This window comes from Helianthus annuus, chromosome 10, assembly GCF_002127325.2.
Source record: "Helianthus annuus cultivar XRQ/B chromosome 10, HanXRQr2.0-SUNRISE, whole genome shotgun sequence".
NCBI classification, from domain to species: domain Eukaryota; kingdom Viridiplantae; phylum Streptophyta; class Magnoliopsida; order Asterales; family Asteraceae; genus Helianthus; species Helianthus annuus.
The window spans coordinates 108,966,624-109,038,712 of record NC_035442.2 but is presented as its reverse complement, the minus strand read 5'-3'; the positions used below and the strand labels follow the sequence as shown (position 1 = coordinate 109,038,712).

At 39.3% G+C, this 72,089-nt stretch overlaps 1 protein-coding gene across 1 annotated transcript; it reads left to right on the top strand.

Annotated features, from left to right (window-relative positions):
* Nucleotides 1-36,537: 36,537 nt before the first annotated feature.
* On the top strand, nucleotides 36,538-58,463 carry LOC110882606 (protein FAR1-RELATED SEQUENCE 5-like). The gene is made up of 7 exons (XM_035978266.1): nucleotides 36,538-37,076; nucleotides 37,229-37,487; nucleotides 37,634-38,183; nucleotides 38,281-38,332; nucleotides 38,443-38,570; nucleotides 38,626-38,774; nucleotides 58,254-58,463. Exons 1-7 carry the CDS (start codon nucleotides 36,538-36,540, stop codon nucleotides 58,461-58,463), a joined length of 1,887 nt encoding a protein of 628 aa, XP_035834159.1.
* The last annotated feature ends 13,626 nt before the right edge of the window (nucleotides 58,464-72,089 follow it).

Sequence of the window (72,089 nt, the reverse complement as noted above, 5' to 3'; positions counted from 1 at the left end):
ACAACCGATGTCAGAATGCTGAGTTTCAAAATCTGAGTTCGCTGATCGTGTTTCTGAAAATAAAACAAGTTCATTAATTTGAAACTTGAAGTTTAAAATCAAAAGTCAAAAAGAGTTTGTGATATCTCCAAGGTCATTAATTTGGACTTGGATGATTAACCGTGAAGGATTTGGATGCTCATATTGTTAAAATCAGTTGAATAGAGCCAGTTTTCGATTTTGTTCGCTGAAACTGCCAAATCTATGAAGCTTTTCGATAGGGGGAGAGAGTCAAGATAATCCTAGATTTATTCATATTATTATATCTTAATCCCAGGATCTTGATTTAGAAAAGTTTAAAAGAGCCAGAATATGATTTCTGGACAATTTCAAAACATTGTCACTTATAAACGTATGAGTGTTGCAGATGTTATTCCAGACTACGATCCCGACAGCCAAGTCTGAGGGGGAGTCTGAAGATGAGCTCAACGCTAACGGAAGTGTGTAAGGAGCCAGGAATCGTTTCTGGAAGAGCTTGTAACCGGAAAGCCAGGTGTCGATCCCAAAGCACGGAAGGTTGACGAAAGGGGGAGCCTGAAGAGTTTACCGAAAGGGGGAGCTGAACCTGAAGACAGATCCACCAGGATTCTGTTTAAGCAAGAGGGAGTCTATGTTGCTGAATACGTGTTAAAGCTTCAAGAAGACTCAAGAGAGAGAGAGAAAGAAAAGTCGCTACGAGCTTTTACGGATTGATTGCGGCAATATCCAAGGGGGAGTCTGTTAGTGCAGTAATGTCTATCGCCTCCGTCATTTCCGTTCGTAGCAGAAACAGAAGAATTATAGACTTTATATTGTAAAATATAGAGAAAAGGCAAGGTGGCATTTCTGTAATTAATGAGTTTCCTCATTAAGCCCCTTGGCCTATAAATAGAACCATTAGGGTTCTCATTTAGAACTTTTGCCATTTTGGAGCTTTGAAGATTAGAGGTTAGAGAGAGAAGCTAGAGAGAGAAAGTAGAGAGAGAAAGGCAAAAGGTGATTCGTGTTGCTTGTACGTTTTCATACGTTTCTATAGAATCACAGATTGAGTACGTCTCGTGTGTTTCGGTCATTCACGTTCACGGATTCCGCACGTCGAACGTGTCATACGCAATCGTTTTGGAGTCAAACCGGTCCTAACAAAAATACAATTCAATGCAAAAGCAAAGGCGAGTATACAAGTTTAAGAATAAGTATAAGTTTAAAAGTTTAAAACGAATCCACATGGCAACTTAGTTTATGCAAGAGCATCATACAAGGCATGCAATATTTCTAGTCAACCCTCTGTTTACGCAAAATGATACAATTCAACATGACCTATCGTTCACGGTTGGTGCGTTACTCCTATAGTGCTATACATGTCAAGTGGAGGCTAGTAATAAGCTAATGACTATTGTATCACATAAGAATCACCCAAGTATAACAAACATAACCTTCATGTATTTGGATTGTTTTCGTGCAAGTAAAGATTAAAGTTTAAGTGTAATTTAATAATGTAACATGTTACACCCCAAAAGTGGTAAACATAAAAATAGGGTTACGAGTATACTCACGGTTTTACAAGTCTTCAAATTGTGAATCCGCAAGTGAGTTGTTGTTGGAGGTAGGAACACCAAGTCCTTCTACGCGAAGAAACAAAGTGTATGAGTATCGGAGAGTAACAGTAGATTAAAATTTGAAGATTAAAACATAAGAACATAAGCATATGAAAGTAATCATCTTTTTAACACATAATACTTGTTTGACACTATGAAACCCCAAGGGTTATAATGTTTTCATGAGTAGGACACTCATTAGAATCATAACAAGTTTTAGGTCTTAGATGATGTTAATCTAGTACTTTGACGAATGAACACAAATTCACCATCAAAGATTCGAATGTTGGATAGTGTATATAAGTATTATATAGGTTATGTATTATACATTAATAAGCCAAATAGTTCAAGCATGAGGTAGGAGGATGAATCCTTCATTTAGGAACCTCTTTAAGTGTCATAGAAATCATGTAGGAGGTAGGAAGAAAAGTCTTCCATTTAGGCACCTCTAAGTGTTCACCACTACACTTGATATTATGAACATACAAGGAGGGTCATGAACTTACAAGTAATACAAGAACATGAACAACTAATCTATGAGAAATCATCAAGTAATGTGTGGATTTTTAAGTAGGATAACCCAAGTTAATCCTAAATCACACAAACATCAAGTCTTGAACTTGAACATCACTTGTGGGTTAAACCCTTGAACAAAACAGAAAGTTTGTGAGGTTTATACCTCTGATTTTGAATGTCTCAACCTTGTTTTTAAGCCTAACTAACCATAGAAGTGGTTATAAGCATAAGGACATAGGTTTGAGATGAGTTAGACTCAAGTTTAAACAAGTTTAGTAAAGACTTAATCAAAACAGAAACAAACAGTGAACTTTGGAGCCCTTTTGGCGACGTTCTAGGGACTGGTTTTTTTGTGAAAAACCCATGGAATCGAAACTAAGGTTAATCCAAGCACATAGGAAAAAGAATGAGGTAAATCGGACAAGAATTGAGTGAGTTATGCTCACTTTAGTGCAGCTTGAAGAATCTGCTCAAACTTGTGTTTGCAGCAACTTTGTGACTGATTTGAGAGAGCTGTTGTCACACCCCAAAATCCACACGCGGAGTACCACCGCTTGGAGGCGTGACATGACCAGGATCAAGCCATCAATCATATCGAACATAGCGCATAATAGTTAAAGTAATTCATAAAACCCAATTCAATACGATTGACGTTCAATTCAAACTTTGTTTAAGTAGCGGAAGCATGTAAGTAAAACCCAACATAAATAATAATGTACGAAATGTCATAAGTGTTTAGTAAGCATTCACGATCCATTTCCCACAACGACCTGCTCCTCCTTGTGCAAGCTCCATATGTACCTAAGGTCCTGCAAGGCATGCAGCAGAGAGTCAACAACTTGTTGAGCGAGTTCATAGTAAACAGTTCAGTAATAGTAATAGTAAAGTAAGCCTTGTGTTCGTTCGTTAAGTCATGTATCGTATTAGTTCGTATCGCGGCCCTCTAGGCATGTATGCGAAGATTTGGGAAAGTTCCCAAGTATTCTAGACTAGGTATATTTGTATCGCGGCCACCCGGCATGTGTGCGAAGTTTAGTGTATAGTTCGCGGCCTTCCTAGGCATGTGTGCGAAGATTAGTCATATTATCGCGGCCAACCCTAGCGTGTATGCGAAGATCAGTTCTATATGTATCACTAGTCTAGTAGTATCTTATCAATAACCTTCCTCACCAGAGGATCATATCACTAATTTCCATTATCTAGGTAAGTACAAGTAAATAATCAAATCCCATTCCCACCCTGGGAACCCCATGCCTTGGCTGTGTGAACTTACCTTGATGTGCTCGGCAGAATGTTTCACTTGTTTTAGTTATTAAACTGGTCACACCCTATTATTATTCCATTTAATCGTTAATCTCATATTCAAGTATGGTCACATTCACCAACGTATAACACATAGCACCTAGGAATCGCATGTTAACTATATCTTACTTATATATTGCTTATCCAACACGTGCACCAACATACATACATAATACACCACATTCCACAAGTAGTACTGAAAATAATAATACCATTCAAGTTATCGGATTATGCGACTTTACCAAAGTATAACAGACACTATTCTAGCCCCAAAGCCCTAACCCGAGTGTACAGTAGCGCCCCGAATATATATTTAGTGTTTACCATGTGGCCCAACCCAATAAACATGAGTTTAATTATTAACTTATACAACATCCCCATCTAACATATATCATCGGCCCAATCCAAATAATTGTAACAATCCATGAATCAGTGATGACCCAACTAACATGTATATAACTCTCGACCCAAAATTAAGTGTGAAGCCCCAAACAATATTTATGTTACAGCCCCAATATCCATTAAGTCAGTCCCACAAGTCTTAACAATTCTTTTAACAACCTACGGCTGAGCAAACATGTTCACAATCTATTAAAGTATTCGGCTCCACTACATCATATGGATTTATTAGTTTGTTTATAACAGCCCATTTAGTTATGCATACATATATAATATCGGCCCAAATTTAATTTACTAACATACTCCACATAATACTAGTTAACATCAGGTTAACATCAGGTAATTCATCATCACAATATATCTTCATGAACACTAACAACAAATAATAAGGAAAATCATCATCAACTTCTCTCTTAACGATTTACAGATTTAAACATTAGCACATGAACATCAACTGTCGACACAGAGCAACCATCACATGCATATTCCTAGGGTTATCATCATGCATACGGTTTCCAATAAACCATTTACCATTTTTCTTATATGTAGCTCAAGAATGAGTTCATGCTTATTACCATCATCTTCTTAAATATTCAACAGGAACTACCATCTTCATTCTTATAGCAAGTTCATATTCTATTTCATTGAAACTTAAACATTTATAAAATCATGAGTCACAACAAACACAGACATTTAAGGGTAATACTCTACTAACCAAAGATGAGTAGAATCAAAACAGTGTGCGGGTTGTCGCTGTTCTGGTCCGACACGGCCCTCGACACCGGTTTCTGTACCGTCGCTGCCTTGTTGGCATCCGCATCCCCCATCGTTCTCCCCTCTGATGCAGCTGCCGCTACTGTTTCCGTTTACTCGTCGCCGTGTTACCATCGCTAGTCGCCACCGAAACCATCTGAAAACCATCTTCAACATCATCCGTTATACGACGCGTCTGCTGCCGCTGTGTTGCACATTGCCGCCACCGAGTGGTGGTTGACTGTTTGCTCATAGAGAGTGTAGAGTGAGCGTAGGGAGAGATGGTGAATCGGTTTCTTTCTAGGGTGTTGGTTCGCCGACTGGGGTAGCGAGGGAGGAGAGGTGGTGTGCGACGATGGAGGGGGCCGCTGCCGCCATACGGTTAAGGGGGAGGTGGAGTCGTGGGGTTATAGTGTTGCGATAAGGATTTGATACTTGATATCATGCATAAAATACGTACCCTAGAAACAGAATGATGGATGGCGGTGTGTATATGGGCTGATCAAGGGATGGAAGGTGGGCTAGGGTGTTGGGCCGAGAGAGTGAGAGAGGAGAGGAGAAAGGTGGTTGGTTCGGTTTGTTTGGGTTTGCACTATATTAAAAAAAACGCAATTAGAAATGGTGCCAACAATTTCTTTAGTTTAGATTGTATACTAACAAGTTATTATTATTAACTTAAAAGAACTAATATACGTGATTAATATATTAGCAATGTAAACATATATTATACATGCTATGTTGGACCTCATAGGTTTCAGGTTTTGCGAGTGGGTTGGGTCGACTAGCGAGATATGGGCTACGGTTCGAATCAGTTTCAAAAGGATAAGGATTTAGTTTCTAGTTAACCGCATGAATAGTATGAACCTAAAATATAATTTAGTTAAATATAATTAACTCGTCAAATTGAATAAGTAAAAGGTTCGATCTATAAATATGAAAATGAACAGTTCTAACCTCGAAACTACGAGTTGTCACATCATCCCCAAGTTGAAAGAAATTTCGTCCCGAAATTTAGCACGTAGTTACTGATGAAGCTAGTTAGGTTGTGTGGTTTCCTGGTTTTCCTGGGGTGTCACATCATCCCCCCGTTGGTTTGGAATTTCGTCCCGAAATTCCGTAGTAGCTTCAGCCTCAGTAGTGGTTGCACTCTTCTTGAACAATTGGGGATACTTGTGTTTCATTCGGTCTTCTCGTTCCCAGGTAAACTCTGGGCCACGACGGGAGTTCTAACGAACTCAAACAAGAGGTATTCTTGTGTGCTTAAGAACCTTAACGTCTCGGTCTGTAACCTCTACGGGTGCTTCGACGAATCTCAGCTGATCGTCGATGGTGAGTTCCTTGAGGGGAACTATGAGGGTCTCATCCTTGAGAATGGTAAGCTGTAGCGCATGTACAAGCTTAGGCTTGGTTTCCTCACGACAGAGGGCATCAGTCACAACATTGGCTTTGCGTGGATGGTACTTGATGGCACATTCGTAGTCGTTAAGGAGTTTGACCCATCGTCGCTGTCGCATGCCCCACTCCTTCTGGTCGAAGATATGCTGGAGACTCTTGTGATCAGTGGAAATCGGGGTATGGTTGTTAGCGTTTCGTTATATCGGTTTCCGGTCGAAGAAATAGGAGATTGGTGAGGTTCATACGGAGAATTGAGTGGAAACAAAAGTCCAACAACAACCGAAGAATTCCATCAACTAATCTGTTCCCTAGAGGGAAATCTAGTAGTGGCGTATGGCAGCACGGTACAAAAGGGAAGTTTGTTGCATCACGGTCGCGTAAGTATATCACTTGTCCAAAACCGAGTTTGGTTGGTAGGGTTTCGAGTTGCAAAACGATAAACGCGGGTAACTGTGACTGCTCCGTTTCTGGTGACGAGTGATAGGTGGAGATGATAAGGTTCGTCAACATGGATGCATGGGTATATTGTTCTCCTAAATCCGAGTTCGTTTTGGGCCGGTTCTGGTCCACGTGAATGTTGTGGTGCAAACCGAATGTACAGAGGGTCAGATCTGAATTCTAGCTGTAATGGCGACGTCATGTCGAGACAATCGTATGAATAGACAGAATACGTAAAGTAGTTGTCGTAGTAGGGTGAGGAGAAAACAGGAAAGGAATTTGATCACCACGCGTCAAATTTCAAGTAAATAGTTGGGTGTCATAAAGAGCACATTCGAGCTAATAGATAACATGCTACTACTCCAACTGGGCATACCATATGCAACACATAATGTAAATGTAAACTAGCAAGTAGGCAATACAAACATAAATCATACCACCTAGTGTGTTGAGTCTTGCACGTGGAGCGAAGCGTCGTTGTGGATCGTTGAGCACTGTATAGGTTATAGTCTGGTTTTAACAAAAACTTTTTCCCCTTATTAAAACCAAGTTCACTATAACCAATGGCTCTGATACCAATCTGTCACACCCCAAAATCCACACACGGAGTACCACTGCTTGGAGGCGTGACATGACCAGGATCAAGCCATCAATCATATCGAACATAGCGCATAATAGTAAAAGTAATTCATAAAACCCAATTCAATACGATTGACGTTCAATTCAAACTTTGTTTAAGTAGCGGAAGCATGTAAGTAAAACCCAACATAAATAATAATGTACGAAATGTCATAAGTGTTTAGTAAGCATTCACGATCCATTTCCCACAACGACCTGCTCCTCCTTGTGCAAGCTCCATATGTACCTAAGGTCCTGCAAGGCATGCAGCAGAGAGTCAACAACTTGTTGAGCGAGTTCACAGTAAACAGTTCAGTAATAGTAATAGTAAAGTAAGCCTTGTGTTCGTTCGTTAAGTCATGTATCGTATTAGTTCGTATCGCGGCCCTCTAGGCATGTATGCGAAGATTTAGGAAAGTTCCCAAGTATTCTAGACTAGGTATATTTGTATCGTGGCCACCCGGCATGTGTGCGAAGTTTAGTGTATAGTTCGCGGCCTTCCTAGGCATGTGTGCGAAGATTAGTCATATTATCGCGGCCAACCCTGGCGTGTATGCGAAGATCAGTTCTATATGTATCACTAGTCTAGTAGTATCTTATCAATAACCTTCCTCACCCGAGGATCATATCACTAATTTCCATTATCTAGGTAAGTATAAGTAAATAATCAAATCCCATTCCCACCCTGGGAACCCCATGCCTTGGCTGTGTGAACTCACCTTGATGTGCTCGGCAGAATGTTTCACTTGTCTTAGTTATTAAACTGGTCACACCCTATTATTATTCCATTTAATCGTTAGGCTCATATTCAAGTATGGTCACATTCACCAATGTATAACACATAGCACCTAGGAATCGCATGTTAACTATATCATACTTATATATTGCTTATCCAACACGTGCACCAACATACATACATAATACACCACATTCCACAAGTAGCACCGAAAATAATAATACCATTCAAGTTATCGGATTATGCGACTTTACCAAAGTATAACAGACACTATTCTAGCCCCAAAGCCCTAACCCGAGTGTACAGTAGCGCCCCGAATATATATTTAGTGTTTACCATGTGGCCCAACCCAATAAACATGAGTTTAATTATTAACTTATACAACATCCCCATCTAACATATATCATCGGCCCAATCCAAATAATTGTAACAATCCATGAATCAGTGATGACCCAACTAACATGTATATAACTCTCGGCCCAAAATTAAGTGTGAAGCCCCAAACAATATTTATGTTACAGCCCCAATATCCATTAAGTCAGTCCCACATGTCTTAACAATTCTTTTAACAACCTACGGCTGAGCAAACATGTTCACAATCTATTAAAGTATTCGGCTCCACTACATCATATGGATTTATTAGTTTGTTTATAACAGCCCATTTAGTTATGCATACATATATAATATCGGCCCAAATTTAATTTACTAACATACTCCACATAATACTAGTTAACATCAGGTTAACATCAGGTAATTCATCATCACAATTTATCTTCATGACCACTAACAACAAATAATAAGGAAAATCATCATCAACTTCTCTCTTAACGATTTACAGATTTAAACATTAGCACATGAACATCAACTGTCGACACAGAGCAACCATCACATGCATATTCCTAGGGTTATCATCATGCATGCGGTTTCCAATAAACCATTTACCATTTTTCTTATATGTAGCTCAAGAATGAGTTCATGCTTATTACCATCATCTTCTTAAATATTCAACATGAACTACCATCTTCATTCTTATAGCAAGTTCATATTCTATTTCATTGAAACTTAAACATTTATAAAATCATGAGTCACAACAAACACAGACATTTAAGGGTAATACTCTACTAACCAAAGATGAGTAGAATCAAAACAGTGTGCGGGTTGTCGCTGTTCTGGTCCGACACGGCCCTCGACACCGGTTTCTGTACCGTCGCTGCCTTGTTGGCATCCGCATCCCCCATCGTTCTCCCCTCTGATGCAGCTGCCGCTACTGTTTCCGTTTACTCGCCGCCGTGTTACCATCGCTAGTCGCCACCGAAACCATCTGAAAACCATCTTCAACATCATCCGTCATACGACGCGTCTGCTGCCGCTGTGTTGCACATTGCCGCCACCGAGTGGTGGTTGATTGTTTGCTCATAGAGAGTGTAGAGTGAGCGTAGGGAGAGATGGTGAATCGGTTTCTTTCTAGGGTGTTGGTTCGCCGACTGGGGTAGCGAGGGAGGAGAGGTGGTGTGCGACGATGGAGGGGGCCGCTGCCGCCATACGGTTAAGGGGGAGGTGGAGTCGTGGGGTTATAGTGTTGCGATAAGGATTTGATACTTGATATCATGCATAAAATACGTACCCTAGAAACAGAATGATGGATGGCGGTGTGTATATGGGCTGATCAAGGGATGGAAGGTGGGCTAGGGTGTTGGGCCGAGAGAGTGAGAGAGGAGAGGCGAAAGGTGGTTGGTTCGGTTTGTTTGGGTTTGCACTATATTAAAAAAAACGCAATTAGAAATGGTGCCAACAATTTCTTTAGTTTAGATTGTATACTAACAAGTTATTATTATTAACTTAAAAGAACTAATATACGTGATTAATATATTAGCAATGTAAACATATATTATACATGCTATGTTGGACCTCATAGGTTTCAGGTTTTGCGAGTGGGTTGGGTCGACTAGCGAGACATGGGCTACGATTCGAATCGGTTTCAAAAGGATAAGGATTTAGTTTCTAGTTAACCGCATGAATAGTATGAACCTAAAATATAATTTAGTTAAATATAATTAACTCGTCAAATTGAATAAGTAAAAGGTTCGATCTATAAATATGAAAATGAACAGTTCTAACCTCGAAACTACGAGTTGTCACAGCTGTAAGGGTGTTTGTAAAGTGAAAATGGCTTGGAGGCACTTGGGTTTATATAGGGAAGGGTTTAGGGTTGTGTTAGTTGAGTAATTAATGTCCAAAACTCGTTCAAACTCAAGTTAAACCCGAAATTCCCCTCAAATTCGCGAGCTGAATTGGGATTCTGATCTGGGAAGTGGCTCGCTGGGAGCAAAGACCACCATTAACTTCTTCGCGGCCTGTGAGAAGCGGGGGCTGGGCAATTCCAAGTTTCACTTATTGACACTTTTGCCCCTAGAGTTTATTGTTTAGGGTTTTTAGGTTATTTAGGGGTTATTTTTGACATTTAAGCAAACTATAAGGGTAAATTAAGTATGGAGAACATAAACCAAGTATAATTAAGTGTATAAGTGTCATGTTTAAGTATCGTATACGATCAAAAGACGTTTTACGCATAAATTTCACGTATTTGCAAGTTTAACACATAGTTTCCAAGAATTACGAATAAGCATCAATTGTTTCACGAAATTAAATGTATGAGCATGTATAAAGTATATTTAACATGAAATTAAAGAAATACGAGTTTTATTTATGATCCATGTCTCGGATTTTACAACGGTTACAAAGAAAGAACGATTACAAGAACACAAGGCTTCCAAAAATAGAAATACACACAAGACTTTCTAATTGTGGAAAGTACGAAAAAAACAGGGCGTTACAGTCTCCCCTCCATTAGGTAATTTCATCCCGAAATTTAGGAAGACGTAGCGAAAAGATGTGGATACTTCGTCTTCATGTCACTTTTGAGTTCCCAAGTAAATTCAGCACCACGTTTTCCTTCCCATCGGACCTTGACGATAGGAATTTTACTGCACCTCAATACCTTGACTCCTTGATCCATGATTTCGATGGGTTTTTCCACAAAGTGCAATGTTTCGTTAACTTGAAGATCTTCGAGTGGGACTTGAAGTCCTTCGTCAACTAGACACTTCTTTAGATTGGATACATGAAAGACAGGATGTTCATTGTTGAGTTCTTCAGGCAGGTCCAATCTATACGCAACCTTGCCAATCCTTTCAAGGATCTTGAAAGGACCAACGTAGCGAGGTGCGAGTTTCCCTTTCTTGCCAAATCGAACCACGCCCTTCCAAGGGGATACCTTGAGAAGTACGAAGTCACCTATCTCGAATTCCAAGGATTTGCGACGCTTGTCGGCGTAACTCTTTTGTCGGCTTCTGGCTTAAAACAGTACCCACAGCACATTGAAAGTTTGGATAGTACCCACCAAAATCGATTACGCGTGAACGAAGCATATCCTCTAAAGTTTGGATAGTATGCTTGGTTTGATCGTCTGACTGAGGATGGAAAGTGGTGCTAAGGTTTAAAACAGTACCCACAGTACATTGAAAGGTTTGCCAAAGACGAGACGTAAAGCGACCTTCACAATCAAAGATAATGTCAATGGGGATACCATGACGACAGATGATTTCATCAGTGTAGATTCTAGGCAATTTCTCGACCTTGAAATCTTCACGAATGGGGAGAAAATGAGATGATTTAGTCAGTCGATCGACGATCACCCAAATACTGTCATGACCAGAAGAAGTACGAGGAAGATTGGTGATAAAATCCATGGCAATGCTTTCCCATTTCCAGACAGAAATCTCTGGTTGTTCGAGTAAGCCAAAGGGACGTTGATGTTCAGCTTTTACCTTCGAACAAGTGGGACATTTTGCAATGTAAGAGGCGATATCCCTCTTCGTCCCAGGCCACCAGTATGACATACGCATATCCTGGTACATCTTGTCAGCGCCAGCATGAACGGAATACTTCGATTTGGGTGCCTCCTTCATCAGAAAGTCTCGAAGGTTTTCGTGATTAGGAATCCAGATACGATTTCGATAGTATAGAATACCATCAGGTTTGGACACAAGATCTTTTTCAACACCGCGTCATATCTCAATGGAAAGACTGCCTTCGTTAATAGAGGCATATTGAGCTTCACGAATACGGTTCTAAAGATCGTTAACAAGTTGGAAACAATGAATACTCTTTACATGAGTTTTACGACTAAGTGTGTCGGCTACTACATTCGCTTTACCTGGATGGTAGCGAATTTTGCAGTCATAGTCATTTAACAATTCCACCAAACGACGTTGACGCATGTTTAGTTCTTTTTGGTTGAAGATATGTTGAAGGCTCTTATGGTCGGTAAAGACCACACATTTGGTACCATAAAGGTAGTATCGCCAAATCTTCAACGCAAAAACAACTGCGCCAAGTTCAAGGTAGTGAGTAGTGTATTTTTTCTCATGTATCTTGAGTTGCCTTGACGCGTAAGCAATAACTTTGTCTCGTAGCATCAGGACACAACCAAGACCAAGGTTTGAGGCATCGCAATACACGACGAAGTCGTCGTTACCATCGGGAAGCGCGAGGATAGGAGCATTGCATGTCATGTCCTTGAGCGTTTGAAAAGACTCCTCTTGTTCGGGACCCCAAACAAAAGGTTTCTCTTTTTGAGTCAAAGGGGTTAAAGGAACGGCGATCTTAGAGAAGTTGGAAATAAAACGACGATAGTAACCAGCAAGACCAAGAAACGACGGATTTCAGACGGAGACTTAGGTACAATCTAATTCTTCACAACTTCGATTTTAGCGGGATGAACGTGAATACCAAGTTCGATGACCGTATGACCAAGGAATTGAACCTCTTTTAACCAAAATTCGCACTTGGAGAATTTGGCGTATAGACGTTCAGTACGAAGAAGTTGAAGGATAAGACGCAAGTGTCGCTCATGCTCTCCTTGTGTCTTGGAATAATGAGGATATCGTCAATGAAGACAAAAAGGTCCAAATACGCTTTGCACACGCGGTTCATCAAATCCATGAAGACAGCAGGTGTGTTGGTCAACCCAAAGGGCATAACCACGAACTCGTAGTGACCATATCGTGTACGAAAAGTGGTCTTAGGTATATCTTCTTCAAGGACTTGAAGTTGATGATACCCAGAACGAAGATCAATATTTGAAAAGCAGGTCGCGCCTTGAAATTGATCGAAGAGGTCATCGATGCGAGGAAGAGGGTATCGGTTCTTGACAGTAAGCTTGTTGAGCTCACGATAGTCAATACAAAATCGGAATGACCCATTTTTCTTTTTGACGAACAAAAAAAGAGCGCCCCAAGGAGAAGTACTAGGGCGTATTAAGCCTTTATCAAGAAGCTCTTGAAGTTGACTCGAGAGCTCTTGCATCTTAGAGGGTGCTAAATGGTAGGGAGACTTAGCGACAGGCGTAGCACCAGGCACTAAATCGATGCGAAAATCAACAGAACGAGCAGGAGGTGGACCAGGAAGATCGTCAGGAAACACATCAGGAAAATCACGTACGACGGGAACGTCACTTATGCTTGGGCCTTTGTCCTTCTTTTTCCACAATATGGGCGAGAAAGGAGAAGGTACCCTTGCGTAAGCATTTGTTCGCTTGGATACACGACATAAGCTTGAGACCTTGAGAAGGTTTCTCGCCATACACGTGTAGAGAATCACCATTTGGAAGAGGAAGGCGGATAAACTTTTCAGAAAAAACGACTTCAGCACGAACTTGCCTAAGCCAGTCGATGCCTACTATGATGTCAAAGCTACCAATTTGCATTGGTATAAGATTGATTGAGAATGTATGATCATTGAGAATCAAGGAACACTAGGAAAGAACAGAATTGACAGTGACGGTTTTACCATCAGCGACTTTGACAGTGAAAGATCTTGGCAACTTAGAGCGTTTACACTTAAGCAAAGGTTCGAATTCTAACGACACAAAACTTTTATCCACGCCAGTATCAAACAGACAAGAAGCAAAAAAACGGTTCACAAGAAATGTACCAGTAATGACGTCATTCGCATTTTGAGCTTGAGCAGTAGTGAGGAGGAACGCTCGGCCTCTAGCGGGTTGTTGAGCTTGTTGCTGTTGTTGTTGCTACTGCTATTAGGGCTGGTTGCTTTGAGGGCAGACATTGGCGAGATGATTGAGATCACCACATTTGAAGCATGCTTGCACAGGAGCAGCTTGAGGTTGAACCTGATTAGGAGTGGGGTTAGCAACAATGGCTTGATGGTTGTTTTGGGGTTGAGGGATGTTGCGGCATCGGTCGGCAAAATGCCCCAACCTATGACAGTGGGCGCATTTGCGGCACAATGTGTTGGTAGGATGATGGTACAAACAGGTAGTACACTAAGGATGAGATCCAGTGTAGGCTCGTTTTGGTAGTTCGGTGTTTGCGGGGGTAACGGCGGCTACTGTTTGTAAAGGTTGAGAATTTGGCGGAGTGACGACCACACAATTTTGGCTTGAAGCCTTTCGCTTTTTGCCTCGGTTTTTCTTGGATGGTTGAGAAGGTGAGGGTTCAACAACGGTAGCATCGGTTGTGGCTTGGTGAGCACTCTTCGTTGAAACCTTGTCATAGGTTCCATGAAGAACACAATTGTTGTTAAGTTTGGTGGCTAAGCTAAAGGCATCCTCTATGGTTTTGGGGCAAGCAGATGCAACATGGTTTACCAAGGAAGGTGCAAGACAATGGATAAACTTAGCTATGGACTTGGGAACGGTGTCGACTTGTCCTGGACAGAGGACACTTAGTTGCTTAAAACGGGTAATCAGACCATCAACGTCGCTCCCTTTTTGTGTTAGGTACCAGAACTCGTTCTCCAACTTTTGGAGTTCATGGGGAGTGCAGAATTGGTCCTTCATGAGTTGTTTAAGTTCATCCCAAGGTAACGCATGTGCAACATCGTTTCCCCTCTTGTTGCGTTCGGTGGTCCACCACTAGAGTGCCCTCGAGCGGAAACCTCCAGTCGCGTTCAAGGTTCGTAGCTCATCAGGACAACCACTTTGCAAGAAAGTAAGCTCAATCGCGTCAAACCAATTCACCATGGTAATAGCTCCATCTTTTCTAGTAAACTCCAAGGGTTTACAAGCCATAAATCGCTTGAATTGGAAGGTCCGTTTGGGTGTTTCCATTTTCAAATCGACGGAACCATGTGGAGAGTCAGAGTTAGGCTGAAGCTTGCTCACAATGTCGGGTATGAGCTTAGCCATTTGCTTGGCCATGAATTTCATACAATCCTTTTTCGACATCGTGTCGGAGTTAGCAGTGGATGTCGACCCTTTCTTTGGTTTGGAGTCGGAGGTGGATTTCTTCTTGTTTTTCTTTGTCAATTTCTTCAACACGGCGTTGGACGACATCTAAGAATTGAAAGAGAACGAACGGATGAGACTTGATCATAAATTGAAAATAAGTTTTGCATGTATAAGCATGTAAGCATGATGTATCACGTATAGTTCACATAATTAGCATGAGTTCAATAAGCATTTACAAAGCATAAACACGTATGAATGCGTAAAGAGTATAAATTTAGTTTGTTCACGAGAATTATTATTGTTTTTGATTGCGCGAGACGTGCGAATTGTGTAACGGTTTTTAAATGAACGAGGTAACAAGTATAAAATCACAAAAAAATTGAATCGCATAAAAGAGAGGCTCATAATACATAGGATTGTTTCGGGTAGAGAAACGTCGACTATTCCAAAGTGAATCGAAAGTCCTTTTAAATTAGAGAGACGTGCTTTGGCCTATAGGTAAGATACTCTCGTCGAGAAGCGATTAACGGTATCATACCCTTCCAGTTACTACACGTCTCCAATCGATTGAAATAATCGAAACTTTAGCGAGATTAAAATTCGAGGAATGGGACTTAATCGACAAGCTGCGGGTTTCACCCCTAACTTGACGATTTCGTACCCTAATGTGGTTGGTACTCGTCGGGTCAAAATAGAATTTTGACACCTTGACGAGGGTCCACTGGAGTTTGAATTGGAAATTTACCATTAAAATGTGGATTTCACTCCTAGCTTAATGGCGTAATTTCGTGCAAAATAAGAATAAGCGGAATGAGAGTCGTTCACCAAATTGTGGGTTTCATGCCTATTTTGGTAAACTCGTCTCTTTTGTATAAAGAGTGTCTTCAAGTCTTCAAGTGTATTGTGTAAAATGTCTTAGGAAAGACATCATGTAAGCATTAAGACCAAGAAGAAGAGAAAGAAGAAAAGCAGGAAGAATAATATTTTAAGCAAGATTCAAGAATGGTAAAAAATATGGTTCCTACTATAGACTAGGTCGAACATGGCAATTCTACCTAATTCCCTATAGTTATGGCTCTGATACCAATTTGTCACACCCCAACCAATGGCAGAATCACCGAAGTGGGACTAGTTCGAGATTGTAAGAGACTTCAAAACACTATTTGTGACAAAATATTTAATTCAACCAATTTCATTTCATAATCAAATTATTAAAACATTACAAGGAAACTCAAATAACAACATTGTTATAACATAACATAACAAAATTGATACAACACTTTAACCTAAACGTCTAAGTGAGTATCTAGGCATCATTGCTAATCCGTATTCATAGCATCATCAATCCTCAACCTGTAACATGTTTAAAATACAATTCAATGCAAAAGCAAAGGCGAGTATACAAGTTTAAGAATAAGTATAAGTTTAAAAGTTTAAATGAATCCACATGGCAACTTAGTTTATACAAGAGCATCATAAAAGGCATGCAATATTTCAAGTCAACCCTCTATTTACGTAAATTGATACAATTCAACACGACCTCTCGTTCATGGGTGGTGCGTTACTCCTATAGCGTTATACATGTCAAATGGAGGCTAGTAATAAGCTAATGACTATTGTATCACATAAGAATCACCCAAGTATAAGCATCAAGTATAACAAACATAGCATTCATGTATTTGGATTGTTTTCGTGCAAGTAAAGATTAAAGTTTAGGTGTAATTTAGTAATTTAACATGTTACACCCAAAAAGTGGTAAACATAAAAAAAGGGGGTTATGAGTATACTCACTGTTTTGCAAGTCTTCAACTTGTGAATCCACGAGTGAGTTGTTGTTGGAGGTAGAAACACCAAGTCCTTCTACGCGAAGAAACAAAGTGTATGAGTATTGGAGAGTAATGGTAGATTAAAGATTTGAAGGTTAAAACATAAGAACATAAGCATATGAAAGTAATCATCTTTTTAACACATAATACTTGTTTGCCACTATGAAACCCCAAGGGTTATAATGTTTTCATGAGTAGGACACTCATTAGAATCATAACAAGTTTTAGGTCTTAGATGATGTTAATCTAGTACTTTAACGAATGAACACAAATTCACCATCAAAGGTGTCACACCCCCAAAATCCACCCGCGGATGACACCCGCTTCGAGGGCGTGACTGACCAGGATCCAGCCACCAATTATACTGAGTAACTCAATTGCTAACAAAAGTAGTACTTACTAACCATACGATTAGCAAGTGTTAAGTTTAGAGTTCAAGTCTTAAGTTCAGAGTAAAATGTAGCGGAAGCAAAATTAACAGTTTTAAACATTGTTCATAAAGTAAACAGGATAAATGCCCAACACACGGGCAGACGAACACTACACATCCCAAGCAGCTGCTCCAGTCACTGGCCACCTGCAAAGCATGCAGTAAGAGGGGGGGGTCAACAATAATGCTGAGTGAGTTCACTAGTTGTCCAGTTTTAATTACCAAAAACTTGTTTCACCAGTTAATTTATCCGTTTATACATGCCATGGGGAGCTACCCCAAAAGTTAGCGACTAAACTGTTTTTCCAATACCGAACACTAGGTAACCGAATGCGTTTCCGCAGGATGCCCCGATGTCAATGTTCTATCATCATTGACGGATGCCTGAGTACATTAGTTCACGACCGATCCCATACCATGGCACGGTGTGAGGCTGGTAAGACCTAAATAGCGCTATCAACTAATAACCCGTTCGCCTGGCACCGGCGACTAATCGGTATTGTGTAGTAGGGACTTGAGTGATAGAGTTGCGTTTAGTGCCGTTAGTTGCATTCCGTATAAACAGTAATTAACTAAAAAGGTTTCCCCATACTAGGGAAGATACAGTAAGTTTGTTCCCAATAACTAGGGAAGGAATGTGGACGGTATCCCCTTTACAAGGGGATAGAGTTGTTTCAGTCTCGTGTCCCAAACCACCGGGACGCATGCTTTTAAGTTGTGAACTCACCTTGGGTTGCTCGGTATGATACGTTACTTGGTTAAGTATGTTGGTCACCACGTCCTAGCATGGTTACCAAGTATGGGTCAAGTCGGGCACAAGTAAACACGTATAGCATGCATGTATACAAACAGTTAACCGGCAGAACTACAAACAGTAACATATGTACATACAGTAGCAGATCAGAATGAGGTCCAGTCAAAAGGAGGCCCAACAGTTGAAGCCCAAAACAACAAGACAAACAGTCAAGGCCCAATAACATAAAACAGCCAGTCGAAACTAAGGTGGTTGCGACTCGCAAACGAGGTTGCGACTCGTAACTGCGGTCTCGGTCCGTCACGTTTTGGTTACGACTCGTAACCGGAGATTGCGACTTAGCAGGTGTGGTTGCGACTCGCAACCAGGTTTGATGCGTGCTGATTGCGACTCGCAACTGGGAGGTTTCGACTGGTCATGCGTGGTTTCGAGTAGCAACCAAAGGTTGCGACTCGCAACCGTGATAACGTGCATGGCAATCCCTTTTAGAACCTGCAGACTTGTACTATCCAATGAAATTGCATTTTCATGTAAATGTTGTACTATTTCCACTAAAACATGTTTGTTGGTCGATTTGTGCACCAATTTGGATCAAAATCAGCATTTTCAAACTATTATACACATTCAAACTGTTCTTCATTCATTCAATAAAACTTCAAACATATAATCAAGAAATCATGAACTCTAAATAAACCCGAATCAAAACAGGAAACTTATAAGACCATGTATCATTTCTTGACAAGGATCATAATACCTATTCTATCATAGAAATCATATTTGTTAACAAACAATCCTAAGAACATGCAATTCTAACCAACCCCTTAACATTCATCGGATAACCCAAAGCTATGAACAACAAACCAACAACATTCTTTAACATTCAAACCAACAAGAATACTAAAACCTCTAATCACATCAACAAGCATAAAATCATAACAAACATCAACAATCATGAACATATAAGCACTAACCGGTTACTCGGGGTTGAGAGGAAAGGGGTGTTCGGGTGGTCTCTTGGTTCGGCCGATTCCTTGTTGATAGCTCACTTGATCCGAGAGATATGAAGGTATGGGGAGATGATTTTGGTTGCTAGAAACTTAGGGTTTTAGGGTTTAGTGAAGAAGATGGGAGGAGAGTGTGATGAGTGTGTAAAATGGATAAGGGAGGTGGGGTTGGGTTTATATAGTGCACCGAGTTGGGCTAGGGGGGGTTCCGGGTTGGGTTTAATTCCTACAAGGCCAAGGCCTAGCCGGCCCATTACTAATGTTCACTCGAGACCGTGGTCTCGAGTCGGGTTGCTTGTGGTTTCGGCTCATATGTATTACACACACATATATATATACATATCTAAATACACCAATACGTAGATACACATAACATGTAACACGAAAGTTCACGGGTTTTCATTTAATAAATATATATACACACGTAAGTTACATCGAAGGATTGTCCGGGAAATTCCGAAGTGTCACATTATCCCCAAGTTTTAGGAACTTTCGTCCCGAAAGTTAAGGCAGCCACTGTCAAGCTAGTGTAAGTTAAGTAAAAGCGTTTCAACGGGGTGTCACATCATCCCCCCGTTAGTTTGGAATTTCGTCCCGAAATTCGTTCGTAGCTTCAGTGCTGGGGTTTTCGTTTGGGAACAACTGGGGATACTTGTGCTTCATCTGGTCTTCCCGTTCCCAGGTATACTCTGGGCCACGTCGCGAGTTCCAACGAATTCGTACAAGAGGTATCTGGCTACGTTTGAGGGTTTTGATCACTCGATCCGTGATCTCGATCGGTTCCTCAGTAAAGTGTAGCTGTTCGTCAATCGCTAGTTCCTTAAGAGGAATCACAAGTGTTTCATCCGACAAACACTTCTTCAGGTTGGATACGTGAAAAACGTTGTGTACCGCACTCAGTTCTTCAGGCAGGTTTAATCTATAAGCAACCTTACCGATCTTCTCGGTAATTTCGAAGGGTCCGATATATCGCGGATTAAGCTTGCCCCGTTTACCAAAGCGAACCACACCCTTCCAGGGTGAGACTTTAAGTAGAACCCGGTCACCGACCTGGAATTCCAATGGTTTCCTACGCTTATCAGCGTAGCTCTTCTGACGGTCACGAGCTGCCGCCATGCGTTGTCTGATCTGGGCAATCTTTTCCGTTGTATCTACCACCATCTCTGGGCCTGTGATTTGGCTATCACCGATTTCCGCCCAGCAGAGAGGTGACCGGCATTTACGACCGTACAATGCCTCAAAAGGTGCTGCCTGAATACTGGTGTGGTAACTGTTGTTGTAAGAGAACTCTACTAACGGTAGATGCTTCTCCCAGTTCTTGCCAAAATCGATCACACACGCTCTAAGCATGTCTTCTAGAGTTTGGATGGTGCGTTCGGATTGTCCATCCGTTTGTGGGTGATAAGCAGTACTCATATCCAAACGTGAGCCAAAGCATTTGTGCATAGCTTGCCACAATTCCGAAGTAAACCGAGCGTCTCGGTCGGAAATAATTGAGGTTGGCACTCCGTGCCTCGAAACTATTTCCTTTAAGTAAATCTCCGCCAAGGTAGAAAACTTGTCTGTTTCCTTAATAGCCAGAAAGTGCGCGGACTTGGTCAGTCGATCCACTATTACCCAAATAGCATCATTTCCGCGTTGAGATCTAGGTAGCCCTGTAACGAAATCCATGGAAATTTGCTCCCATTTCCATTTCGGGATTTCTGGTTGTTGGAGTAGACCTGCTGGCTTCTGGTATTCTGTCTTGACTCTCGCGCAAGTCAAACATTTGCTGACGTATGTTGCTATGTGGGCCTTCATACCAGGCCACCAATACGTAGTCTTCAAGTCGTGGTACATCTTGTCCGAACCAGGATGTACTGAGTAGCGGGACTTGTGGGCTTCGTCCATCACGAGTTCACGTAAACCTCCAAAGAGTGGGACCCAAATGCGTCCTGTTACGTAGTAAGCACCATCTTCTTTCTGTTCCAGTTGCTGTCTCGATCCTCGCAGAGACTCAGCCCTGACGTTTTCCGGCTTCAATGCTTCAACTTGAGCATTTCGAATCTGGGTAGGGAGGTTAGACTGGATGGTAAGTTGTAGTGCTCGCACGCGCTTTGGTACGGTGTCCTTTCGGCTGAGGGCGTCTGCCACGACATTTGCCTTGCCCGGATGGTATTTGATGGCGCATTCGTAGTCGTTCAAGAGTTCGACCCATCGACGTTGTCTCATGTTCAATTCCTTTTGCCTAAAGATATGCTCGAGACTCCTGTGATCGGTGTAAATGGTGCACTTGGTACCGTACAGGTAATGTCTCCATATCTTAAGAGCAAAAACCACTGCTCCTAGTTCCAAGTCGTGCGTCGTGTAGTTCTTTTCATGCGTCTTGAGTTGTCGTGAGGCGTTGGCAATAACTTTCTCGCGCTGCATTAACACGCAACCGAGTCCATGAATAGACGCATCGCAGTAAACCACAAAGTCGTCAGTGCCCTCCGGTAACGAGAGAATAGGAGCGCTACAGAGGTTATCCTTAAGCCTCTGAAAAGCAGATTCCTGTGCTGCATTCCACTTGTAGGCGACGCCTTTCTGAGTAAGAGTCGTGAGGGGTTGTGCAATCTTGGAGAATCCCTGAATAAATCTGCGGTAGTAGCCTGCCAAACCCAAAAATTGGCGAACTTCCGTGGGAGTCTTAGGCGTAGGCCAGTTCTTTATCGATTCGATCTTGGCGGGGTCGACGTGAATTCCGTTCTTATTAACTATATGGCCGAGGAAATGGACTTCTCGAAGCCAGAAGTCACATTTAGAGAATTTGGCGTACAGTTGCTCGTTGCGAAGGAGTTCGAGGATAAGGCGTAGGTGCTGTTCATGCTCTTCTTGACTTTTCGAATAAATCAAGATGTCGTCGATAAACACAATCACGAATTTATCGAGGTAAGGCTTACATACGCGGTTCATAAGATCCATGAACACTGCAGGCGCGTTGGTCATTCCAAAAGGCATGACGAGGAACTCGTAATGACCATAACGGGTCCTGAACGCAGTCTTGGAGATATCTTCATTACGAACTCTCAGCTGATGATAGCCTGATCGCAGGTCAATCTTTGAATAGTAGCTCGATCCTTGCAACTGATCGAATAGGTCGTCGATACGCGGGAGAGGGTAACGATTCTTGATGGTAACTTTGTTCAACTCACGGTAGTCGATGCACATTCGGAATGTGCCATCCTTCTTCTTGACAAAGAGTACTGGGGCTCCCCAGGGTGATGAACTAGGACGGATAAATCCTTTATTCAATAGTTCTTGCAGTTGCGTAGAGAGTTCCTTCAGTTCTGCAGGGGCTAAACGGTACGGTGCACGAGCTATGGGTGCTGCTCCGTGAGCTAGCTCGATTTGGAATTCGACCTGACGGTGAGGAGGGAGTCCAGGTAGTTCCTCAGGAAATACCTCGGGATAATCGCGTACTACAGGAAAATCTTCAATCCTCTTTTCCTTTTCGTGGGTGTTGGTGACAAGTGCTAAGATAGCGGTGTGCCCTTTCTGCAAACACTTCTGGGCTTTTAAAAGCGAGATAATGCCGGTGACTTCTCCACCTTTGTTGCCTTGGACGATGAGGGGTTGACCAGAACGACGAGGTATACGAACTGCTTTCTCCTGACAGAGGATCTCAGCGCGATGTTTGGATAACCAATCCATACCAATGACGACGTCGAAGCTTCCGAGTTTAACAGGGAAAAGATCGATACTAAACGTGTGGCCAGACAATTCTAGGGTGCAGTCGTGGATCACATGCGTGGCCTCGATGTTCTTACCATTAGCTATCTCGACGATGTGCTTAGAACTTAATAATGCAGGCGAGTGCTTAAGTTTCTTACTAATGCGAAGGGATACATAACTGGCATCGGCACCGGAATCAAATAACACAGAAACATAACGATCATCAAGTAGGAACTTACCCGCCACGACGTTGGGGTCGTTCCTTGCTTCTCCAGCTCCAATCACGAAAGCTCTTCCCCTTGCATTCCCAGCATTGTTGTTCTGCTCATTGTTCCCAGCTCCCTGATTGTTGTTGCGGTTCTGATTCAGTTCAGGGCAATCCTTTCGCATGTGCCCTGTTGCCCCGCATTTAAAACATGCTCTGTTGTTTCCCTGCTGCTGTTGCTGTTGGGGTTGTTGCTGATTCTGTCTTGCCGGGAACTGACTTCTACAATCCTTTGCTTCGTGCCCCATCTTGTGGCATCGCTGACACTGACCCTTGTTGCATGCCCCATTGTGGTGCCTGTTACACTTGTTGCACTTAGGGTAGTTTCCCCGGTAGCCACCCTGTTGCTGAGTGCCTTTGTTGTTGTCAGTTTTCCTTTGCTGAGCTGGGGCTTGTGTAGGGTTAGCATCCTTACCCTGATTTCCATCCCACTTTCGTTTGCCATCACTAGAACTTCCTTCCGTAGCACTGATCCTTTTGGGCAATCTGCCCTCTTCCACAGCCTGATCAGTGAGTTTGTGAGCAAGTCGAACAATCGGCTGAATGGTAGTGTGGTTGGCTGAAGTTACATGGCTTCGAATTTCTGGAGCCAGACCCTTGATGTACAGTTCGATTCTTCGATACATAGGTCGAGACATGTTTGGACAAAGAGCAGCGTAGTCGTTGGACAGCTTGGTGTAGGTCTCAATCTCTGACCCAACCATCTTGAGTTCATAGTACTCATTCTCAAGCTTGTGGATGTCATCCCTGTGACAGTACTCTTCCTTGATCATATCCTTGAAATCTTCCCACGCAGTAGCGTTTGCAGTCTCCAAACCAAGCATTTGAATTTGCGCTTTCCACCATGAAAGTGCGCTTCCTTCTAGAGTACCAGTAGCTGCTCCAGTCACTGGCCACCTGCAAAGCATGCAGTAAGAGGGGGGGGTCAACAATAATGCTGAGTGAGTTCACTAGTTGTCCAGTTTTAATTACCAAAAACTTGTTTCACCAGTTAATTTATCCGTTTATACATGCCATGGGGAGCTACCCCAAAAGTTAGCGACTAAACTGTTTTTCCAATACCGAACACTAGGTAACCGAATGCGTTTCCGCAGGATGCCCCGATGTCAATGTTCTATCATCATTGACGGATGCCTGAGTACATTAGTTCACGACCGATCCCATACCATGGCACGGTATACGATTAGCAAGTGTTAAGTTTAGAGTTCAAGTCTTAAGTTCAGAGTAAAATGTAGCGGAAGCAAAATTAACAGTTTTAAACATTGTTCATAAAGTAAACAGGATAAATGCCCAACACACGGGCAGACGACCACTACACATCCCAAGCAGCTGCTCCAGTCACTGGCCACCTGCAAAGCATGCAGTAGGAGGGGGGGTCAACAATAATGCTGAGTGAGTTCACTAGTTGTCCAGTTTTAATTACCAAAAACTTGTTTCACCAGTTAATTTATCCGTTTATACATGCCATGGGGAGCTACCCCAAAAGTTAGCGACTAAACTGTTTTTCCAATACCGAACACTAGGTAACCGAATGCGTTTCCGCAGGATGCCCCGATGTCAATGTTCTATCATCATTGACGGATGCCTGAGTACATTAGTTCACGACCGATCCCATACCATGGCACGGTGTGAGGCTGGTAAGACCTAAATAGCGCTATCAACTAATAACCCGTTCGCCTGGCACCGGCGACTAATCGGTATTGTGTAGTAGGGACTTGAGTGATAGAGTTGCGTTTAGTGCCGTTAGTTGCATTCCGTATAAACAGTAATTAACTAAAAAGGTTTCCCCATACTAGGGAAGATACAGTAAGTTTGTTCCCAATAACTAGGGAAGGAATGTGGACGGTATCCCCTTTACAAGGGGATAGAGTTGTTTCAGTCTCGTGTCCCAAACCACCGGGACGCATGCTTTTAAGTTGTGAACTCACCTTGGGTTGCTCGGTATGATACGTTACTTGGTTAAGTATGTTGGTCACCACGTCCTAGCATGGTTACCAAGTATGGGTCAAGTCGGGCACAAGTAAACACGTATAGCATGCATGTATACAAACAGTTAACCGGCAGAACTACAAACAGTAACATATGTACATACAGTAGCAGATCAGAATGAGGTCCAGTCAAAAGGAGGCCCAACAGTTGAAGCCCAAAACAACAAGACAAACAGTCAAGGCCTAATAACATAAAACAGCCCAGTCGAAACTAAGGTGGTTGCGACTCGCAAACGAGGTTGCGACTCGTAACTGCGGTCTCGGTCCGTCACGTTTTGGTTACGACTCGTAACCGGAGATTGCGACTTAGCAGGTGTGGTTGCGACTCGCAACCAGGTTTGATGCGTGCTGATTGCGACTCGCAACTGGGAGGTTTCGACTGGTCATGCGTGGTTTCGAGTAGCAACCAAAGGTTGCGACTCGCAACCGTGATAACGTGCATGGCAATCCCTTTTAGAACCTGCAGACTTGTACTATCCAATGAAATTGCATTTTCATGTAAATGTTGTACTATTTCCACTAAAACATGTTTGTTGGTCGATTTGTGCACCAATTTGGATCAAAATCAGCATTTTCAAACTATTATACACATTCAAACTGTTCTTCATTCATTCAATAAAACTTCAAACATATAATCAAGAAATCATGAACTCTAAATAAACCCGAATCAAAACAGGAAACTTATAAGACCATGTATCATTTCTTGACAAGGATCATAATACCTATTCTATCATAGAAATCATATTTGTTAACAAACAATCCTAAGAACATGCAATTCTAACCAACCCCTTAACATTCATCGGATAACCCAAAGCTATGAACAACAAACCAACAACATTCTTTAACATTCAAACCAACAAGAATACTAAAACCTCTAATCACATCAACAAGCATAAAATCATAACAAACATCAACAATCATGAACATATAAGCACTAACTGGTTACTCGGGGTTGAGAGGAAAGGGGTGTTCGGGTGGTCTCTTGGTTCGGCCGATTCCTTGTTGATAGCTCACTTGATCCGAGAGATATGAAGGTATGGGGAGATGATTTTGGTTGCTAGAAACTTAGGGTTTTAGGGTTTAGTGAAGAAGATGGGAGGAGAGTGTGATGAGTGTGTAAAATGGATAAGGGAGGTGGGGTTGGGTTTATATAGTGCACCGAGTTGGGCTAGGGGGGGTTCCGGGTTGGGTTTAATTCCTACAAGGCCAAGGCCTAGCCGGCCCATTACTAATGTTCACTCGAGACCGTGGTCTCGAGTCGGGTTGCTTGTGGTTTCGGCCCATATGTATTACACACACATATATATATACATATCTAAATACACCAATACGTAGATACACATAACATGTAACACGAAAGTTCACGGGTTTTCATTTAATAAATATATATACACACGTAAGTTACATCGAAGGATTGTCCGGGAAATTCCGAAGTGTCACATTATCCCCAAGTTTTAGGAACTTTCGTCCCGAAAGTTAAGGCAGCCACTGTCAAGCTAGTGTAAGTTAAGTAAAAGCGTTTCAACGGGGTGTCACAAAAGGTTCGAATGTTGGATAGTATATGTAAGTATTATATAGGTTATGTATTATACATTAATAAGTCTAATAGTTCAATAGTTCAAGCATGAGGTAGGAGGATGAATCCTCCATTTAGGAACCTCTTTAAGTGTCATAGAAATCATGTAGGAGGTAGGAAGAAAAGTCTTCCATTTAGGCACCTCTAAGTGTTCACCACTACACTTGATGTTATGAACATACAAGGAGGGTCATGAACTTACAAGTAATACGAGAACATGAACAACTAATCTATTAGAAATCATCAAGTAATGTGTGGATTTTTAAGTAGGATAACCCAAGCTAATCCTAAATCACACAAACATCAAGTCTTGAACTTGAACATCACTTGTGGGTTAAACCCTTGAACAAAACAAAAAGTTTGTGAGGTTTATACCTCTGATTTTGAATGTCTCAACCTTGTTTTTAAGCTTAACTAACCATAGAAGTGGTTATAAGCATAAGGACATAGGTTTGAGATGAGTTAGACTCAAGTTTAAACAAGTTTAGTAAAGACTTAATCAAAACAGAAACAAACAGTGAACTTTGGAGCCCTTTTGGCGACATTCCAAGGACTGGTTTCTGTGAAAAACCCATGGAATCGTAGCTAAGGTTAATCCAAGCACATAGGAAAAAGAATGAGGTAAATCGGACAAGAATTGAGTGAGTTATGCTCACTTTAGAGCAGCTTGAAGAATCTGCTCGAACTTGTGTTTGCAACAACTTTGTGACTAATTTGAGAGAGTTGTGAGGGTGTTTGTAAAGTGAAACTGGCTTGGAGGCACTCGGGTTTATATAGGGAAGTGTTTAGGGTTGTGTTAGTTGAGTAATTAATGTCCAAAACTCGTTCAAACTCAAGTTAAACCCGAAATCCCGCTCAAATTCGCGAGCTGAATTGGGATTTTGATCTGGGGAGTGGCTCATTGGGAGCGAAGACCACCATTAACTTCTTCGTGGCCTGCGACAAGGGGTGGCTGGGCAATTCCAAGTTTCACTTATTGACACTTTGGCCCCTAGAGTTTATTATTTAGGGTTCTTAGGTTATTTAGGGGTTATTTTTGACATTTAAGCAAAGTATAAGGGTAAATTAAGTATGGAGAACATAAACAAGTATAATTAAGTGTATGAGTGTCGTGTTTAAGTATCATATACGATGAAAAGATGTTTTACGAATAAGTTTCACGTATTAGCAAGTTTAACACATAGTTTCCAAGAATTACGAATAAGCATCAATTGTTTCACGAAAATAAATGTATGAGCATGTGTAAAGTATATTTAACACAAAATTAAAGAAATGCGAGTTTATTTATGATCCAAGTATCGGATTTTATAACGTTTACAAAGAAAGAACGATTACAAGAACACAAGGCTTCCAAAAATAGAAATACACATAAGACTTTCTAATTGTGGAAAGTACGAAAAAAGCAGGGCGTTACATTAACCATAACCCTTATAAGTTCCATTTGTGTGTTATGTTGAGCAGCATCCAGTTCCCTTTGAGCAGCAAGAATAGGTTGAACAGCATTCAAAAGCTCTTGGGAGTACTGTTGAGGAGTGGGTTGACTTTTGGAAGCTTCCACCAAAAACTTTATTGATTCATTCATTGTAGCAACAATGTTTTCAATTGTGGAAATCCTCTCCGTCAAATCCTGATATTTTAATCCATCACCCAACTAACTTAATGGGATCATCTGATTTCCCACCAGTGGTGGTTGTATCTACTGTTGAAACAGGAGGAGTCTCCAAGTTGTCATCAGCAGATGCCCCTTTTTCTCGAGAATGGGGACTTCCCTCTGTAGTGGTTACCTTAGAAATCTCACCAGTGGTTAACTTAGAAATCTCACCAGTGGTTAACTTGAACACACCAGTGGATACCTTGGTAGCATCAGCAGTTGTTGCCTTCAAGGGAGTCTTATAGATGAAACTACTATCCAGATGTTAATTAGTGGATCTAACATCTGTAGTAGCTGCTCCACTTGAACTACCATCAAGAATTTTGTGAAATTCAAGTGGTGTAGTCTCCTCAGCTGTTTGTGGGTTAACCAATTGAATTGGTTCAGACACAGCCATTGTAGAAATTGTACTCTCAGTAATGTGTTGGTGAGATGGGCTGCTTTGTGTCTGAATTTTAATGGCATCAAACAGAGGTATAATGGATGGTGGAATTTGAGATGAGGGGAGTGGTGTGGAAAGAGAATTTGCCCAGGGAGAAGGCCTGTTAAGCATACTCTCAAGTGAGGGTAATACTTCATATAGAGTTGTCCCTGTGCTTACAACTTGTTCCTTTTATGAGGAATCATGAGGAGTTGAGGTTGTAGGTGGAGATCTTTTCAAGTGTTGTGAGGAAGTAGCAACAGTGGTTTCTGATGACTTTTGTGGTGTCACTGGGTTAACTTCTTGGATCTCATCTTCCAGAAGGCCCTTTTTGGTGGGTTTGGTGGATTTTTTCTTGGTCTTCTTGGTGGTTTTTGGTGGGGGTTTCACAACAGTGGTTGTGCTACTGTGTTCACCATGAGCAGTGGGCTCAGCAGCAGAAGTCTGAAGAGCAGATGTGGACTCATCCAAAATTTTCTCAGACTCCCCTGCTTGTGTTTTAGAAACTGTTGACTCTTTAGCCATAAGGCGGGTAAATGTTTCAACAGATAGACTATTTATTTGGAAAGGTTTTCCTTGTTCAAAAGCTTGTGCATTTTCTTTTGGAATTTTCTATTGTAAATAGTAGCTTAAGAACCTTGGAAACAACAAGAAAGCTTGATGCTTCTTTTCTTTAACATTTTTCAAATTATTAACCAAATCAGTAAACAATGCTTGGGAGTAATTGTAATCAGTTTTTGACATAATAGCATATCCCAAGTAAGATTGAATTTTTAAAGGAATTTCATTGAAAGCAGTTGTTTTATTTGAAACACATATGAGCAGGGTATGAAACGGGAATTTCATAGGAGGTGGAAATTCTCCTTTTTGCATGGTTGCTTTTGTTAACTGTCCTGCACACCCTTTTTCGATCAAATCAATTTGATACTCATCTTTAGGGAAGGAAGTTTTACCTACTAAATCATTCATCTGAAAAACCTCTAAGATGGTTTGTGGAGTTATTGAAACCAAAATACATCCTACTTTTGAGTAAATTGCCCAAGGCTTTTTATATTGAACTTGAAGTTCAACATTAGCCCAGAAATCTCGTAGGGTATCTTGATAAATGGGTGCATTACAAGTGAGCAAAGTTTTGTTCTTTGAGGAAGATAAGGCATCAATGATTTTTATCTATCAGTGGATAGGCATCAGTGGTTGAAACACTGATGTTTAAGCAACAGTGGACAACAAGGAAATGAAGAAACAGAGGTTGTCTTTTAGCAGTGGGTGAATTTTCAACAATCAAAGGTTTGAAACAGACAGTGGATATGGACAGACTTTTAAGGATTAATGAAAAATTTCATTTTAACTATTTTTAAGGATGGATTTTTTATTTTCTGAAAACATTTTAATGCGTTTTATTCTTGGAAAACCAAGTTTTGCTTGTTAGTCCATGTTAAGCATGCCAATCCTAGAGATTAAGCTTTCAAAGGTGGATGTATCTAATGCTTTTGTTAGCACATCTGCTGGCTGATCTTTTGTTGGAATATAATGCAGAGAAATCAAACATTTTTCATAGCAATCCCTCACAAAGTGATGCCTGATGTCAATGTGCTTGGTGGTTGAATGACAGACTGGATTTTTGATGATATTTTCAGCTGCTTGACTATCCAACATGAGAGGTGAATTTAAAGCAGTTATACCAAAATCCAGCAATTGATTTTGAAGTCACAACAGTTGGCCGTACAGCTTGCAGCAGCAATGTATTCTGCTTCAACAGTGGATGTGGAAACAACTGCTTGTTTTTTGCTTTGCCAAGACACTAAGCAATTTCCTAGGAATTGACACCCTCCTGATGTAGACTTCCTGGTTATGTTGCATCCAGCAAAATCACTGTCTGGGAAACCTGAAAGCTTAACATTCCCATTAGCAGGGTACCAGATACCAAATGTGGGAGCACCATTTATGTATCTGAATATCCTTTTCACAACAATGAGGTTAGACTTCCTAGGTGCTGATTGGGATCTAGCACAAACACATGTTGCAAACATGATGTCTGGCCTTGAAGCAGTTAAGTACAATAAAGATCCAACTTCCTAGGTGCTGATTGGGATCTAACCCCACTTTCAAATTCCCATGCAACCCTGGAAACTTTCTACCTGTTCTCTTGTAAAATTTGCTAGTTCTTACACTAAGCAAAGCCAATTCGTGCAAAATGTCCATTTCCTCCAGATCAGTGGGATCAAACATCTCGGTGATTGAGCTCAAAAGATAAGTTGTCAGAGTTCTGGTTTTCCCCACTTGCTGTAAAAGCATAGTTGGGTGAGTAAGGCTCAGAGTTGTTAAAGGCTCCACCTGCAGTTATGTCAATGTAATGGTCATAACTCTGGTCCTTACTGCCACCAAAAGACTCTTCTTGACCTAAAAGTGTTGTGTGGCCAAAGGTGTAATCATCAGCAACTTTCCCAGATTCCTGCAACTTCTTTTTCTGGTTCAGCTCTCTCTCATAGGTGAGGAGCCGGCCATGAAGTTGGGTCAAACTTAGCTCTTTAAAAGCCACAGAATTTCTGGTTACGAAAGCTATAGTGTCCCACTTGTCTGGTAATGACCTAAGAAACCTACTATTTAAAGTGGACTTTGCAAATTCGACATTAACCAGTTTAAGTTCACTAATGAGATAGCTAAATCTTTCAAACTGTTGGGTTAGAGACTCTCCTTTGACATGACAAAACATTTCATATTGCTGATTCAAAACCTCCCTGTTGTTTTCTATAACCTCTTATGTTCCACCGAACTGTTCTTTCAGTGCATCCCAAAGCTCTTTGGCACTGTTGCAATGCAATAGTCCAGCATAAATTTCATTTGGAAGAGCTAAAGCCACAATGCTAAAAGCCTTTGCATCAAATTCGATTATTTGAAAATCCCGATCTAAGTAATTTTCAAGGCTTTTAGGTACTTGGGCCTTGGGATCTTCTGTGCTAGGCCCCATTGGAACATGTGTTCCAAAGATGACTGACTTCCAGCAGCCGGTGTTTTACTGAGCTAACACATGGCCCATCCTGCATTGCTAGATATTGTACTCGGATCTGACAAGTATAGGTGGCTTGAATAGTGTTCCGGTGTTGTGAGGGTCCTGTGAGTGTGATGTCATCTTGGTTATTTTACAGAAGTTTTTGAATAATCAACTTTAGACGTGATTACACTTTACTATGTTTTTCAACTGATACGAACAACTTTAGTATCAATGGATTTGAGCTAAGCTTTTATGTCAAATTGATTGTTAGATCGAATTTGACTGTCCTATGCTCTGATACCAATTGTTAGGATTTGAGTTTGTTCTGATTGTGTTGTTTAACAAAATGAATAATGAAAGAAGATAAATCAGAGAACAATTGCAGCGAAAATGATAGTAAACTTTATAACACAATCAAAGAGAAGTAGTTTTCATCATACACGATTTCATTAGTTAAAAGATTGTATCGAATTACAAAAGTTTAACTATGCATGCATGAATACTAAACTCTCCCTTAGCCAGAGCTCACTAGTTGTTCATACAAGATGAGTGTGTGCAAAAGAGCTAATAGAACAGTACAGGTATTGTTCTATTTGTAGTACAAATCTAACCACTGAGCATCTTGGCTGATGTCACCTAGACAGTGACATCTAACATACTAACAACCTCTAAACACTGATATAAATAAACACTGTTACATTGAACAACTGATATACTAAGTACTGATGCTCCAATCCGCCGTTGATACTTAAACACTGATGTAGGTGAGCAGTGCTTTCATCTTAGGTTGATCAGGCCTTTTGATTCAGTAGTACTTGGTCTTCAACAGGCTTTGATAATCAGCAGTTGATATGTCTTCATCAGTTCTTGTAACCAGCAGTCTTTAGAGAATAGATGTTGAGTAGATCAAACTTTAGGATGATCAGCTGATAGAAACACTGTCATTGGAGGGAACTTAGAACATGCACTGCTTATTATGGATCAACTGTTTGGGAACCAGTTTTGGCTTTTGAATCATCTGTTCTACAGAGAAGGATTGCATGGGCCAACACTTATAAATAAACTACTATTAAGACTTTAACCCGGCCTTGCGGGACGGTATCCCTGCTGACTCAGACCAATATGGCCTAGGGTAGTGTTACCTCCAAAAGGGGGGCATGCCACATTTTGCTTTAGTAACTTAATTAATTATCTTTCAATAATCCGGCCTTGCGGGACTGTATCCTCGTTGACTCAGACCAATATGGCTGAGGGCAGCGTTGCCTCCAAAAGAAGGACATGCCATAATAACTAAAATAATCTCTTAAAAAGCCTAAAGTACAGAAATCATCAAAGGATACGTAATAGAGGAATCAGAACCAAGTGATTCTATCTTGTTTATTGTTTCTTATAATATTTTACTTTCATTTCATTTTTTTACTAAAATCTTTTCTCAAAATTTTGGTTAGATTAGACGTTGACGATATTCCGGTATTAAAAGCTCTTGTGTCCTTAGACGACCTCGTTATCTTATCATCACTATACTACGCCAACGATGGGTGCACTTGCCCTAAGGTGTTGTAGAGAATGATTGTATTATATCGTGTTTTGTAAATTTAAAGTTTAATAAACGAGTAAAAAGTGCTAAAAATATATGAAAAATTATAACACGCTCGCGCCACGTCACTAACCATTACTAAACCCTAAAATATATAAGGGATAAATCATGAAAAAACACTTCTTTGTGAGAAAATTCTATCTAACCATTACTAAACCTTGAACCCTAATCCCTAAACCCCCCCCCCCCAAAAAAAACAGCTATACCCTAAAAGCTAAACCCTAAAGGCTAACGCCTGAAAGCTAAAAACTAAATGCTAAAGCTAAACCTTAAACCCTAAAAACTAAACTGCATAAAAATTCAACACAAATATCAATCATTTGAGAGATTTTTGTTGAGTTTTCACACGAAGAAAGAGTTTTCTCATGATCTTCTCCATATATATATATATATATATATATATATAGGGAGAGGATCATGAGAAAACTAAATATAAATGAGAAAACTAGAAAACTAACTAAAATCCACTAAAAAGGAGGGGGGAGACTTTTAATGAAGGAGGGGTAAAATTGGAAAAAAAATATATAACTTTTCAAACATTTCCCATTTCTCCGTACGTTATCATTTTAAAACAAAAATGGCACCATAAGATCACAAATTTTCTTATCTTTCATTCAAGTATATTCGAGCATATTTTTTATGACATAAAAAAAGATTTATGGTGTCGTCTTGTTTTCAACACTATTATTATAGTAGTGCACATGTGCAATATAACATGTACTACAATTGCATTACATGCTTAAAATTAGCTTTTTGAGTCTAGTTTAGCTTTTAGGGTTAGTTTTTTTGGAGGTTTAGGATTAGGATTAGGTTTTTGGGTGTGGGGGAGGGGGGGTTTAGGTTTTTTTTTTAGGGGGGGGGGGTTAGGTTTTTTTCGGGTTTATGTTTAGGGTTTAGTTTTAGGTTTTTGGGGGGTGGGGGAGGGGGTTTAGGGTTTTTTTTGGGGGGGGGGGGGGTGGGGGGTTTAGGTTTTTTTCGGGTTTATGTTTAGGGTTTAGTTTTAGGTTTTTAGGGGGTGGAGGGGTTTAGGTTTTTTGGGGGGTGGGGTGGTTAGGCTTTTGGTGGGAGGGTGAATTTAGGTTTTTGGGGGGTGGGGGGGTTTAGGTTTTTGGGGGGTGTGGGTGGGGGTGGGTTAAGTGGTTTAGGCTTTCCGTATTAATGCACATGTGCAGTACAACAAAATTTTTTTTTTTTTGAAAATTTTTTTCCATACATAAAAAGTAGCGATTTTTCTTTAAAAAATTGTAAAAAAAAAAAAGAAATTGGTATTTTTTTAGGTTTTTTTTAGTTAGTTTTTTGGTTTTCTCATTTAAACTAGTTTTCTCATGATCCATCCCCTATATATATATATATATATATATATATATATATATATATATATATATATATATATATATATATAGCGAAAGTGTAAATATAATATTCTTTAACGTACGATGCGTACATGAGAAAATTATAATGTGTGTAATTATTTTTATAACATGCGTGATTAGGGTTTACCCCATGCGTGATTTCTGATTTTGTTCATGTGTGATTATGTGTTTTTGAGCATGCGTGATTAGAGTTAGATGTTATAACATGCGTGATTTAATATCGTATGGATAACGCGTTAAGGAATATTGTACGTTAACATTCCCATATATATATATATATATATATATAATATATATATAGGGGAAGGTTCATTTGAGAAGAAATTTTTATTGAGAATAAAAAGAATAAAAGGGTACAATTGTAAAACATTAAATAGTTTTTTTCTGATCTCATTTATTATTATGTTTGACTAATTAATTAGTCATTAAGACTATAATCCTCCACACTAAATATTTTTGCCTACACACATCAAAAGTTATCCTACACATTTCGAAATTTATCCTACACATATTGAAATTTATCCTACACAACTCGTAATTTATCCTACACGCCTCGTATTTATCCTACACTATAAATGAATTTTTATTTTTATTTTTTGTGAAAAATATATATCATAAAAATAATTTACAAATTTAATATAGTTAGTTATGTAAGATGAAACTACCAATTAAAGATGTATGTAATTTGACTAATATACCCTTATAGTTACATTAAGTACAAATATTAAATGAAGTCTAATGAAGCATTCCTATTGGTTGAAGTTTCTTCTTTTTTCTTCTTACAAAGAATTTCTTATCATTTGAACCCTCCACTATATATATATATATATATATATATATATATATATATATATAGAAACGGGTTCAGGAGAGAACGGTGAAAAGTGTGAGAACGGTGAGAACGGATCTTGGCCCAACACGTGGCAAGGCGCCCTAATTGTTATGCGGGGGTACGATTGTCCTTTTATACGTTCCCTCCTTATTCGCGTTATAAGTCTCTTTCAAATTAAAACTCCAAAGATTTATTGTTAGTTGTTACCTCCTTTGCAAGCTTTCTCAGATCTATGGCGTTTAACGTGGATTCTGTTCGACAAAGTAAAATTCGTTGGCGTTTTCTAATTTTTTGTTCCAGCAAATCATTCAACAGATATGGCGTTTTGTTCTTTTATCATTGTTCTATGGCCTTTTTTTGTATAATTATTTTTATAATGTGTTGTATGATTTTTAATAGGGTTATTCAATTATGCAATTTAATCACGTTTTAATTGATATTTAATCTATTATTAAGAACTACAATTGGAGTTTTCGATATTAATTTTAATTGTTGTTTACGTTCTAGTGTATTTCTTATGTTTTTACTATCATTGGCGTTTTTCGTCTATTTGATTAGTTTTGAATTTTATTTAGTAGTATTTGTGAATATCAGTTATTACTATTTTGTTAATTTGTGTAAACATTAGTTTTGTTAATTTTGGCGTTTTCATTATAATGTTATATTTTGTTAATTATTTATGTTGTTAAGTGTTTTTAATTATTCATCTCATGGTTTTTGTATCATGTCGTTTTTAAATTATGTGTTTATTATGTCTTGTTTATTATTCAATTAATGGCGTTTTAATGTATAATGTTATTTTGAGACATCCCTCTGTTTTTCTGATTTTTCTGTTCCTCCCTGTGTTTTCTCAGACGATGTCTCTTCCTCGAGTCAAAGGCATTGCCCCAAAACTGGATTACCATTTATCATTCCTGACGTCAGTGAAGAATTAAATCCCAAGAAGGACATGGTATTCTCAAGCCTTGATGATTGTTATTCAATGTATGTTAAGTATGCCAAGGAGTGTGGGTTTTCAGTCAGGAAAGGGACTACAAAGACAAACTCTAAAGGTGTTTACATATTAAGTATTTCTTGTGTACGAGAGCTGGGGTATATAAGGACAAGAAGGTTGATATGTTAGACCCCAATCAAAAGGAGCGAGTAGTGCGATCTAACTTTTCAAAGAGGACTGATTGTGGTGCACTGTTATGTGTACTTTTTGAGGATGGATTTTGGAAGGTGTATAAGTTTGTCGAGGAGCACAATCAGGAACTTGTTGAACGTCCTGATAAGCATTTTCTTCCAACTGAACGACACCTCACTCAGCTCCAGAAGCATGTTATACACAGCATGTCTAAGCTGAATTTGGGTCCTGTCAAGGCGTTTAATGTTATGAAGACTTGTTTTGGTGGTTTTGAAGACGTGGGTGCAAGTAAAGTTGAATTTAAGAACTATAAGAGGCAAATTAACTTGTTCATAGGGGAATATGACGCCTATATAGTTGTGAAACATTTGAATGAAAAAAAACAATCCCAGCCTAATTTCGCGTATGATTACATCACAGACGAAGAGAATCGTTTGAAGGGTCTTTTTTGGTGTGACGGTCAAGCCAAACGTAATTACCACGTGTTTGGTGATGTGATTTCGTTTGACGCCATGTATCGTTCCAACAAGTAATATTTTATAATTCAACTTCTTTGTTTTTGGCTTTTTATTAATTTACATGCAATGGCGTTTTCTTAGATTACATGCAATGGCATTTTACTAGTTTACATTCAATGGCGTTTTATTATTGTTTCATTTCTCATGGCGTTTTCATATGCAGATACTCTATGGTGTTTGTACCGTTCACTAGTATAGACAATCATCACTGCAATGTTACATTTGGTGCAGCATTGTTGGCATCGGAAACTGCTGATACGTATATCTGGTTGTTAAGAGTTTTTCTAAAAGCTATTGGTTCTCAACCAAAAGTTGTTGTCACTGACCAAGATCCAGCAATGAAGAAGGTTGTTTCTGTTGTATTTGTTGACACGAGGCATCGGTTATGCATGTGGCATGTGATGCATAAACTTTCTCTGAAGGTTGTTATGCTTTTTTAATCTTTGGCGTTTTAGGATACACTGCGTTTTAAAATACATGGCGTTTTGTACCTTGTTAATGTTTTTTTAATTAAATTTTGTCTTTTGTTTTTTTTATTTATGCATGGCGTTTTCGTGTTATTTTATAGGTTGGTGTTAGGCTATGCAATTCCACGAATTTTAAAGAACGTATTTGTGGTGTTGTGTGGAGGGATATTCGCACACCTGAAGAGTTTGAATCAGAATGGGAAGCGGTTATCGCAGAATTCAATTTAGAAGATAATGACTGGCTATCTGATATTTTTGCACTTAGGGAATCTTGGATCCGTGCATACTATAGAATGGAGCATATGTCTGGTCTTATGCGAACGACATCCAGGTCGGAGAGTGAGAATCATTTTTTTGGTCAAGTGTGCAATTCGAAAGCTACTCTTGTTGAGTTCATGACGCATTATGAGACTGCAATAGAAGCACAGCGTCACACATATCGTAAAAATGATCATGAATCTCGATACAAAAGACCCCAGTTGAAGAGTAGTTACAAATTGTTGGAAGGGCAAGTTGTTGATATATACACAAAAAGTATTTTTTGTGACGTTCAAGCTGAGCTTATTGGAGTTGCGGATTGCATAAATCAACGTTATGAAGATCAGCCTGATGGGTTTGTTAAGTTTTACGTAAATGACTTCCAACAGCCTTGTACATCCTTATTTGAGGTAAATAATGGCGTTTTGGTTTTTATGGCGTTTTCTGTTAATGGCGTTTTATCATATGCAATATGTTTTTTCGTTTTTAGACGAACATTCTATGCATGGCGTTATAGAGATATTGTTTTTGGCGTTTTTCAGGTAATGTTCCGTAAGTCTGATTGCACATGCAGTTGCTAATGCAGGCGTTTTGAACAGTTTGGTTTGCTATGTAGACATATATTCTATGTTTTGGGACTTATGGACATTAGGGAATTTCCAAAACAATACATTCTGAATAGATGGCGCAAAGAGGCCTCCCCAAACTGCTCTCCTGAATTATTAATTAGTCGTGAATATATGACCGAGCTTGATCCTGATGTGCAAAGTATGATGCGAGGTATTATTTATTCAACCCAATACACTTTGAACCGTTTGTTTATCTGGTAATAAAGAGGAGCTATCCTTATACAAGGATCATGTTCAATCTTATACGATGAAGGTTCAAGATATGCAGATTGTTGCTCCTCCAGCTAGTTCTAGGGATAGATTTGCCAAGATAACTGGTCAATATAAAAACGACAAGAATCCGATAAGAGTCCCTGTAGGTTATAAATCCAAAGGTTCTGGTTCTCGGAAGCGCTTGAAATCTAAACAGGAGATAGCAATTGACAAAAAAGAAATCAAAGTCGAAACTCGGGGCCAAAGAAAGACAGTGTCAGAACTGCAAAGCCTATGGACACTACGCATCAACATGCAAACAGGCCGTAATTAAAAGAAGATCGACAAGGTCTTCGAGAGCCAGTGAAGAGTAGTTTGGCGTTTCGTATTTGTCATTCTTACAGAACACATACTGATGTTATTTGAGAGCCAACGTAGAGTAGTTTGGCGTTTTTTTTTATTTCAATCCTATAGAACACAGACATTTCTCAGTTTGGGGTTATAAATCATTTTTTTTTTGCATCTTTTTCTTTTTTCTACCTCTTTGTTCATAACATGCTACATCGAAGTTAAATAACAAACAATATAAGATCGGGCAAGGAAATCAAACGCCAAAAAAACAATAACGCCACTAAATAAAACTTCCATAAGCTTCTAATTTTGGTCGTGCTAATCTCAAAAATGTTTTGCTGAACAAAATAGATAACATTGTTAATCCTCAGTCAAGAAAGATGTGTAACAATGTTATCCATCCCGTTTAGCTAAACTTTATAGAGAACAAAAGCAGAATCTCCATGAAATGGCTTTTTTGAAGTTTTGTGGTTTTTGAATGTTTTGGCGTTTATATTGAGGATCTTGCTCATTACATAGAGCGAAAGTTTACTGAGAAAATAGTGTATATCAAAGAAACATGGATTTGAATCTTTGATATTTTGGTTTTTTGGCGTTTATAAGTTGAATGGTATAGAGGAAAACATAGGTTTTTGTGGTTTTGGTGTTGATTTTAGTAGTTATGAGAGTTTGTTTATATAGGAAGTTTTTGGCGCGTATTTTAGGCGTGATTTTTATCACAGTAAATGCTAGTAATAAAGTTCCGTCGTTTTAGTACTGTTTGTTCAGCTTTATCGGTTAAAAACAAAGTTTGGCGTTTTATATCTATGGCGTTATATTATGATGAAGTGTGCTATTTGTGTTGAGGCGGGATTTTAATAGCGTGAGTTTGGCGTTTTATGTTAAGTCAAAAGACCCTTTTACCCTTAATGAAGCGCGCCAGATTAATAAAAGTGATTTTATTTATGAAAATGCCACCGCGTCATCTAGTCCATAGATCTTGTAGTTAATGTGGTGGGGTATTGTAAAAGGGTTTTTTTTTTGTGAGAAGTGTAAGAAGTGTTTTAAACCCTTAGATCTTGTAGTTAATGTTTGAGATCAAAAGGGCTTAAAATGTAAATTATATTTTATTTTATTTTTTTGACTAATTTGGATAGATTAGAGATAACAGTGTCTTTTTATTTAAATAAATAAGCTGCCATCAATCTCCATGCACATGCAAGTTTCCTCCCGCACCTCGTCTTTTTTAAACGCCAATAACTTTTATATGCAACTTTAAAAAAAATACACTATAATGACGAGCATTTTTATCTTTAATATGAGTACTGTTTTGGTCAAAAATCACACAAGGATAATACAACCAAACTCTATATAAACGGGGAATGATGCTTGGTTAGTTGAAAAAGTAAAGGATCACTTTAGTTAGAAATATGCAAGTGACACGAGGATTTATACGAGGAAAAAGCCCTTGATCAATGTATGATCTCCGGCATAAAAAACCTCGGGTGACGGCAACTACCGATCACCAAACTTCAATATAAGAAAAATGGTTACAACTTCGGACGATAATGAGCTGAGTACAAGGATCACTATAGTTTCGAGTGTCTAAGCGTGTGAGAATTGTGTTGTGTGTCTTCCGAATGGGGAAGAGTGTTATATATACAAGTGTGAGTGGCCTATTTTAGGTAAACAAACTAATAATCAGCTCATTACCCCTTTAGAAATAAAAGTAAATCTAGCCTAAATTATCGCCCTTAAATCATGCCAAGTTTCCATATCCTTCACAACGTTCATCTCTGATTAAGCATATGCCAAAGTTGTAAAGACGCGTCCCTTGATTGTGATGCTAAGAGCGGATCCTGCTAGACATTCCTGCAAAATGACATTAAGTTCAATGAAAGCAACTGTTAGCATGAGGATCCTATGATGGTCCGTGATCCTGATCCTGGAACTCTGCTGAGGATCACTATCTGCCAAAGAAATAAGGATCACTGGTTAGGATCACATGTAAGGATCATGTATTATAAAAATCCAGCCCTAACAATTGCCCCCAAAATATAAGGAGTTATATTGTAAATTGACGAGTTATATTTTGCTTTGATCTTATCTGCAACGGGCGACTCGGATAACTAGCCGTTAAAGTCGGACTAGCCGTTGCAACCCTTACGTCATTGAAGTGACAATCCTGCAGATCATCATTATAAATAGGAGATAGAGTTGGGATCAATTTGCATTTAAAATCAAAGAAACTCCCTTTATAATCTCGTCTGAAGATCAATCAGGTATCTCTCTTCTTCCTTCTTCCTTCTCTTACTCTGTTTTTCTGCTTCTTTGTTTTTCTTCTGCAAATATGTTGCTCCGGAATTCTCCTCATAAGGATCCTGAGAAGAACAGTCCCTTGAAAGGTCAAGGGATCATCAAAGACTCTCCCACCGAGAGGTGCTGTTTCACTGATCCTCAGGTTGATAGAATCTGTCACTGTTTTCCGGCGAACACCATCTTCAAGTCCTTCACTTCCACTGCTTTGAGTGACTTTATCTCTGATACTTGGGTGGCCTTTCCTGTTACCCCGTTCTTGATAGGGTATTCATATCCTTTCCCACAGTTCACTCAATCCTTCTTCTCTCTCACCGGCATCTGCTATATCCAGGCTATGCCCATGATCTGGAGGGTATTGTATACCCTTGAGAGGATCATTGAACAAGAAGGGATTGACCTTGGTATGGCGGAGCTGGCTGAGATGTACGATCTTACCACTTTCGGACCCCAACGTTATCTATTTAAGCGAAAAGCTGGAGAGGATCATCCTGTCTTCAAGGTCACCAAGAACGACACGAATTGGAAGCGACGGTTCTTCTTTGTTAGGAGGGATACCATCCCTGATAGGAAGGATCTGCCCAAAGAGTGGGCTACTCATGGTAGGATAGAGGATCCTGGAAGGATCACCATAAGATTTGTTCCTTAGGATGAGGATCACTAACATTTTCTTTTGTTTTTTGTTTATTGTGCAGCTATTTCCATCTCTCGTCTGAAGTTGACACCTGCTGCAAAAGAGAGGCTTTTAGCCTTCAAGAAGCTTGATCCGGAGACAAGGACTTTCCAGGTTGCTACTCAAGATTCCCAAGAAGTATCCTCTGCCTCTGTCACGATGTCAAGTAAGTATCCTGATTAAAAAGTAGTTTCATGTAGGATTTTTTAAATTAGTTAGAATACTTATCTGATTTTGTAGGTGCTGGAAAATCTGCTAAATCTGCCTCCAAGTTTGGCATTGATGATCTTGCTAATGTCAAATCTGCGAGGAAGAAGACCCCTGCTGCCAGTCCAACCGCTTCAGCCCCTAAAGCACCTATTAGGGGTAAAGGAAAGAAGAGGAAGGCCTCTGAGGATCTTCAAGGATTTCCCCTGCTCCGCCAACAGTTTCTTGATTACGTTAACGAAGTAAGGATCACTGCTCCTGCTTGTATATCCTGCTTGTATATCCTGCTTGTATATCCTGCTTGTTTGAGGATCATCTGGTCCTGAACTTACCCTTTTCCCTTTTGGCAGAAACTCGCTGAAATAGAAACATATATTGGCCACGTTGAGGATCAAGACCGCCAAATTGCCGACCTCCAACAGATGGGTGTGCTAAAGGATCTCAAGATTGCTGATCTTGAGAAGGAGCTCCGGGCCACCAAGGATAAAGCTGCCAGGATGCTGATCAATTTTGATTATGAGAAGCATGACATTACCCAGGATGCCAAGGTCTCTGCTGCGATAACCATGTATAAGATCCAGCTGCAGATGGCTGCGGAGGCTCAGGATCCTTCCTTCGACAAAGGCACATGGGACGTGGAAGGCTGGAAGGCGAGGCTGGCAGAGTTGGAGGATGATGAGGAGGCTGAGGAGATCCCAATGCTTGAGGGCGGTGATGTTGGCAAGGATCAGGGGGAAGCAAGTGGAGCCGGTGGTGATGGAGCAGCAAAGGTTTGAGCTGCAGGATTGGGCGATGATGGATATTTCGAGACTAGGCCGGAGCCCAATTTTTTAAGTTTGGTAGTGGTTTTTGTGGTTGTTGATGTTTTGAAACAATTTATGGTCTATAACTTAAACAATAGTTTTTAGGGTTAAGGATCATGGATCCTTTGAACAATAGGTAGGATCGCAAATGGTGGAGGGATCCTCTGTTTAGGGGATGAAGCCTTTGTGATCCTGCCGCTTTTAATTTCCTGCACCTGCTATGACAGCATAGACAATGGACACCCTTTGCCAACTCATGTGGACGGGCCACGTTTTGCTGGTAGACACGTGGGTTGGCAATTTTGACAACTTTTTTGAAAGGGTTTAAGATCCTTTGTTAATAAAATAACTTTAATCTTTCTGGCTTACCTTGTTTCGTTATCCTTTATTTATCCTCTTGTTGTCCAATTATTTTAGAAACATATTTGTCAAAGTGACAAAAGCTGAGCAAATCATGTTTAAGAAATTTAGGATATGATCCTAGATCAAATATCCTATCATTGAAAATTTTTAGGGTAGCTTATTTCAAGGATCATAGGCTTAGTTGTCATAGTGTAAGGGTTGTTCAGAATAGTGAGTATAATCAAAATAGTCAAGGATCATACCTGAGAATCCAAGTTAGGATCCTAACCTTTAATCAAGATAACCATAAGTGAAATTTTAACGGATAATAAGGATTAAGGATCCTTATTTGTTTAACTTCGAAAACCTGAAAAATGGAACATAACTTGGGACTAAGCCAATGTAAAAGATAAATTAATAGCTGGGGACATGCCCAAAGGATAACTGGGGACAAGCCAAAAGGATCACTGGGGACAAGCCCAAAGGATAACTGGGGACAAGCCCAAAGGATCACTGGGGACAAGCCCAAAGGATAACTGGGGACAAGCCCAAGGATCGTATGTAAACTGGAGTATGGCCCTTACTGGCGACTATCCAAACTTGGTGACATGAAAATGTCAAAACCTTAGCTAACGTGAAAACGTTAGAAACCTTAGGAACGGATGTATGGTACGTCTACCATTATACGTAGGATCCTAGATATAGCCAGTACGATGAGGTTGTCAGCCCCTAAAGTGGGTACTGGTCCCAAAGACGTGAACTATACCAGGATCATCGTGCGCTACAGGCGAAAACTGGGGACAAGCCCAAGGATAACTGGGGTTGAACCCAAGGATCTGAGATGCTTTTGAAGACTATCGATAATATGCTGAGGATACCTGGACTATCAGAACTCAAATTCTCGTGAGAGAAGGATGAAGGATACGTGATCCTTATCCTTAGGTAAAAATAAGAAAATGGAAAAGTTTTGAGATAAGGACTTTACCAGAGTAAAGGATCACTGATGTCGCCGGGATCCTTCGAGGATGCTTCCGATGTAAGGATCATATGCTTGAAGGATCCTGTTCACATGAAATACTTCTTTAAGTGAATAGCATTCCAGGCTCTTGGTAACAAATTTCCTTCCATGGTTAGCAATCTGTATGCCCCCTTTCCTGCTTCGGCTTCAACCAAGTAAGGACCTTCCCATTTTGGTGCCAATTTTCCGTCAGCAGGATTGATGGTGTTTTGGAATGCTTCTCAACACCATATCCCCGACTTGGAACTTCCTTATCCTGACATTTTTGTTGTAGGCACCAGCCATTCTTCGTTGGTAGCTTGCCATCCTTATCCTAGCCAGATCCCTGATTTCCTCAATAGTATCCAAGTCTTGAGCTAGGTTTGCAGCATTCTCTTCAGGATCACGAGTACTTGTTCTAGCAGTTGGAATCACCATTTCTGTTGGGATCACTGCGTCTGCCCCAAATACTAAAGAGAAGGGTGTTTGACCAGTGGCATTCTTGGGAGTTGTCCTATCAGCCCACAGCACATAAGGCAATTCCTCTGCCCATTTCCCCTTCTTGGATCCTAATTTCTTCTTCAGGTTGTTGATGATGATCTTGTTGGATGATTCTGCTTGACCATTGGCTTGTGGATGGACTGGTGTTGACGTTATCATCTTAATTCCCCAACTGTCACAAAAGTTAGTGGTTCTGCTCCCAATGAATTGGGAACCATTATCACATATAATTTCAGAGGGAATGCCAAATCTGGTTATAATGTTTCTCTTAATAAAGGATATAACTTCCTTTTCTCTGACTTGAGCAAAAGCTTCAGCTTCTATCCACTTGGAGAAGTAGTCGGTCATGGCAAGCATAAATACTTTTCCACCAGGTGCTTTAGGGAGCTTGCCAACTATATCCATCCCCCATCTCATGAATGGCCAAGAGGATGGTATTGGATGCAAAAATTCAGCTGGCTGATGAAGGATATTGTTGTGTCTTTGACAAGGATCACATTTCTTAGCATATTCTACAGCATCCCTTTTCATAGTTGGCCAGTAGTATCCTGTTCTAAGGATCCTTGAGAACAATGCCCTGCCCCCAGTATGGTTTCCACAATCTCCTTCATGGAAGTCTCTCAACACTTCTTGAATTTCAGGATCCTCGATACATCTTAAATATGGTCCTGCAAGAGATCGTTTATACAATACATTATTTAAGATTGTGAATTGAGATACCTTAATCCTGAAAGCTCTAGGATTTTCTCCCATAGGAATCTCCCCGTGTTGTAAGTATCTCATGATTGGTGAGATCCATGATCCTGAATAAGATTGAGTTTCTTCACTAGGGATCATTGCAGTATCCTCTTCTATTTCCATGGCCACCTGATTTTCAATAGCAGGAGCTAGGATATGGATGATGGGGATACTTATATCCTCTGGGATCTTCAACGATGATCCTAGATTGGCCAATGCATCAGCTTCTGTATTTTCCTCCCTTGGTACCTGTGTTAAACTGAAGGAAACAAAAGAGAGTGCCAATTCTTTGACTATCTCTAAATATTTGGTTAGTTTTTCTCCTTTAACAGCATAGGATCCATTAAAGTGATTAGTGATTAGTAATGAGTCTACGTATACTTTAAGGTATCTGACCCCCATATCCTTAGCAATTTGTAAACCAGCAATTAAGGCTTCATATTCAGCCTCATTGTTGGTTGCTTGGAACTCACAGGCTATGGAGTGGGGTATTATGTCCCCCTGTGGCGATTTTAGTAGTATCCCGAGCCCTGTGCCCTTGACATTTGAGGATCCATCAGTGTGTAGTATCCAAGGATCCTTGGTCTCATCCAGCTGCTGGACTTCCAATTCTGCTTCCTTTTGTAGATCACTACTGAAATCAGCCACAAAGTCAGCTAGTGCTTGGGATTTAATGGCTGTTCTAGGCTCATATCTTATATCATGGGCACTAAGCTTTACTGCCCACTTAGCCATTCTTCCGGACATCTCTGGTTTCCTGAGGACATTCTTGATTGAAAAATTAGTTCTAACAACAATAGTGTGGGTTTCAAAATAATGTCTTAACTTAGTTGATGCCATAATTAATGCGAGAATAAGTTTCTCAAGGTGTGAGTACCTGGATTCTGCATCAAGTAAACTCTTACTTACATAGTAAATAGGATGTTGTGTACCTTCGTGATCCTTAACAAGGACAGCACTTACAGCAGTTGAGGATACCGCCAGGTATAAGGATAACACATCTCCTTTTCCGGGTTTCATTAATGCTGGTGCTGAGGACATATATTCTTTAAGGGCTTGTAAAGCATTCTCGTGTTTTTCAGTCCATTCAAACTTCTTGTTTTTCCTTAAGATATCGTAAAATTCTTTACATCTTTCTGAGGATTTTGATATGAACCTGTTTAGAGCTGCTATCCTGCCTGTTAGCCTTTGCACATCCTTAGCATTGGCAGGGGACTTGATATTCACTAGTGCTTTAATTTGCTCCGGGCTTGCTTCGATGCCCCTCTGAGTTACCATATATCCTAGAAATTTACCTGCTTTAACACCAAAGTGGCATTTTGAAGGATTAAGCTTCATGTTATAATTATCAAGGATATCAAATGCTTCCTCCAAGTCCCTTAGGTGATCCTCAGCTTTCTTTGACTTGACTACCATATCATCTATGTATACTTCCATAGTTTGTCCTATTTGATCTTTGAACATCATATTCACCAGCCTTTGATATGTTGCACCTGCATTTCTTAGTCCAAAAGGCATGGCAATATAACAATATAAACCGGTTGGGGTCATAAAGGCTGTATCCTCTTGGTCAGATGGTTCCATCTGAATTTGTTGGAATCCAGATGATGCATCCATAAAGGTCAACAGTTCATGCCCCGCCGTTGCATCCACCATGGAGTCAATGTGGGGTAGTGGGAAAGGATCCTTGGGACATGCCTTATTCAGATCAGTGAAATCGACACATACCCTCCACTTTCCGTTTTTCTTTTGGACAACAACCACATTGGCTAACCATTTTGGATATTTTACCTCTCTGATCATACCTGCTCGAAGTAGTCTCTCTACTTCTTCTTGGATAATGGCATTCCTTTCTGGTGCAAACTTCCTCCTTTTTTGATGGATTGGTTTGATAGACCTGTCAATGCCAAGTTTATGAGTGATAATATCCTTAGATATACCTGTCATATCTTCATGTTTCCATGCAAAGGTAGATTTTCTTCTTTTGAGGAAGGATATTATGTCTTCTTTCATCTTGCCAAGGATCCCTGATCCGATATAGATTTTTGATTCAGGATCACTAGGATCCAAGAGGATTTCGTCCACATCTTGTTCCCTTGCCTCCAAGACATTCCTTGGAGGAATCTGTAATTGCTATTGTTCCCTTGGCTTCGAGGTTGGCTTCATGGATGAGGTATAACAATCCTTAGCCTCCTGCTGATCACTGTCGATCTTGATTATCCCCCATGGGCTAGGGAGTTTCACACATTGATGGTAGGTGGATGGGACTGCTTTCATATCATGTATCCAGGGCCTGCCAAGGATAACATTGCAACAAGATAAACAGTCAATAACACAAAATTTTTGATAATTATGTAATCCTTCCACGTAGATTGGGAGTTTGATGTCCCCCAGAGTTTTCTTCGTTTCTCCACTGAATCCCACAAGCACGGAGGATCTTGGTGTGATGTCTGATTCTGGGATACCCATTTTCTTTAGAACATCAAGCTGGATAATGTTTACTGAGCTTCCTCCGTCGATAAGGATCCTGCGGACAAAATGGTTAGAAATAAAGAGAGTAATAACTAAACTATCATGATGAGGATCCTGGATGTTAATGCGATCATCCTCATCAAACGTTATCGTCTTTCCTTCCGAGACACTTGATGTTCGAATAGGTCTTTCTCCATTATCCATTTTTGCTTCCTTTGCATGCCTTTTGGCTGCCGAGAAGGATGTACCACAAATACCTGATCCTCCGGAAATAAAGTTGATCACTTGTGCATTCGCCGGAGGGGCTGGAGCCTTTTCAGGGATCCTTTCAGGATCCTGAGTCCTTTGCTTTTTTCTTCCCAACAATTCTTTTAGATGCCCCTTGCTTAACAGATATCCAATTTCTTTTCTTAATGCTATGCATTCTTCAGTTAGATGCCCGAAATCCTCGTGGTATGCACACCACTTTGACTTGTCTTTAGTCCCGGATGGTTTGTCATTCTTTCTGGGCCATCTGGCTTTTTCTCCTAGATTCTGCATTGCAAGGATTAGTTCATGATTGTCAACAGAAAAACAATATTCAGAAATCGGAGGATAATCCTCATCATCCTCTTCTTGGTCAACAGCATGCACGTTCTGGTTGTCATTTCTATGGTAGGATTTGAACTTATTGTTCTTGAAAGAGGATCCTTGTTTTTCCTGTTTTGAGGATCCTACTTGCCTCTCCTGGATCCTCTTGTCATCCTCTAGCCGGATGAACCTGAGTGCCCGAGTTCTTACTTCATCTAGGTTCCTGCATGGTGTTATAACAAGATCATCATAGAACAATGAATCCTTAAGCAGTCCCATTTTGAAGGCCTCAACAGCCGTGGCCATATCCAAGTTGGGAATGTCCAAGGATTCTTTACTGAATTTAGTTATATAATCCCTTAATGATTCATTATGACTTTGAGTTACCCTATATAAATCACTAGTTAATCTTTCAAATTTTCTACTACAAGAGAATTGGTTATTGAATAAATTAACTAAATTAGCAAATGAAGTGATAGAGTAAGGGGGAAGACTTAGCAGCCATTTAAGAGCTGATCCAGTAAGGGTGGATCCAAATCCTTTACATAGGCATGCTTCCTTTAACTTTTCTGGGATTGGATTGATCTCCATCCTCTCCCTGTATTGTGCTATGTGCTCCTCAGGATCCGTTGTACCATCATACAGCTTCATAGTAGGGATATGGAACCTTTTGGGTACCTCTGCATCACAAATTGGTGGTGCAAAACGAGATACCTTATGGCTTCCATCTGCAATCTCCGGGATAGGCTTGACTACCCCTGGAACACTTGAGATCATATCCTTCAGCTTCTGTAACTCCCTGGCCATAGCATGATTGATACCTGTATCCTGCACGAATCCATGGTTAGTGGTAAGATAATTATTTAAGGTGTTACCTCCCATCGGGTTCAAGTTAGGAACATTGGGTGTGAATCCATATTGCTGGGATTCTGGGATAATGGATGGACCAGTGGAAGCAATCGTCTGCATTGGAATAAAATCTCCTTGATGGACATCTAGGCTTCCTGTTTGCAAATTCTTCAAGAATCCTGGTATCTGTAGGGATTCTTGAATCTGGGATGATCCTGGGACGAAGGAGGATCCTTGAACCTGGGATGATCCTGGAACAAAGGAGGATCCTTGAACCTAGGATGATCCCGGAACGAAGGAGGATCCTTGAACCTGGGATGATCCTGGGACAAAGGAGGATCCTAAGCTCATGAAGGATCCCAAATGCTGGGCGTAGGATCCCGCCGGTTGGAAATATGATCCTGATGCCTGAGTCATTGTTGCTGGGCTGAAATGCACTCCTCTTGATCCACCCATATATTGAATGTCTGGGACCTCTGATGGCTGAGAAGTAATCATTGGAGTATCAAAATTCAAAGATTTGGGCATTAGTGGGGAATGATCCTCTGCCGTTTTCTTTTGCCTTTCGAGATCTCCGATTTCTCTGAGGATCCTGTCATTAGTTTCATTCTGCTGCTGCATACGATCCCTCATCTGCAAAATCAAAGTAAATATATCACTAGTACTGGGAACAGAAGAAGTTAGAGCAGAAGATGATGGTTTAGATGAGATAGAAGTTGGTCTCTTCTCAGCATTTTTCTGAGATCCAGCTGGTGGTGGAGGCAAAGGTGGAATGCCAGTAGATGAATTGACTGCCGACATCGCTGTGGATGTATTCTTCAATGATGAAGCCATGTAACTCTTCGAAATGATTTCGAACAGAAAGTTTTCTTATGAATGAAGCACCAATTGCCCCACGGTGGGCGCCAAACTGTTTTGGTCAAAAATCACACAAGGATAATACAACCAAACTCTATGTAAACGGGGAATTATGCTTGGTTAGTTGAAAAAGTAAAGGATCACTTTAGTTAGAAATATGCAAGTGACACGAGGATTTATACGAGGAAAAAGCCCTTGATCAATGTATGATCTCCGGCATAAAAAACCTCGGGTGACGGCAACTACCGATCACCAAACTTCAATATAAGAAAAATGGTTACAACTTCGGATGATAATGAGCTGAGTACAAGGATCACTATAGTTTCGAGTGTCTAAGCGTGTGAGAATTGTGTTGTGTGTCTTCCGAATGGGGAAGAGTGTTATATATACAAGTGTGAGTGGCCTATTTTAGGTAAACAAACTAATAATCAGCTTATTACCCCTTTAGAAATAAAAGTAAATCTAGCCTAAATTATCGCCCTTAAATCATGCCAAGTTTCCATATCCTTCACAACGTTCATCTCTGATTAAGCATATGCCAAAGTTGTAAAGACGCGTCCCTTGATTGTGATGCTAAGAGCGGATCCTGCTAGACATTCCTGCAAAATGACATTAAGTTCAATGAAAGCAACGGTTAGCATGAGGATCCTATGATGGTCCGTGATCCTGATCCTGGAACTCTGCTGAGGATCACTATCTGCCAAAGAAACAAGGATCACTGGTTAGGATCACATGTAAGGATCATGTATTATAAAAATCCAGCCCTAACAAGTACCATTTTGCTATATACTTATATAGAGAAAAAAAATACGTTTCAGTCGGATGTTTTAGTCCACGGTGTTTTGTCTATGTTCATACAATGATGTTTTAATTGTATTGTGATTCAAGTTAGGGTGATTTAAAATCCGGAAAGGTTGTATTGTGATTCAAGTCGTGGTGTTTTAACATTTGAAACAACAATACAATCATCCTAGATGGTGTTAAAACACCATGAATTAAATAACAATACAATCAATCCACATGTTAAAACACCATGACTGTATTAGAATTCAAGCCGTGGTGTTTTTTAATTCCGTATGGTGTTTTATACCTATAAAATAACAAAAAACTTTCCAGATGTTAAAACATCACAATCAGTTATTGATACGTAAAAAAAATTGTCTCCTAAAATAACTCCTAAAACAATTATTAAATTGGCTTTTGAAGTTAAATACCTTATTACCCTTAATCCATAAAATTAAATATGCCACGTGTCGTCTCCATAATATCTCTTACACTTCTCACAAACTTCACCCTTTTTATAATAACCTGAACGTGTGTGTGTGTGTGTGTATAATAAAATTGCTTAGAGCATTCACACCTCTTTCACCATTTTTACCCTATAATTACACTAAAAATCACTATATGTTTTTTTTCAATTTAATAATATTTTCATTATACTTTTATCATTATCTTTTTTCTCTCATCTACTCACAACCACTTTCATAATATATTAAAAAACTATAAAAGGTGAATATGTGTCCTCAAATATACTTATGAACAGTAACATTTTCTCTCATTCACTGACAACTACTTAGAGCAACAAGATCATATCCATTAAATTATATGAGGGTGATATTTATATAGTAAAAAAATTGTTGTAAGTGGAAAAGAGAGAAAATGTTATTGTTCATCTGTATATTTTGGAAACACTATTCAACCTCTATAGTTTTTTAATATATTTTGAGAGTGGTTGTGAGTGAAGGAGAGGGAAAATGTGATGATAAAGAATTAAAATATAATTTAATTGAAAGGAGATACTGACTCCAGGATCTGGTGAGTTTGACGGAGCTTCGATCCCGAAACGACGTGTTCGGTGCGATTATTACGACTAAAAAAGGAGTAGATGATAGATACAACACCGAGCAGTCACTTATAATCTGGTCTCTATTGATTATTCAACGTTTACAGCACCACGAGACCAGTTGGACAGCATTTCACCTCTGGGAACCAAAAGCTTGTCCAAATGGGAGCCCCAACCCCCTATTTTTAGACAACTAACACTATGTGTCCATCCGATCGGATTGTCATCCGTCCGGATGGACCTTTACAATACAAAAACCGTGTCCAACTTTCTCTATTCTATACAATATTCAACACGCTCTATCTAACTATTCGCACAGTGGCAAACGTACGAAATATGCACCAACAGATTCCCCCCCGGATGTCACTGTCGAATACTCTTTAAAACTTTGAGAACCTTGAGCCGTGTTTGAATATTATATAATCATCAACTTTTCTACAACTTGAATCAGGTGTCTTGAAATCTGACTATCTAAATCCCCCCTCGATTGATGATTCGGGTTTGCTTTTGCCAAAGTAAAGCACGAATTCCCCCTGGAATGAATCTTCAGGTCTTTTGCACAGTTTACGACTCTCCTCTGATTTGCTAAACTGCAACCATCACAAACAATCACCAATTTGAAACTAATCAATGTAGCATCCTCTGTTTCAACTTTAACCGCATCTGAGCTCAGTTTTTTATATGACCTGTAAGCACCACGATCTCGCATTCCGCCTGCTCAATCTAAGAATGTACAAAAAACTTAACCGGCAAATAATAGAAACTTCATATACCCCACTGGTTAACTTCAAATCCGTGATTCCCCCTGAATATCTAATATCCCGTTTACCGTGATCAACGATAACGCACCATAAGAAAGACAGATCCGAGTAAGCGGTATTCTCCACAATTAGCAAATCTTCATCGGAAAAACAAATCATCTGGTAATGTAATCCGATCTCCGAAGCATTCGTCCACAATCAGATTCATCTCCTCGGATAATCTAGATCTCAGAAGCTATCATCCACGATCACTCTTAGATCTCTGATGCTTTCGTCCACGATCATATATCAACACCTCAGATCATCTTGATCTCGGAAGCTTACACCCACAATCAGATTCATATTCCCCCTGACAATCTGAAGTCGAAACTACCCGAATACTGTTGCAGGGTCACGAATTTCAAAAATGCCAGAATTTCAACATACGACATTGAAATTTTTATTCCCCCTCATTTTGGGAAATTCTGACGTCTCTATCACTGAATTCCCCCTCAAACTGAAATCAGTTTTCAATTCTCTTCTCCGAAAAACTTAACCAAACTAGAATATCACAATATTCGCCACAATTGTCAGTTTTTCGTCTTTGCGGATTTTACGTTTTGGCCCATAAATATTCAGATAACCTGAATGATAAAGATTCTACACCATTATCATGACTACCCCACCAAATTCCACAATCCGTGATCGTATCATCAAGTCTATTCACTGAAGTCCTCGACGGCGTCCCCGAACAACCCAGCTTAGTCGTTAAAAACACGAAAAAATTGTCAATCACCAATTTTTTTCTAGAGACTCCCCTCGTCGTTGCGATCAAAAATTCCTTTTTTAAGCATTTGATCATCTGGTCGAATGGCATGTGACGGATGGTCATTCGATCAGATTGTCATCAGATCGGATTGTCATTCGATCGAACAGCAACATGTGTTTGTGGATCGGATGGTCATCTGATCGAATGACAGAAGAGACAAACAAGTGTTTGTGGATCGGATGGCCCTCCGATCGGATGGTCATCCGATCGGAGTGCCATTCGATTGAAAACAACTGATCTTTCAAACATCCAATAGTGACATGGATCGGATGGTCATCCGATCGGATTGCCATCCGATCGGATATGTTCTAACAGCTCAAGAATACTCTGAATCACGTTTTTTCGATCCAAAATCTTTATTTGTGTGAATTTCATGATGAAACTTCACAGGATTGTGCGCGAATCAATTCCGAACAGAATGATGTCTTCAATTCCAAAATCCATACGTGAATTGACCTTTATTTTGATGATTTTCTCTATTTAACGTTAAAACTCCCGTTTAACCCTAAATTGATGAGCTTTGGGTGACTTAACCGACTGCTAGATCGATTAAATCGGTACCGTAGCTCTGATACCACTACTGACTCCAGGATCCAGTGAGTTTGACGGAGCTTCGGTCCTGAAACGACATGTTCAGTGCGATTATTACGACTAAGAAAGGAGTAGAAGATAGATACGACACCGAGCAGTCACTTATAATCTGGTCTCTATTGATTATTCAACGTTTACAGCACCACGAGACCAGTTGGACAGCATTTCCCCTCTAGGAACCAAAAGCTTGTCCAAATGGGAGCCCCAACCCCCTATTTATAAACAACTAACACTATGTGTCCATCCGATCGGTTTGCCATCCGATCAGATTGTCAACCGTCAGGATGGACCTTTACAATATACAAATCGTGTCCAACTTTCTCTATTTTATACAATATTCAACACGCTCTATCTAACTATTTGCACAGTGGCAAACGTACGAAATATGCACCAATAGGAGAGAAAAAATATAGTTATTTTTAGTGTAATTATATGATAAATTTAATGGAAGAGATGTAAATGCTCTACACAACTACTTTCTATAACATAAAGAAAACTCACAAAGTCATAAATATGAATGCTCTTATATGAGTTATATCATTTATGAAGCAGTGGAAAGGTTAGTCCATTGGTCGAGCTTCGTCAAGTAGGATTAATCCCTTGTTTCCTCGATCGATGGTCGAGACATCCTCTAATCCTGGTCTCCTGCACAATGAAAACATACCGTGACTCGTAACAAGGATGATGGGGTGGGGTGGCTCCTTGTTACCACTCTCCGGCATGAGAAAAAGTATTTGCTTGAGAGCAAGATAAATATTTGAGTAGTATTTGTGAGAGAGCAGATTAGTGTTACCTCAAACCTGGTTCGGGATGGGTATTTATAGCCGAAGAGCGAAGGAGGAGGGCCCAAAGGGCTGCTAGATGGGCCTAGGACCTGACTGACAACGTGTAGCTAGGGTTGTAAACGAACCAAACGAACACGAACAAGACCTTGTTCGTGTTCATTTGTTAAGAAATATATGTGTTCACGAACCGTTAACGAACACTAATCGAACGAGATTTTATGTTCGTGTTCGTTTGTTAAGGAAATGAGCTTGTTCGTGTTCGTTTGTGTTTGTTTGTTAATTTTAGACAAGGAACGTTGACGAACACAAATGAGCACAAACTAATATTCATGAACACAAATGGAAACAAACGAACGCAAACAATCATTCATAAACAGAATATATAATACACCGACACTTATTAGATATTTAGTTTGTCAGAATTTTGAAGTATTTAAATAAATATAAAAACTAAAAACATTAATGAAATATCGAACACAAACGAACACGTTCACGAACACAAACGAACGAACACGACCTCTGTTCATGTTTGTTCATTTAACTAAACGAACGAAATTTCTTGTTCGTGTTCCTTTGTTTAATAAACAAACGAACACAAACGAACTTCCCGCCGAACGGTTCACGAACTGTTCACCAAACATTTGGTTCGTTTGCAGGCCTACGTGTAGCCTTTTGTAGGTGTGTCAGGATCGCAAGTCATGGGAGTGTTGGGCGCACCCGGAGGTGTTGTTACGTCCTGCTGGTGTTGTCAGTCTGTCTACCAGCTTTTATGCATGTGGGCTAGGCAGCTGCGCATTGGGCGGTCGGTTCGCTGCTGTCAGTGCCCGGGCAAACCACTTGTTGGTTTGGTTACTGAAGTCAAAGTGTCAGTTCCACTTGTTCGACAATAGGATGCGGTTTTGGACAGCGTCACTATGTGCGGTAACCTGAGTACAAACTAAACATCCTTATTGCCGTTATGCGCGTGCCCGCGCATGACCACAGCCTGGAAATGTTTTTGACAGAAAGTGAATGGTAGTAGCCACTACCGTTCTTGGCAGTGATTACCGAAACCCTTATATGTTAAGGAAAACATCGATTGTCATACACAAGGTGAGTCTTCTCATCTTTCCTTGAATGGGAAAGCAAACCGGGTTCGCGCGAGCCCGCACGAACGTAGTTGAGTCCTTGTCAGTAAAGGCAATGAACCGGGTGATGGTCACTCGTGCCCAAGCCTGATGCGAGATTTGGGACCATACCCCAAAGTATTATATATATATATATATATACACACACACATATATATAGGTACAGGAACAGGAGAAAACGCCCAAAAGTGTGAGAACGGAACCTGGCCTAACACGTGGCACGCGACATACTGAAGGGCAGAGGGCTTTTTTTTCCTTTTATATTCTTTTTTTTTAAACACGTCTCACAACACCTCTCCATTTTTTGGCATTTAACAAATACATGCGTTTTTATTGTTTTTTTAGATCAGGAGCATAGTAAATATTTTGGAGTTTATGGCGTCCCCAAATTGAATAAAATCATTTAGTAATTAAGTTCTTTTCCTCCATGGCGTTTCCCAAATTCATTAGGCATTTTTGTAGATTTCAACAGTTCATATAGGTTATCAAGGCAAATTTCTAGGCTTTCATGGCGTTTTTAAATTCATTAGAAATTTAAAAGAGTACAGCTAAGACGAAATCAAACAAAAACTAATAGTCTTTGGTGGATGGTATTACATCTGAGATGTAACCATCGCTTTGTTCATCACTCTCCTCAGACTTATCATCATCTTGTCATTGGCGTATAACGCCATAATCTCTTCTCTTCTTTGTTCCATCCTATACTTGAATGTATTCAGAAAGTTGGATCTACCATTGTTCGAAGGTGCTAAATCACAGAGTTGTTGGATAATATGTAATCTATATGTGTTCAGCACTTCGTCCATTGTCAATGAATAATCCCTCCCATGTTGAAAGTTCACCCTCACCATTCTTGTTTGTTCATCCAGAATTCAACTGGTAACTTTTGGTAGATCAGTATCTTCAACATCATCATCATCATCTGAACGGATTCCTCTCACAATCATAGGCCATTGGGACCCTAAGGGCTAGAATATCCCTCTGAACGAATTCATCCATACTAAGTATGGCTGTTAGTGCACTATGTCTGTTGACTTCGTCTTGTATCATGTCATGTATTAGAATTGATAGATCATGGCTCGTAGTTCAAGAAAATAGGATTTAGGAGGTTTAGGGTAATTTCGTACGAAATTACCTAGATGGTAATTCCGCACGGAATAGGTAATATCGCTTGTATGTTAATTTCGCTTGAAGGTTAACAGGTTAATTCCGTACGGAATTAGATTTAGCTAATTCCGTATGAAATGAACTTGTTAATCTCAAACGAAATTACTCACCTATAAATACCCTTAATATCGTTTCATTTGGCACGGAATTAGAATCTTGTAATGAAGTGCTGCCAAATTGTGTCCAGGTGTTGTGGGACTATTAAATCAATAATAGTGACATATTAAAGAGTATCAAGCTGTTTCCACGTCCGTTTCACTGATTCCACCTTTGATTCGGATCTAAAACTCTTCTGATTAGCTAGTTCGGGTCAAACAACGATCCTACAAGTGGTATCAGAGCACAGGAGGAGGAGTTTCATCAAATTCAGCTTGATTTCATCAGAATTTCATACTTCTACATCTTCTTTTCTAAATTGAACAAGTTTTAACGGTCAAAATGGACTGAAATTCACATATGTCATGCAAAACAGTGTTTTAACAAAGCCTTGAAAGAATTGGACTTAAAATCAATCTAAAACTGATAAAATGTGTAATTCCGTTTGAAAAGTTGGTGCGAAATTATGACATCAGCATAATTCCGTTTGAAACTGGTTCTTAATTCCACACGGAATTAGTTGTTCAGGGTTAATTTCGTCTGAACTTGATGCTAATCTCGTTTGAAATTTAATTCCGTTTGAGTTGTTTCAAGCGAAATTATAATTTCGCTTCAAAGATCTAATTCCGTTTGTACAGTCCATGCGGAATTAGTGATTCCGTTTGAAAACCTGTAATCTCATTTGAAATTGTTATTCCGCACCAAAGTTAATTCCGTTTGAAAGTGGATGTTTTGAGTGTTGGTTCATTTCAGGATTGTTTGATACTGTTTAAACTGATTTTGTTTGTTTGATTGTTCTTGTGTCCAGGATCATATAATGGCTGAAGAATTCTACAACACGTTTTTCAACGCGTTTACATCCGAGTCTTCTGAAATCTCAACTGTTACGCCAAAAACCATTACAAAAGCGATAAATGAGAACATTAAACATGACAACTTCTACGGCACACATTCAATACCACCAACTCTAGAAAGTATTGAAGATTATACATGGTGGAAAGAACGTTTCATCAACTAGGCAAAAGCATATGCACACGAAAGCTGGTTCTGTCTAGAGTTTGGATATGAAAGACCAAAGGATGATAAAGGCGAAGATCTTTCACTTAAGAAATTATCCAAAGATGACAAAGTAGAGTGTGCAGCCAAACAAAGAATGATTGCTTTGATTCAATCATCAATCAGAAATGATATGTTCTCTTTATTACAACATAATGGATCATCAAAATCCATTTGGGAAGCCTTAAAGGTTAAAGCAGAGGGGGGTAAACAAATAAAGAAAAACAAAATTGCTTTATTAAAGAAAGAATTTGATTTATTTGATAGTCTGAGTGGTGAATCAGTTAGGCAAATTATTGAAAGATTTGGTCATTTGAAAATTGAGCTTGATCGTTTTGGAATTGTCAAAACAAGAGAGGAAATCATTGATAAGATCATAGAAGCGTTACCACGAGCTGATCAGTGGCAGACGTTTGTTTTTATTCTAAAAAATGATGCTTTGTATGATGAAATTTCTCTTGATGTTTTTGATAGAAAAGATTGAAAGTTGATGTGCACAAAATGCAACATATAAATTACATCAATTGTGGCATAAAACTAACCCTTTTTTAGTACTAATGTTGGAAAAAGTGTGCTTTTGTCTTCCTTTTGTATTTTCAAGATTAAATGAGCTCAAATGAACAAAAGAAGCAAAAAGGCAGCTAAATCTAACATAAATACAAGAAAAGGAACAAAACGTGGCACGCCCGACCACCCGACAACATCTTCCCAAGCAAAACAAGAAGACAGAAGCCTGAACACGCCCCGTGCTGAGTGAGCACGGGGGCGTACCCAAGTGTCAGCAGAAAAGACAAAGTGGTAGAAGCTTCTATTGCCCACCATGGGGCCGTGCTCAGCAGACACGGGGGCGTGGTCAACTGTTGTAGATGCATTTAGTGAAATTGCGAATTGCAATTAATGAAGAGATAGAGTTGGATGGACACGGGGCCGTGCCCAAGCTTCTGTTCAGCCTATAAATAGGAGTGCTTGGAGCTCTTGCAACTCATCCCTTGGCACACCACCTCTCTCACACTTCATCCACCACCCACCACCATCACAACACCATCATCCACCACCATCATCCATTGTCCATCATAGAGTGTGTGAGTCGTCTCGGGATCCAAGATTGATCGTAAGAGTTCTTGACAATCAAAGGCCATGTTTGCCTAAGTCTCTTACATCACTTGGTGAAGACAAGTGTTTAGTGTAATACTTTTTATTTTTAATCTTTTGCACTTTTTAATTGGTTTTGTGTTAATGACTTTAATTACTAGTTTCTTATGTTGAAGGTGATTCTTCCTTATCGTTTGTCCGTGGTGTCTTGGCATTATTTTACAGTCTATATAAAATAAAAGATTTTCACCATTCATATTTCCACGGTCTATATGGAGGTATGTTGGCTACCTGGTCGTGGGTTAAGGGAACGGTTTGGTAAGAGTCTTGCCATTGTTCAATGTATAGATCGTGCAAAGGACCTGGGTCAAATTTAGTAGGACCTCCTTCAATACCCAACGGTATTGGATGGCGAAGGTCCAAATTCTTTGATCCCCTCATAAGTTAAACTACTATTAAAACTTTAACCCGGCTACTTAGGACTGTATCCTTGCTGACTCAGACTACTTAGCCGAGGGTAACGTCACCTTCAAAAGAGGGGCCTACCACATTATACATTAATAACTTAATTAATTATCTTTCAATAATCCGACCCTTTAGGATTGTATCCTTGCTGACTCAAACTACTGGGTTGAGGGTAACGTCACCTTCAAAAGAGGGGCCTACTACAATAACTAAGATAATCTCTTTAAAAAGTGCGAAAATAATCAAAGGTTACACTACACACGAGTCGGATCCAAATGATTCATCTTGTCTATCTATTTTATTTTTATTTTTATTTTACTTTTCAGCATTTTAGTTAGTTTTATTTTTCTAGTTTAAAAATCTTTTTCTAACATTTTGATTTGATTAGACGTTGAGGATAAACCGGTACTAAAAGCTCTTGTGTCCTTGGACGACCTCGGTATCTTACCAACACTATACTACGTCCACGATGGGTGCACTTGCCCATATGTGTGTTTAGTGTTAGTGAATATCGTGTTTATAAATTTAAAACTTGGCCAAAAAGTGTAAAAAGGGCTTAAAATATATACCTAAATTATATAACACTTCACACGCATCAAGTTTTTGGCGCCGTTGCCGGGGACACAAGGATTTTAAGAAAGCTTAAAATCAACGGCCTAATCAGTTTTTCAAAACCTTTTCAAAACGCGCGCACATTTTTCTGCATTTTAGTTTAGTTTGCATTTACAGTAGTCTGAACACGGGTCGTGTTCACTGAACACGGGGCCATGCTGCATCTTTTTAATAAAACACCCAGATACAAAGTCTGAACACGGGGTCGTGCTCACTGAACACGCCCTCGTGCTCAATAAGACTAGTAACTTTAATTAAAACGCCCAGATACAGACCCTGAACACGGGCCGTGTCCACTGAACACGGGGCCGTGTCCAGCTTCTGTTTCCGTCTTTATTTTTATTTTCTGGTCCCGAGACTCTGTTGTGGTCTGCTGAGTGATTCTTATGGATCAATACTCAGGAGGCTACAACTATACCTATGAGGAGGATGATTATATGGGAGACTATTGCACTAATTGTGGAAACCCGCACTCGGTACAATATTGTAACTTATTTCAACCATCCACTTCATACAACTATTTTGAGGAGCCCAGGTATGAGCCATCGACTTCATACACATCCTATGAAGACCAAAGGTATGAACCTTCTCCCTTATACTCATATTTTGATGAACCAAGGTACGAGCCTTCATACTCATACTTTGAGGAATCAAGATATGAGCCACCACCTTCATACTCTTATTATGAGGAGCCATGGCATGAACAACCCACCTCATATGAGTACTATGAAGAATAAAATTATGACCCTTATCCATCATATACTTACAATGAAGAACAATGGTATGAACCATCTACTTCATATGAGTACTATAAGGAACCAAGGATCGAACAACCGGATTCAAGCTTTGAGGATCCCGATCCTTACTCTATCACTCACATAGCCGATAGGATAATAGAAAAACTTAAAACTATTGAGCGATACATAAAAGAATCTCGCGCAAGGGAAGAGGAGTCCCGCGCAAGAGAAGAATTAAATAAAGAAACGATAGTTGAGGAGTCAAAAATGGAAGAACAAATAAGTGAAAAACCGACACATGAGTTAAACAACGAAAGGGGTGAGGACGATAGCGTTAAAATTCAAGAATAGTCTAATTTTGAAGAAATTAATCTCTTGTCACCCTCTTTTGAAAATCATTGTTTAGTACCAACTCATGCTAAGTTTTTAAAAGAGTTAAACACTAACACTAAAATTGACGAAACGGTAAGCATTAGGTTAACTAATGATCAAACTTCACTAATAAAAGAAGACCTGTTTGAAATCAACACTACACCGGTTCCATGTTTTTTTCAAAATTCCTTCATTAGTAATATCACGATTGATAAAGATCTTTGTGTTAACATAATGCCTAATTACATTTTCGAAAAAATAAGTATTAGTGATTTTTCTCCACTTCAAATACCCATTTTTCTATCCAATCGGAAAGTAATAAAATCAATCGGTGTAGTTGAGGATGTCTTGATCCAAACAAATCAAATGGTAATCCCAACAGACTTCGTCATCCTTGATGTCGCTCCTCTAGTGTTGGGACGACCTTTTGTAAAAACACACGAAGCTTTGAAAAACCAGAAGTATAATAATCTATCTATTCAATTAGGGGCATTTAAAAAAAAGTGTCGATCTTGAGCGATCAATGAAATATCCAATCGGCAATGACGACCCCCTAATTGAAGATGAGCCAGAACCACCCGATAAGGAGGGTTTAGCCAAGGACCCTTATAAACGTGGCGCACCACGAAGGCATTCCGCGGAACTATCCTTAGTTTTAGTTTAGATTAACTTTTGTGTTTTCTAGTTTAGTTTTACTTTTTAGGAATAAAACACACTCGAAATGGTGGAGGTTACTAAGGGAAGCTTGAACCCACACCCCATGCACAAAAATAGAGCCTCCCGACAATTTTTCTTCATTACAGCAAGTTCAGCACGGGGTCGTGCTCACCCAACACGCCCCGTGCCCAAGGTTCTGTAGAAAATGCCCAGTTCAGGTAACTGGACACGGGGCCGTGCTCACTGAACACGCCCCTGTGCCCAGCCTTCTGTTTACTTTTGGTACTGGCAGTCTGGACATGGGGCCGTGCTCAGCCAACACCACCCCGTGTTCAGCTACCCAGTAACATAAAATCTTGTTTTTAACCCACTTTTACACATTTTAATCAACCGAAAAACTTATTTTTGGGACACCTTGAGGACAATGTGTAATTTAAGTGTGGGGGATGCTAAAACCTTGAATTTTGCAAGTCCTAATTACAAGCCTTACACAAAAATCTATTGGAATCGCTAAACACCCCAATTTTTTTTCAAAAACTTTTCATTTTCTTACTTGTCTTGGTTTAATTTGGGAATAACAAGTTCTAAAAAGGTTATATTTTTACAAATTTACAACCAATAGCGTCGTGATAAAAAGAACCAACATATGAAAATTATGAAATGGCATGACAAGCTTAGTTAAAATTTGATTATATATACTTGATCACATAAAAACCCATTCCCACAAAAGTGAGTTTTGAGCCTTTATTGAGCATACAAATACATATCTTTACACTAAATGCTCATTTTTCGTTTCTTGTGTGAATAGCAGCTTGGTTCTTACGACTCTAGAACTTGCCACAGCAATGCATTCCCGGTCCTTACCAACTTAAATCCGAGTAAGTAAATGATGGAGGCATTAGGACTAACCCTTTTTTCTTTCTACACCATTAGTTTTCATTTTTTTTACCACCAACCCAAAATCCCCCTAGTTAACCTCTTTGAGCCTAAACCTTTTCATTTCCTAACCCAAAACAATCACCCTTTTTACCCACCTAAACCTTTTTATTTTAACCATTTCTTTTAGTAACAAAGCTCGGTTTTTCTTATGACTTAAAAAAAAATCTTGATGATGAAACCAAATAAACAAACAAGTTCATCAAAAAAATTACTTTGTTTGGAAGAAATGGTTCATCAAAATAAAAATAAAAAGTCTTTAAAAAACCGACGCTTTTTACGCTTTTCGCCCTTTCACTAACCACTAACCCAACCACCCACCTTTAGCCCAAGCCTAACCCTTCACCCAAAAGTCCTCTTGATATTTACAAAGATATATAGTTAAAAAGCAGGAGGATTGATTGCTTGGCAAGCTTATGGTAGGAGTAAGTTCCATGCCGCTCTCGAGTGATTCACTAAAAAAATACACCTTCGGCCGAGTGTTGAGTGATCTCCCGTGAGGTATGTGAACTTGTATATAAATGGAATTTTAAAAAGGCATGTTATGCCCTAATCAGTAATTTATCTTATGAAACGTTTTTAATAAATCATGACGAATAGGATTGTAAATAGATAAAAATAAAACTTAATAAAGAATCTTGGAAATCCCAACACTCCATGACAAGTTCAAAAAAAACCTTCTCTTCTACCCATTCCATTTGGGAGTGAAAAAGCCACATTATAAAGAGTTTTGCTTAAGGACAAGCAAAGATTCAAGTGTGGGGATATTTGATGTGCACAAAATGCAACATATAAATTACATCAATTGTGGCATAAAACTAACCCTTTTTTAGTACTAATGTTGGAAAAAGTGTGCTTTTGTCTTCCTTTTGTATTTTCAGGATTAAATGAGCTCAAATGAACAAAAGAAGCAAAAAGGCAGCTAAATCTAACATAAACACAAGAAAAGGAACAAAACGTGGCATGCCCGACCTCTTGACAGCATCTTCCCAAGCAAAACAAGAAGACAGAAGCCTGAACGCGCCCCGTGCTGAGTGAGCACGGGGGCGTGCCCAAGTGTCAGCAGAAAAGACAAAGTGGTAGAAGCTTCTATTGCTCACCACGGGGCCGTGCTCAGCGGACACGGGGGCATGGTCAACTATTGCAGACGCATTTAATGAAATTGCGAATTGAAATTAATGAAGAGAGAGAGTCGGATGGACACGGGGTCGTGTCCAGTGGACACGGGGCCGTGCCCAAGCTTCTGTTCAGCCTATAAATAGGAGTGCTTGGAGCTCTTGCAACTCATCCCTTGGCACACCACCTCTCTCACATTTCATCCACCACCCACCACCATCACAACACCATCATCCACCACCATCATCCACCACCATCATCCATTGTCCATCATAGAGTGTGTGAGTCGTCTTGGGATCCAAGATTGATCGTAACTCGTAAGAGTTCTTGACAAACAAAGGCCATGTTTGCCTAAGTCTCTTACATTACTTGGTGAAGACAAGTGTTTAGTGTAATACTTTTTATTTTTAATCTTTTGCACTTTTTAATTGGTTTTGTATTAATGACTTTAATTACTAGTTTCTTATGTTGAAGGTGATTCTTCCTTATCGTTTGTCCGTGGTGTCTTGGCATTATTTTACTGTCTATATAAAATAAAAGATTTTCACCATTCATATCTTCACGGTCTATATGGAGGTATGTTGGCTACCTGGTCGGGGGTTAAGGGAACGGTTTGATAAGAGTCTTGCCATTGTTCAGTGTATAGATCCTGCAAAGGACCTAGGTCAAATTTAGTAGGACCTCCTTCAATACTCAACGGTATTGGATGGCGGGGGTCCAAACTCTTTGATCCCCTCATAAGTTAAACTACTATTAAAACTTTAACCCGGCTACTTAGGATTGTATCCTTGCTGACTCAGACTACTTAGCCGAGGGTAACGTCACCTTCAACAGAGGGGCCTACCACATTATGCATTAATAACTTAATTAATTATCTTTCAATAATCCGACCCTTTAGGATTGTATCTTTGCTAACTCAAACTACTGGGTTGAGGGTAACGTCACCTTCAAAAGAGGGGCCTACTACAATAACTAAGATAATCTCTTAAACAAGTGCAAAAGTGCGAAAATAATAAAAGGTTACACTACACACGAGTCGGATCCAAGTGATTCATCTTGTCTATCTTTTTTATTTTTATTTTACTTTTCAGCATTTTAGTTAGTTTTATTTTTCTAGTTTAAAAATCTTTTTCTAACATTTTGATTTGATTAGACTTTGAGGATAAACCGGTACTAAAAGCTCTTGTGTCCTTGGACGACCACAGTATCTTACCAACACTATACTACGTCTACGATGGGTGCACTTGCCCATATGTGTGTTTAGTGTTAGTGAATATCGTGTTTATAAATTTAAAACTTGGCTAAAATGTGTAAAAAGGGCTTAAAATATATACCTAAAATATATAACACTTCACACGCATCAAAAGTCATGAACTGGAGTTGCAGAAGCAGAACAAGATGAGTAGTTCTTCGCATCAACAGAATGTTGGTCTGTATTACAAAGGAAATTTACCTTCGGTGAAAGCTGGTGAATCACCACAGACAACATTCAGTGGTGAGAGGACAAAAGAGCCACAGAAAAGCTCATCAAGTTATGATCCGGGTTACCATTTATCGTCTTCAAATGCTAGTTCTGAAGAAGCAGAGGAGATATTGTGCAACATTGCTCTCAAGTTGAAAAACTCTCCGTCAATGAGCATCAATGCTGCTAAACAGCAAATGAGCTTTCTTGCATCAGTTCCGGAATCGTATGAAGGTCTTGTAGCTGGTAAAATTGGAAACTCAGAGTTAACCAAAGAAGACTACGACCAGATTGATCCGGAAGAAATGGAACTCATTGATATTCGCTGGTGTTTGGCAAGTTGCATTCGCAGAGCTCAGAGATACATGGAGATTACCGGGAAAAAATCAATTGGTGGACCATCAACAAAACTTGTATTTGACAAATCTAAAGTAACCTGCTTCAAATGTAAGCAAAAAGGTCATTTCAAGAGAGAGTGCAACAATTCTGCAGTTGGTGGGATGAACATTCGTTCAATGACGATTACTATCAAAAGGCAATCTACCACCGAAGCAAAGAAGAGCCGAAAATGATTGAAGATAAACCCAGAGGGAAATCTAGAGCTTGTGCTGTAATTCACGATGATGAAGGATATGATTGGAGTCAGATTCTTCCGGAAGAAGATCGTGTTGTAACAGCTCATGGAAGAAAAACATCAAAAAGTCAACATTATGTTCTTGTTGCTGAAATTAAAGAGGAAAACAAAGAAGAAAAAGGCACAGCTGAAGTCAAAGAGAAAACCAAAGAAGAAATTCTGCGTGAGAAAACATGCCGAGAAAGAAACATTGCTTTGAACAGAATGAATGAGATGCAAGAAGAGTATGAGAGTGCTGTCATCAATAAGAGATGGGATAAGAAAAGAGAATGCTACTTCAACAGAGAAGGTGAACATGTCGTTCCGAAGGAAGACATAATTTTTGAAGATGTTCTTCTCATAATTCCTTCATCGGCTGAATACTATAGAAATGTGCAAAAAGATGACACGTATGCAAAAAGACATGAAAAGGAAATAAAATATGCCATGACATCGTGTTTGAGGAAGAGAGATGAAGAGAGAGTGAAGAAGAATGTTGAAGAAATGGTGAACAGTTTGAAGAAAGTTGCTGAAGAGGTTAAAACTGAAGCTATTGAAGTTGAGGTTGTGAAAGGTGAAGCTGTGAAAGTGGAGTATGTGAAGACTGAAGAAAAAGATAAGGTAGAAGAAGTTGAGAAAGCTGATACTGAAGAACAGCAGGTTGTAGAAGATGAGAAGAAAATTGAAAGTTTGATTGAAGAGAAGAATGAGATTTTGAAGGATGCTAGTGATGCTGGTGATGAGATTGGTGCTGGTAAAGGAAAGCAGAAAGATGCTGATCAGACAGATGTAGCAGAAAACACCGAAGTGCCAATCACTGAGGTAAATTCTGATTCTGAAATCTTAAAATCAATTGAACAGTGCAAGAAATGCATGGAACCATGCAGTGCTTGTACTGAAAAAGATGAGAAGTTCAGAACAAGAGATCTTGAATTCACAAAAATCGAAAAAGTTTTCAAAGAAAAATGCAAAGAAATGTTTGAAAACGAAAAAGTTTTAAAAGAAAATAATGAAACACTTTTAGAAAAATATAAAAAAGTAGAAAAAGAAAATGAGATTTTGAAAGAAAATGTTTTGAAAAAGACAGAAGAATGTAATCAAAAAGAAAATGTTTGCCAAGAAATGAAGAAAGAATATGATTCAATGAAATTGGCATATCACATTACAAAAGAATCATATGAAAAGGTGAAGGGTGAAATGAAGTTTGTTCAATCAAGATTGAATTACTGTTCGGAAACATCAAAGGAATTAAAACGAATGTATGAAATTAAACAAGGTGTTGTAAATTCATATATTGAAGATGTTGCTAAGCTAAAACGACAAATTGCTGATTTAGAACAGGATAACAACAAATTAAAAAGTTACCATGCATCGTCATATGTGCTTGAACGTATTTTCAACATAAAACCGGATGGAAAAGATTCTGAGCAAAACAAGAAAGGTATTGGCTCAGAGTATCATCAAGTTCCACCACCGGAAAAGTTTGTCTTTTATGATGATGAAAAGGTCGAAAAAGCTTTCAACTTGGTAGATCAATTGCCAGACAACACTGACATAACCTATTCCAAATCTGATGATTCTAGTGATTCAGAGGTGGTAGGTAAGGTCGTTGAAAGTGTGTTGAAAGAAGAGTCAGTTGAAAAAGGTAAATCGGAATCACAGGATGAAAATGAAGGTAATTTTCATGATGAATATCTAAAAAACACAAAATCCGAGAAAAATTTGAATGAAGATTCAAAAGGATTGGTTTATTCCATGATTGGATTGGACAAATTATTCTTAGATGTTGTTTTCCCGATTCAGAATGTGATTTTAGAAAGGATTGATAAAGTTTTTAAAATGGTTGAAATTGAAAAATCTGAAATTTCAGAGTTTGCTGGAAAAGGTCACAAAACTTTTTATAACAAACCTGGTTTCAAGAAGAAAAACATGAAGGTTGAGTTGCGTTATAAGAAGAAACAAAGTTGGAAAAGAAATGAGGTTCCAAATTTTCAGGAAAAACTGAATTTTGTTCATGGAACAACTTCAGAAGAAGAGAAAGAACTAAAATTTAGACGACAGTCTAATGACGAGTTTTTATCTCAAAAGAAAAAGCAACAACCACAGGTTAATGATGTTTCCAAGAGAACATGTTTCAAATGTGATCAAATTGGACATCTTGCACGGAAGTGTCCAAATCTGAAACCTGTTGATGTTGAGTCGAAAAAGAAGATTGAAAATGTTGAGAAACAAAAGTCTGAGAATGTGAAACAAAGGTCAACCAGATTTGATTCGAAACAAACTTGGAGGTACAATACAAACAAGTTTGCTTCAAATCAAAATTGGAAATCAAACCAGAACAGGTTTGATTCAAAACAGACCTGGAATTCTCACACACCAGATTAAGAACAACACAAAGTTGGAAAACATCAGCAGATATGATAAAATCCCAACAGTTTTGGAAACCAAAAGTTGTTGTTCAAAATCAGAATGCTCAAAAAGACTCACATTTTTATATAAGAGGTGCTCCAAAAGGTCAAACTTGGTCAGTTAAGAAACCAATGATTCCGAAAGTTGATGAAAAAGTTGAAGTTCAAATTGAAAAAATCTTTGTTAAGAATGACAAAGATTTTCCGAAATTAAATGATGCATATTGTGTTGAAATGCCTAAGGTCAAACAGACCTGGGCTAAATTGTTCAAGTAATTGAATATTTTGAATGTGCAGGTGCTCAACAAAACCAAAGATTGTGAGAATGGAAGTTGGAGCAGCCTGGCACAACGAGAGGAGGAGAAGGCTGCTTGCTGAACCTTTTGTTGGTTGAAACAGGGAGTTTATTTGTTTTCTGTATATAAATAAACAATATTTCAAAAACCCTAAAAATTGAAAAAATTAAAAAAAAACAACAAAAATATGTTTTCATTTTGTTAAAAACTTGAAAAATCAAAAAATATTATTTGAATATGCCGAAATCCTCACGGCGGAACAAACATGATTTCTTTCACAAGATTGAAAAACGGTTTTCAAACTGTCGAAAATCAATGGGTTGTAAATCATGGGGGTACTTTATGTTATATTTTATGTAAATCAGTACACATTAGCAGAAAATGGATGGCGAGACAAAGCTATCAGTATTGGTTGTCAAAATTTTCTTTAAATGGTTTTGCATTTTAGGGGGAGAAAAATTGTCAGAAAATCCGAAAACATTAGAAAATTTGAAAAAGCCAAAAACATGATAAAATTCAAAATTTGAGTTTTTGTGTAAAAAGAGGATATGATAGTACATCAGTAGACAATCACAGTACGCTAAAGAAATGCAAAGTTAAATTGTGATAAACGGTCTCACTGATGATGTGCCAGTAGGTTTTTGCACATTTAGTAGATTGTGACGAGATATAAACCTAAATTTCAAACTTGCTTATTTCGTGGGGAACAAATCTTGGATATATAGGTAACCCCTGAAATCTTGTTTGAAAGGTCCCTTTTTCTGAGATACTAGGTCTTTATACTCAGTGATATCTGGGGTATTATCCCGGGACTTCTGATTTTGCGGAAGCAATGGCCTAGTCCCCGTATAATACTTTCTGCTTGCTTGAAATATAGCATCGCCCTCAGCATAAAAAAAATGATGAAACATTGAAAAAATGTTAATCATGTGTTGTTGAAGAAAAGATTCTCTAAAGGGAACACACCTAAAGTCGAACCGTCATCTCTCTGCTGAACGGAAGTTCTGACCTGAGCTCTCACGGTTGCGCATCTAACCCTTTACAGATATCATCTAGGTATACTCACCTGTAAGACTGAATACTGGGATCTGGATACGGGAGTATATTCAAGAGGTGGGACACATGAATGAGTTTAAGTTTTTAAAAACATTAATCCATTTCTCGAATCAGTTGAACTTTGTGTGAAAATTTAAATGGACAAGTATACTGACAATCTAAGTGAATCGTTTAGAACTTAAAGTGTTTAAAGCTCAACGGTACTAGTGATTTGTCAAAAACTGATATGATCCTCTGACACGAACTCAAACAAAAATATTGTTTGTACATATGTTTGTAAATATTTCTTTACTGCTTTATATTTTAGAAAATTCAAAAAGATTTTGATTTCTGTTTTATTTTCGACAACCGATGTCTGAAGGCTGAGTTTCAAAATCTAAGTATGTTGATTGTATTTCTGAAAATAAAACAAGTTCATTAATTTGAAACTTGAAGTTTTTAAATCAAAAATCAAAAACAGTTTGTGAAGTCTCCAAGGTCATTAAATTGGACTTGGATGATTAACTGTGAGGGATTTGGATGCTTAGACTGTTAAAATCTTTTGTAATAGAGCCAGTGTTCGATCTTGGTTGCTAAACACTGCCAATTTCTAGAAGTTTGTTGATAAGGGAAGTGATTTAGAGAGTTTGATTTGAAAACATTGTATTTATAGATGTTCAAGGATTGCAGGTATTCCAGATTACGATCCCGACAGCAGAGTCTAAGGGGGAGTCTAAAGACAAGCTTGAAGCAAGGGGGAGCTTGTAGACTAGAAAGAAAGGTGACGATCCCTAAAAGCACGGAGGCTTGACGAAAGGGGGAGCCTGAAGAATTGAAGAAAGGTTGATTGGATGCTTACAGTGTTAGATAATTTGGAAAGAGCCAAAAGACTGATCAAGACTGAAGATGTGTCATTCTAAAGATTAGACGCTGAAGACTTCGTCAACATCCAAGGGGGAGTCTGTTAGTGCACTATGTCTGTTGACTTCGTCTTGTATCATGTCATGTATTAGAATTGATAGATCAGGGCTCGTAGTTCGAGAAAATAGGATTTAGGAGGTTTAGGGTAATTCCGTACGAAATTACCTAGATGGTAATTTCGCACGGAATAGGTAATATCGCTTGTATGTTAATTTCGCTTGAAGGTTAACAGGTTAATTCCGTACGGAATTAGCTTTAGCTAATTCCGCATGAAATGAACTTGTTAATCTCAAACGAAATTACTCACCTATAAATACCCTTAATATCGTTTCATTTGGCACGAAATTAGAATCTTGTAACGAAGTGCTGCCAAATTGTGTCCAGGTGTTGTAAGACTATTAAATCAATAATAGTGACATATTAAAGAGTATCAAGCTGTTTCTACGTCCGTTTCACTGATTCCGCCTTTGATTCGGATCTAAAACTCTTCTGATTGGCTAGTTCGGGTCAAACAACGATCCTACAATGGCCTTGATTGTTTTGACTTTCACCCTTCTGCTGTCAGAGAACTTTATGACAAAACGTCCGTCTGAGCTCTCAAACCTCCATGCAACAACCTGCGCCCTTTTTTAAATTTTATGGCGTTTTAGACAAAGTGTGGCGTTTTTAGTGAATGTATGGAGTGTGAAGCTTTTTTGTTTAGTTGTTGTACTTATATAATGAGTTTTGTTTTGGCGCCAGGTAGATATTTGATTTTGGCGGTAAAAAACATCAGTAATTTTTTTGATGTGTATTTTTTGTATCAGTTGTTGTGCCATGTAGGATGCAGGCCTCTAATGTGACATGCAATTATGGCGTTTTGTAAA

Excerpts from the sequence above, each read along its gene's own strand:
- LOC110882606 (XM_035978266.1), top strand. The coding sequence starts at position 36,538 with ATGTTAGACCCCAATCAAAAGGAGCGAGTAGTGCGATCTAACTTTTCA. Across the intron at positions 37,488-37,633 it reads TGCATAAACTTTCTCTGAAG|GTTGGTGTTAGGCTATGCAA; the intron begins GTTGTTATGCTT and ends GTTATTTTATAG. Across the intron at positions 38,184-38,280 it reads AAATGACTTCCAACAGCCTT|ACGAACATTCTATGCATGGC; the intron begins GTACATCCTTAT and ends TTTCGTTTTTAG.